Below are 72089 nucleotides of genomic sequence, written 5' to 3'. Positions count from 1 at the left end.
TATATCCACCCTGGCCCCTCCCCATATATCTGCATCTTGGTCCCTTGCCCTGCCCCGCTCACCCGTAAATCTATCTTGGGCCTCCATATATCTGCATCCTGGTCTCTTCCCCCCATATATGAATTCTTGCCCACTCATATATATCCATCCTGCCCCCCCCTCCATATATTCATCTTGGCCACCACCTCCCCCCATATATCCATCCTGGCTACCCCATAAATGAATCCTGGCCTGCCATTTATATGCATCCAGGCCCCCCTATATATATATGCATACTGGTCCCTTGTCCTGTCCCTCCCCCATATATCCATCCTGGCCACCACCCCATATATATGCATCCTGGTCCCTTGTCCTGCCCCTCCCCCATATATCCATCAGGGCCCCCTCCCCCATATATCCATCCTAGCCGCTCCATATATGCATCCTGACCCACCATATGTCATGGCTTGAACAGGGTTCTTGCCCTGCACTCACAGGGTTAAGTGTTCGTGGCCTCTTTCTGGATCTGGGAGGGGTATTTATACTCACTCTTTATCAGGGTTCTCTGTCAGCTGTACTGTTGTTCTGGTGTGTCTGACCCCTGGTGTGTGTGTGTATTCTGCGTTGCTTGCTTGCTTCCTGTGTATGACCCGGTCTGTTCCCTCACTCTGTACTCCGTCTCTCGTTTTGGTACTATTGTCTTTTCTGGTTCTGACCTCCTGGCTTGGCTATCGTTACTCCGTTACAGTTTGTCCCTATTGTACCGTCTATTGCCCGTTCTGGTTTTCTGATCTATTGCTACGTCCTGACTATCCATTCTGTCTAACCCTTTGGTACTGTATTGCTATCTTGTGCTTTGACCCCGGCTTCATCTGGTTTCTGTCTCTGTCTATGCCCCTTGGTAACATTGTCCAGTAGTTACCTTTCTAGGAGTTTCCCTGCAGCTCCTAGCCCTGTGGAGCTTAGGTCACGCCCCCAGCAGTCACGTGCTTCAGGTCCTGATACTCTGAAGCACGCATCGTCACCGCTGCTGCCCTGCTCCACAGGTATCTTTGAGCACTGTTTTTGTACTCAGGACACACGCACTGGCTCAGTGAGCAAGTGCAGTGCGGGGTTCCTGACATTATAGCTGACCATTTCAGTTTTTTTTTTCTCTGAAGTAAAAAAAAAAAAAAGTGTGTTATCCTCATGGATCCCATACAAGCTTTGGCTGATCAGGTCAAGCACCTGACCCAAATGTTCCACAAACTTAATGTGGAACAGCGCACGATGGCCCATACCCAGCAACAGTTGGTGAATACTGTGCAGAGGGCTGTCGCTGCAGGAGCTCCTAGTACTGGGGATAGAGATGTGTCATTGGCATCCCCCGAATCTCCGGTCAAATTGCCAGACCTTTTCTCAGGGGATAAAAGGGAGTTCAGGTCGTTCAGAGAAGGATGCAAGCTTTTTTTTTTCTCTGAGGCCCCGCTCCTCCGGGGATGAGTTCCAGAGGGTGGGGGCTCTACTTCGGGGGGCTACACAGGCATGGGCTTTCTCTCTCTCTTCCTCTGCTCCTGAACGTATGTCTGTGAATTTGTTCTTTGAGGCTCTGGGGCACATTTATGATGAGCCTGATAGAGTGCGTCTGGCAGAGGATATGGTGATGAGTGTGACCCAGGGGAGGCACTCTGCTGAATGGTTCTGCTCTGAGTTCAGACGCTGGGCAGCGCAGGTCTCCAGGGATGATGCTGCCCTCCGGGGTTTGTTCTGTAGAGGCCTGTCCGAACGTTTGAAAGATGCCCTAGCCCTTCATCCTCCACCGGATTCTTTGGAGGACGCTATGTTCCAGGCTGTCCGCATGGACCGTAGGCAAGAGGGGTCATGCTGCAGGAGACCCTTTTATTCTCCAATCTAAGAGACTCTGCATCTAGTCCTGAGCCCATGGAGGTTGGTGCCACGTCATTGAAGGAAAAAGAGAGGAGACACCGTAGAAGCAACCAATTGTGCTTTTACTATGGATCCGCTGGACATTGGAGAAGGAAGTGTCCTTCTTGCCCTTCTTCAGTGAAGCCATCAGGAAAACGACTGAGTCTGGGTAACAATCGAGGAGGTTGCCCAAACTCCCAGGTACCCTTTTCCTCACTTACTAAAATTCTGCTTCCGGTGGAACTAGAACTTACAGGCGGTCCGGTTGTGACTACCGCCTTTGTTGACTGTGGTTCTTCTATTAATCTGATCGATGCCAAAGTTGTGACTTTTCATAAGATAGGGACAGTCAGGTTAAAAGATCCTGTTAAAATCGTGGCAATTGATTCTTCTCCTATCACCCAGGAGGGAATTTGTTTCATGACTGATACCTTTTCTCTGAAAGTGGGTTCCACTCACGTGGAAAAATTAAGGTGTTTTGTTCTAAATAATCTGCCGCTTGGACTGGTACTGGGTATGCCTTGGCTTCAACGTCACAATCCTACTATTGACTGGGTCACGGGGGAGATCATTCAGTGGGGTTGTATGGCTAACGGTCTATGTTGTAACTTGACAACTCTTATCACCCCAGTAAAATCTGTGTCAGTGTCGTCTGTCAATCTGGAAGGTATTCCGGAGTACCTGAAAGATTTTTAAGACGTATTTTCTGAAAGCGAGGCTGAGGCGCTACCACCACATAGACCCTTTGATTGTGCTATTAATCTAGTCCCTGGAGCCAAGTTACCCAAGGCTCGCCTGTTCAATTTTTCCGGGCCCGAACGTCTAGCCATGAAGGAGTACATTACTGCGAGTCTCCGCAAAGGGCATATTAGGCCTTCTGTTTCACCTGTGGCAGCGGGCTTCTTTTTTGTTAAGAAAAAAGATGGTGGTTTGCGGCCGTGCTTTGACTTTCGGGAATTAAACAAAATTACTGTGAAAAATACATACCCTCTCCCCCTAATTCCTGATCTATGTAACCAACTCACCGGGGCCAAGTGGTTCTCTAAACTGGATTTACGTGGGGCATATAACATTATAAGAGTCCTGGAAGGGGACGAATGGAAAACAGCATTCCTGACGACTGAAGGGCTGTTTGAAAACTTGGTTATGCCCTTTGGTCTCACCAACACGCCTGCTGTTTTTCAGAATTTTATTAATGCAATTTTCTCTGATTTAATTGGTCGTTTTGTGGTTATCTATTTGGATGACATTCTGGTGTACTCGGTGGACAGTCAATCTCACTTGCACCATTTGCGGATGGTTCTCATGAGACTGAGGGAGAATCATTTGTATGCCAAGTTGGAAAAATGCTCATTTTTCATGCAAGAAGTATCCTTTCTGGGGTTGATTGTGTCAGGGGAGGTGTTCCGCATGGATCCTAAGGTCCAGGCTGTTACGGATTGGGTGCAGCCTCATGACTTGAAAGGGTTGCAGCGATTTTTGGGTTTTGCCAACTTTTATAGGAAATTTATTAAGGGCTTCTCGCAGGTGGTAAAGCCTCTAACGGACCTCACTCTCAAGGGAGCTGATGTAAAAAATTGGTCTGTAGCTGCAAAAAATTCTTTTATGACATTAAAAAAGTGCTTTTCTTCAGCCCCTGTATTGGTACAACCCGACCCGTCAAGACCTTTTGTCGTGGAGGTTGACGCCTCGGAAATAGGGGTGGGGACAGTTTTGCCTCAGGGCTCTCCTACCCTTACTAATCTGAGGCCTTGCGCCTTCTTCTCTAAAAAATTTTCCTCTGCCGAAAGAAATTACGATGTCGGCAATAGAGAGTTGTTGGCGGTAAAGTTGGCTTTTGAAGAATGGAGGCATTTCCTGGAGGGGGCTGTTCATACCATTACAGTCATCACTGATCACAAAAATTTGGCCTATGTCGAGTCTGTCAAGAGATTGACCCCCAGACAGGCTCGGTGGGCGCTTTTTTTTTTTCGATTTCAGTTTACCATCACATTCCGCCCGGGATCTAAAAACATCAAGGCTGATGCCTTATCCCGAAGATTTGATTCGGTGACCCCTCCAGAACCTCCCTCCTTCATTCTTCAGCCGGGAGTAGTGGTAGCCGAAATCTCATCTGAGTTACAGAGAGGGATTTTGGAGGCCCAGGCTCAGGCTCCGGGTGGTAAACCCCCGGGTTAATTGTTTGTACCGGAACGTTTCCTGTTATGAATGAGTCACCGTAGGAGGCAAAAACAGAAATACTACCTAAGTCCAGAAAACCAGAGAAGTTGGCAGCTATCGGATTGCAGATCCCTGAACCTATCAACAACAACTAGCAGTAGCCGTGGGGGGTTCCTACGGTGCCCTAGACCCCTTGATCACAGCCGGAGAACTAAATAGCCTAAAGACAGAAAGGGAAATCTAAACTGCCCCAGAGCAGACCCCAAAGCAAAAGGCAACCCCCAACATATAATGACGGTGAAGCAAGATGAAAAAACACTAACACAGATAGAAAGATAGGCTGAGCAAATGATGGGGCCCAAGCTAACTAAATAGGACAGGATAGAAAAGCTGCTGTCTGCAATCCGCAAAAACCCTATCAAAACAAGAGCCAACAGACCGATCGGAAAAAAGCCCTGAAGATGCTAGGCTTCAAAAAGACTAAATCAGTACTGAGGTATTTTCTGAAGACAGAGCAAAAGGAATTCAGCTCACCCCAGCAGGGAATGGCAGAAATCCAGAAAAACAAGGCAAAACAAAACCAAAACACAAATGCAAAAAGCAGAGCAGAAAACTTAGCTTTTGAGGAGCAGGAATCAGACTGGTCTCCTAGAATCCCTCAGAGAAATCACCAGCAAGGCAGAAGGGCGTCGGCTGCATTATATCCAGTCAGCAATTCCCGTCACCCAGTCATCATCATCCTGCTCAGGTGCTTGGTAATCAGCCTCACTACCTTCCTTCACCAGAAGAGGGAGTTCATCAGACCTCAATGGTGAAGGGGAAAATGAACTCACAACAGTACCTCCCCCTTGAGGAGGGGTCACCGAACCCTCATCCACGCTACCAGGGCGATCAGGGTGAGCCCGATGAAAGGCACGCACCAATCTTTTGGCATGAATATCAGAGGCAGAGACCCAGGAATTATCCTCCTGACCATAACCCTTCCACTTAACCAAATACTGGAGTCTCCGTCTAGCCAGACGGGAATCCAGTATCTTCTCTACCTCATATTCCATGTTACCTTCAACCAATACAGGGTCCGGAGGTGCCACCCCAGGAACTACTGGTTCAACAAACCTCTTCAACAAGGACTTATGAAACACATTATGGATTTTAAATGTGACAGGAAGAGCCAACCGAAAAGAGACCGGATTAATAATCTCCAAATTCTTGTAAGGTCCAATAAATCTAGGCTTAAACTTAGGAGAAGCCACCTTCATAGCGATATTTTTTGATGATAACCAAACCATATCACCAACCTTAAACTGGGGACCAATGGTCCTATGTCGGTTGGAAAACCGCTGGGACTTTTCCTGGGAGAGAGATAACTTATCCACCACTTGGTCCCAGATCTGGTGCATTCTCTCCACCACAGTGTCAACACCTGGGCAGGCAGAAGGCTCCACCTGCCCTGAAGAAAATTGAGGATGAAACCCAAAGTTACAAAAAAAAGGTGACATCAAAGTGGCAGAACTAGCTCTATTATTTAAAGCAAATTCGGCCAAGGGCAAAAATAAAACCCAATCATCCTGATCAGCGGAAATAAAACATCTCAAATACGACTCCAAGGTCTGGTTTGTTCTCTCCGTCTGCCCATTGGTCTGAGGGTGAAAAGCAGAGGAGAAGGACAACTGAATTCCCAGCTTGGAACAGAAAGTCCTCCAAAATCTAGACACAAACTGAACTCCTCTGTCAGATACAATGTTCTCAGGAATCCTGTGCAAGCGAACCACCTGTTGCAAAAACAAGGGCACCAACTCTGAGGAAGATGGCAACTTAGGGAGTGGTACAAGATGAACCATCTTAGAGAACCTATCACAAATCACCCAAATAACAGTCATTCTCTGAGAGACAGGCATATCAGAGATGAAATCCATTGAAATATGGGTCCATGGCCTCCTGGGGACCGGCAAAGGCATCAACAACCCACTAGAGCGAGAACAAGGTTTAGACTGGGAGCAAGTCCCACAGGACTGCACAAAATTCTTGACATCACGAGACAAGGCGGGCCACCAAAAAGACCGACTCACCAGATCTCTAGTACCAAAAATACCTGGATGACCAGCCAATGCAGAGCAATGAACTTCAGACATCACTCTCTTCTTCCACTGGTCAGGAACATACAACTTTCCACTGGGACAACGCTCAGGTTTGTCCTCCTGGAACTCTTCCAGAGCACGTATCAAATCGCGCGAGATGGCTGAAAGAACTACCCCTTCGCCTAAGATGGTAGCAGGCTTGGTCACCACAGGAGAATCAGCAAAGAAGCTCCTAGAGAGAGCGTCAGCCTTGACATTCTTAGTGCCAGGAAGAAAAGAGACCACAAAATCAAAACGTGTAAAAAACAAGGCCCACCTAGCCTGTCTAGGGTTCAATCGTTTGGCCAACTCCAGGTAAATCAAATTCTTGTGGTCAGTGAGGACCATGACTTGATGTTTAGCTCCCTCCAACCAATGTCTCCACTCCTCAAATGCCCATTTCATGGCTAACAGTTCCCGATTCCCCACATCATAGTTACGTTCAGATGGGGAGAACTTTCGGGAAAAGAAAGTACAGGGATTCATTTTAGATGTTACAGGATCCTTTTGGGACAAAACAGCTCCTGCACCAATCTCAGAAGCGTCCACCTCTACCTGGAACGGGAGTGAGACATCAGGTTGCCGCAAAACCGGGGCAGAAGTGAATCTTCGCTTCAGCTCCTGAAAGGAAGAAACAGCCTCCGGAGACCAATTCAACACATCAGCACCCTTCTTAGTCAGATCAGTCAATGGCTTGGCAATACTAGAAAATTTTGCTATAAATTTCTGATAAAAATTAGCAAAACCCAAAAACTTCTGGAGGGCCTTCAAAGAAGTGGGCTGAACCCAATCATAAATGGCCTGTACCTTGGCCGGGTCCATTTCAATAGTTGATGGAGACAAAATAAATCCCAAAAATCAAATCCTCTGTACCCCAAAAAGGCATTTCGATCCTTTGACATACAGGGAATTCTCCCTCAAGATCCGGAACACAGTCCGAACATGTTCCACATGAGAATCCCAATCCTTGGAGAAGATCAAAATATCATCCAGATAGATAATCAAAAATTTATCCACAAAGTCTCGGAAAATGTCGTTCATGAAGCACTGGAAGACAGAAGGGGCATTAGTGAGCCCAAAAGGCATCACCAGGTACTCAAAATGTCCCTCCGGAGTATTAAACGCCGTCTTCCATTCATCCCCATGCTTAATGCGGATAAGATTATACGCCCCCCTGAGGTCAAGCTTGGTAAACCAGCAAGCACCTTTAACTCTGGAGAATAGATCCGAAATCATGGGTAACGGATACTAATATTTAATAGGAATTTTGTTGAGGGCACGATAATCAATACAAGGCCTTAATGAACCATCCTTTTTGGCCACGAAAAAAAAACCAGCACCAAAGGGTGAAGAGGATGGTCTAATATGACCCTTCTCCAACGCCTCCTTAATATAGGATCGCATAGCCTCGTGCTCGGGTACAGATAAATTGAAGAGCTGACCCTTGGGAAATTTACACCCCGGGCTCAGTTCAATTGCACAGTCATAACTCCTATGAGGAGGCAAAGACGCAGACTCATTCTCACTAAATACATCATAAAAGTCAGCCAAATAGTCAGGAACATCATGCGACTGGGGAGAGGTGGAGAAAACAGGAGCCTCACTAAGGGCACACCGACAACCCCAACTCACCACAGACACAGATTTCCAATCCAAAACTGGATTATGAATTTGCAACCAGGGAAACCTCAGAACAATGGTATCATGTAAATTATGCAACACCAAAAATCTGCAATTTTCTTGATGGTCTGGGGCGACCCGCATTACCACCTGGGTCCAAAGCTGTGGTTTATTTTTCGCCAAAGGAGTAGCATCAAACCCACTCAAAGGGATAGGCGTCCGCAGAGGTGTCATAGGAAATCCACAACGTTTAGCAAAATCCAAGTCCATTAGATTCAGGGCTGCTTCCGAATCCACAAAAGCCTTGGCGGAAAATGTGGACAGGGAGCAGATCAGAGTAATTGCCAGAAGAAACTTAGGTTGAACACCACCCACAGAAAACGTGTGTGCAAAACGTTTCTCTCGTTTAGGACAGACAGAAATAATATGCGAGGTATCTCCACAAAAAAAAATCAGCTTATTACGCCTTCTGAACTCCTGACGTTGCTCCCTGGACAAAACTCTATCACATTGCATAGGTTCAGACACTTGTTCAACAGGTGGCAACACCTCTCGTGCAGTCCTGTGTTCACGTAAACGCCGATCGACCTGAATGGCTAATGACGTAGAATCGTCAAGACCAGAGGGAACAGGAAATCCCACCATAGTATCTTTTACGGCTTCTGACAAACCCTTCCGAAAGAGAGCTGCCAAGGCATTATCATTCCAGGTAGTAAGGACCGCCCACTTTAGGAATTTTTGACAGTACAATTCTGCAGAATCTCGACCCTGGCTCAATGCCAACAGGGTCTTTTCAGCCTGATCAATAGCATTAGGTTCGTCATACAACAACCCCAAGGCTTGAAAAAATGTGTTCACATTAGTCAGAATAAGATCATCTGGTTTCAAAGAAAACGCCCAATCCTGGGGATCGCCACGCAGCAAAGAGTTGACAATTTTAACCTGCTGCGCGGAGCTCCCTGGCGAGTTAGGCTTCAAGGCAAAAAATAATTTACAATTATTTTTGAAATTCAAAAATTTAGACCGATCCCCAAAAAACACATCAGGAGTAGTGATCTTTGGTTCAGCAGCATGTGAATGAGCAAGGTAGGCGGAAATTCCCCGCACTTCCGCAGCGAGCTGCTCCACACGATCAGACAATTGCTTTATCTCCATTGAGAGAGAAAAAATAAATTCCCCCTACGGCCTCAAAGATATAGAGGAAAAAGTATACACACTTTTTTTTTTTTTTTCAATTCTTTCCTGCTATTGAGTACCCTAGGATCTGCGGTATGGCTGGTGATTCTGTTATGAATGAGTCACCGTAGGAGGCAAAAACAGAAATACTAGCTAAGTCCAGAAAACCAGAGAAGTTGGCAGCTATCGGATTGCAGACCCCTGAACCTATCAACAACAACTAGCAGTAGCCGTGGGGGGTTCCTACGGTGCCCTAGACCCCTCGATCACAGCCGGAGAACTAAATAGCCTAAAGACAGAAAGGGAAATCTAAACTGCCCCAGAGCAGACCCCAAAGCAAAAGGCAACCCCCAACATATAATGACGGTGAAGCAAGATGAAAAAACACTAACACAGATAGAAAGATAGGCTGAGCAAATGATGGGGCCCAAGCTAACTAAATAGGACAGGTTTAGAAAAGCTGCTGTCTGCAATCCGCAAAAACCCTGTCAAAACAAGAGCCAACAGACCGATCGGAAAAAAGCCCTGAAGACGCTAGGCTTCAAAAAGACTAAATCAGTACTCAGGTATTTTCTGAAGACAGAGCAAAAGGAATTCAGCTCACCCCAGCAGGGAATGGCAGAAATCCAGAAAAACAAGGCAAAACAAAACCAAAACACAAATGCAAAAAGCAGAGCAGAAAACTTAGCTTTTGAGGAGCAGGAATCAGACTGGTCTCCTAGAATCCCTCAGAGAAATCACCAGCAAGGCAGAAGGGCGTCGGTTGCCTTATATCCAGTCAGCAATTCCCATCACCCAGTCATCATTATCCTGCTCAGGTGCTTGGTAATCAGCCTCACTACCTTCCTTCACCAGAAGAGGGAGTTCATCAGAACTCAATGGTGAAGGGGAAAATGAACTCACAACAGTTTCCGTCTCGGACTTATTCAGGAATTTTACGATTCTATGTTGAGTGCTCACCCTGGGATTGCAGCTACCCGGGGGGCACTTGCGAGGGGTTTCTGGTGGCCCTCTATGGTAACAGATATTAAAAAGTTTGTGACTGCATGTGGGGCGTGCGCTTGTTCTAAAAGTTCTCAGGTCCGTCCGGCCGGGGAGTTAGTGCCTTTGCCAATTCCGGATAGACCATGGACACATTTGTCCATGGATTTTATCACAAATCTTCCTCCTTCCAGGGGCAACTAGGTGATATGGGTGGTGGTGGATAGGTTTTCAATACAAGCCCACTTTGTACCTCTCCCCGCGTTACCATCTGCTGAAACCCTGGCCCGCTTATTTATGCAGCATATAATTTGGTTGCATGGAGTGCCTATGAATGTGGTGTCAGACAGAGGGGTACAGTTTGTAGCCAGGTTCTGGAGGGCTTTTTGCAAGAAGCTGGGGATTTCGTTGTCCTTCTCCTCTGCCTACCACCCAGAGTCTAATGGACAGACGGAGTGCATGAACCAATCGTTGGAGCAGATTCTGAGATTCTTGGCCTCTTCCAGGCAGGAGGACTGGTGTGAGGTATTGCCCATGGCAGAGTTTGCATTCAACGGTCGTGTGAGTCAATCTACTGGGAAGTCTCCCTTTTAGATCAACTATGGGTTTAACCCACATTTTGGAGAGTTTTCCAGCATGGATTCAGGTTGTCCTGGAGCTGAGGGTGCGACACAATGCCTTAGAATTCTTTGGAGGGAGGTTCATAGGAATATTTCCAAGGCCCAGGAAAACTATAAGCGGTTTGCTGACAGGAGGGGGCCAGGTCCAGCATTTGCAGTAGGGGAGAAGGTGTGGCTATCCACCCACAATTTCAAGCTTAAGATACCATCTATAAAGCTGGGCCCCAAGTTTATTGGCCCATACAAAGTTGTGGAGGTTGTTAACCCAGTAGCCTACCGACTGCAGCTGCCCACCTCCTTTAAAATTTCTGATGTCTTCCACAGGTCCCTGTTAAAGCCTGTGGGGATGGTGAGAGAGGATCCCTCATCAAATGCTCCACCAGTGCTGGTAGAGGGGCAGCTGGAGTATGAAGTAGGGTGCATTGTTGACTCCCGGTCGGTGCGCCGGAGACTCCAGCATCTGATACACTGGAAGGGGTACTCTCTGGAGGATCGGTCATGGATTCCAGCCAGTTCGGTGCATGCCGATCGTCTGGTGCGGTGTTGTGAGTTCATTTTCCCCTTCACCGTCGATGTCTGATGAACTCCCTCTTCTGGTGAAGGAAGGTAGTGAGGCTGATTACCAAACACCTGATCTGGTAGATGATGACTGGGTAACAGGAAATTCTGACTGGATATAAGGCAGCCGACGCCCTTCTGAGTCGCTGGTGATTTCTCTGCTGGATTCTTGGAGACCAGTCTGATTCCTGCTTCCCAAAGATAAGTTTTTGCTCTGCTATTGAACTTATTAGTTTTGTTTTGTTTACCTTGTTTTTTGGAGTTCAGCCATCCCCGGTTGGGGGTGTGCTGAGTTCCATTTTTGTCTCTGATCAGTTTGTCTCTTTGCTCTGTCTTCAGAATTTACCTGAGTGCTGATATAGTCTTTTTGAAGTCCTAGCGACTTCAGGGCCTGTTTTTTCTATCAGACGGCTGGGACATTTTTTGGTAGGGTTTTTTGCGGATTGCAGACAGCAGCTTTTCTATCCTGTCCTTTTTAGTTAGCTTGGGCCCCATCGTTTGCTCAACCTATCTTTCTATCTGTGTTAGTGTTTTCATCTTGCTTCACCGTCATTATATGTTGGGGGCTGCCTATTGCTTTGGGGTCTTCTCTGGGGCAGTTTAGATTTCCCCTCTCTTTCTTTAGGCCTATTTAGTTCTCCGGCTGTGATCGAGGGGTCTAGGGCATCGTAGGAACCCCCCACGGCTACTGTTAGTTGTTGTGGATAGGATCAGGGGTCTGCAATCCGATAGCTACCAACCTCTACGGTTTTCTGGACTTAGCTTGTATTTTTGTTTTTTCCTCCTTCGGTGACTCATTCATAACAGAATCACCAGCCATACTGCAGATTCTAGAGTACTCAATAGCAGGAAAGAATTGTAAAAAAAAAAAAAAGTGTCAGAATTTTTTTTTTGTGTATATTTTTTCCTCTGTTTCTCTGAGGCTGTAGGAGGAATTTTTTCTCAATGGAGATTACGCAATTGTCTGATCATGTGGAGCAGCTCACTGCTGAAGTGTGGGGAATTTCCACCTATCTTGCTCATTCACATGCTGCTGAACCAAAGATCACTACTCCTGATGTATTTTTTGGGGATCGGTCTAAATTTTTGAATTTTAAGAATAATTGTAAATTATTTTTTGCCTTGAAGCCTAACTCATTGGGGAGCTCCGTGCAGCAGGTTAAAATTGTCATCTGTTTGCTGCACGGCGATCCCCAGGATTGGGCGTTTTCTTTGAAACCTGATGATCCTATTCTGACTGATGTGAATGCATTTTTTCAGGTCTTGTGTTTTTCACACACATTTGCTGTGGGTGATGTTCATCCTAAGTTTCTTCTGGCAATTACTCTGATCTGCTCCCTGCCCACATTTTCCGCTAAAGCTTTTGTGGATTCGGGAGCAGCTCTGAACCTGATGGACTTGGATTTTGCTAAACGTTGTGGGTTTCCTATGACACCTCTGCGGATGCCTATCCCTTCGAGGGGTATTGATGCTACTCCTTTGGCGAAGAATAAACCTCAGTTTTGGACCCAGGTGGTAATGCGGGTCGCCCCAGACCATCAAGAAAATTGCAGATTTTTGGTGTTGCATAATTTGCATGATACCATTCTTCTGGTGTTTCCCTTGTTGCAAATCCAATCTGTGTCTGTGGTGAGTTGGGGTTGTCGGTGTGCCCTTAGTGATGCTCCTGTTTTCTCCACCTCTCCACAGTCGCATGATGTTCCTGACTATTTGGCTGATTATTATGATGTATTTAGTGAGAATGAGTCTGCGTCTTTGCCTCCTCATAGGAGTTATGACTATGCAATTGAGCTGAGCCCTGGGTGTAAATTTCCCAAGGGTCGACTTTTCAATTTATCTGTACCCGAACACGAGGCTATGCGATCCTATATTAAGGAGTCGTTGGAGAAGGGTCATATTAAACCATCCTCTTCACCCTTAGGTGCTGGGTTTTTTTTCGTGGCTAAGAAAGATGGGTCATTAAGGCCTTGTATTGACTATCGTTCCCTCAACAAAATTACTGTTAAATATCAGTATCCGTTACCCCTGATTTCTGATCTATTCTCCAAAGTTAAAGGTGCTTGCTGGTTTACAAAGATTGACCTCAGGGGGGCGTATAATCTTATTCGCATTAAGCATGGGGATGAATGGAAGACGGCGTTTAATACTCCGGAGGGACATTTTGAGTACCTGGTAATGCCTTTTGGACTCACTAATGCCCCTTCTGTCTTCCAGTGCTTCATGAATGATATTTTCCGAGACTTTGTGGATAAATTTTTGATCATCTATCTGGATGATATTTTGATTTTTTCCAAGGATTGGGACTCTCATGTGGAACATGTTCGGACTGTGTTCCGGATTTTGAGGGAGAATTCCCTATATGTCAAGTGATCGAAATGCCTTTTTGGTGTACAGAGGATTTGATTTTTGGGATTTATTTTGTCTCCGTCAACTATTGAAATGGACCCGGCCAAGGTACAGGCCATTTATAATTGGGTTCAGCCCACTTCTTTGAAGGCCCTCCAGAAATTTTGGGGTTTTGCTAATTTTTATCGTAAATTTATAGCTACAGTTGTGGCCAAAAGTATTGACACCCCTGCAATTCTGTCAGACAATACTCAGTTTCTTCCTGAAAATGATTGCAATCACAAATTCTTTGGTATTATTATCTTCATTTAATTTGTCTTAAATGAAAAAAACACAAAAGAGAATGAAGCAAAAAGCAAAACATTGATCATTTCACACAAAACTCCAAAAATGGGTCAGACAAAAGTATTGGCACCCTCAGCCTAATACTTGGTTGCACAACCTTTAGCCAAAATAACTGCGACCAAACGCTTCCGGTAACCATCAATGAGTTTCTTACAATGCTCTGCTTGAATTTTAGACGATTCTTCTTTGGCAAACTGCTCCAGGTCCCTGATATTTGAAGGGTGCCTTCTCCAATCTGCCATTTTTAGATCTCTCCACAGGTGTTCTATGGGATTCAGGTCTGGACTCATTGGTGGCCACCTTAGAAGTCTCCAGTTCTTTCTCTCAAACCATTTTCTAGTGCTTTTTGAAGTGTGTTTTGGGTCATTGTCCTGCTGGAAGACCCATGACCTCTGAGGGAGACCCAGCTTTCTCACACTGGGCCCTACATTATGCTGCAAAATTTGTTGGCAGTCTTCAGACTTCATAATGCCATGCACACAGTCAAGCAGTCCAGTGCCAGAGGCAGCAAAGCAACCCCAAAACATCAGGGAACTTCCACCATGTTTGACTGTAGGGACCGTGTTCTTTTCTTTGAATACCTCTTTTTTTCTCCTGTAAACTCTATGTTGATGCCTTTGCCCAAAAAGCTCTACTTTTGTCTCATCTGACCAGAGAACATTCTTCCAAAATGTTTTAGGCTTTTTCAGGTAAGTTTTGGCAAACTCCAGCCTGGCTTTTTTATGTCTCGGGGTAAGAAGTGGGGTCTTCCTGGGTCTCCTACCATACAGTCCCTTTTCATTCAGACGCCGACGGATAGTACGGGTTGACACTGTTGTACCCTCGGACTGCAGGGCAGCTTGAACTTGCTTGAATGTTAGTCGAGGTTCCTTATCCAACATCCGCACAATCTTGCGTTGAAATCTCTTGTCAATTTTTATTTTCCGTCCACATCTAAGGAGGTTAGCCACAGTGCCATGGGCTTTAAACTTCTTGATGACACTGCGCACGGTAGACACTGGAACATTCAGGTCTTTGGAGATGGACTTGTAGCCTTGAGATTGCTCATGCTTCCTCACAATTTGGTTTCCCAAGTCCTCAGACAGTTCTTTGGTCTTCTTTCTTTCTCCGTGCTCAATGTGGTACACACAAGGACACAGGACAGAGGTTGAGTCAACTTTAATCCATGTCAACTGGCTGCAAGTGTGATTTAGTTATTGCCAACACCTGTTAGGTGCCACAGGTAAGTTACAGGTGCTGTTAATTACACAAATTAGAGAAGCATCACATGATTTTTTGAACAGTGCCAATGCTTTTGTCCACCCTCTTTTTTATGTTTGGTGTAGAATTATATCCAATTTGGCTTTAGGACAATTCTTTTTGTGTTTTTTCATTTAAGACAAATGAAGATAATAACAAAGAATTTGTGTTTGCAATCATTTTCAGGAAGAAACTGATTATTACCTGACAGAATTGCAGAGGTGTCAATACTTTTGGCCACAACTGTAGTTAGGGTTAGGGCTATAGTTACCCTATAGTTGGGGTTAGGGCTATAGTTATGGTTAGTGTTGGGGCTAAAGTTAGGGTTAGGTTAGTGGTTAGTGTTATGGATACTGTTGGGATAAGGGTTAGGGATGTTTTGGGGTTGGAGATAGAATTGGGAGGTTTCCATGTGTCTGATCTCAATTCCAGCCAGTTCAGCATTGAAAAAGTCAAATGGTGCTCCTTCCCTTCTGAGCTCTGCCATGCACCCAAACAGTGGTTTGCTCTCACATATGGGGTATCAGCGTACTCAGGACAAATTGCACAACAACTTTTGGGGTCCAATTTCTCCTGTTACCCTTGGGAAAATAAAAAAAATTGGGGGCGAAAATATCATTTTTGTGAAAAAGTGTTTATTTTTACGGTGCTACATTATAAACTTCTGTGAAGCACTTGGGGGTTCAAAGTGCTCACTACACATCTAGATAAGTTTCTTAGGGGGTCTACTTTCCAAAATGGTGTCACTTGTGGGGGGTTTCCACTGTTTAGGTACATCAGGGGCTCTCCAAACACGACATGGCGTCTGATCTCAATTCCAGCCAATCTTGCATTGAAAAGTCAAACGGCGCTCCTTCTCTTCTGAGCTATGCCATGCGCCCAAACAGTGGTTTACCTGCATGCTCAGGAAGAATTGTGCAACAACTTTTGCAGTCCAATTTCTCCTGTTATCCTTGGTAAAATAAAACATATTGGATCTGAAGTAATTTTTTGGTGAAAAAAAGTTATTTTTTTTTAATCATTCCAAAAATTCATGTGAAGCACCTGAAGGGTTAATAAACTTCTTGAATGTGGTTTTGAGCACCTTGAGGGGTGCACTTTTTAGAATGGTGTCACTTGGGTATTTTCAATCATTCAGACCCCTCAAACTCACTTCAAATGTGATGTGGTCTCTAAAAAAAAAAATGGTTTTGTAAAAAATAAGAAATCGTTGTTCAACTTTTAACTTCCTAAATAAAAAAATGTTGGTTCCAAAATTGTGCTGATGTAAAGTAGACATGTGGGAAATGTTACTTATGTATTTTGTGTGACATATTTCTCGGTTTAAAGACATGAAAATTCAAATTTGGAAAACTGCGAAATTTTAAAAACATCCGCCAAATTTCCGTTGTTTTTTTTTCCGCAAATAAACGCAAGTCATATCAAAGAAATTTTACCACTAACATGAAGTACAATGTCAGAATCACCGGGATACATGGAAGCGTTCCAGAGTTATTTCCTCATAAAGGGACAGTGGTCAGAATTGTACAAATTGGCCTGGTCATTAATGTGCAAACCACCCTGGGGGTAAAGAGGTTAAGTGGTGAAAAAAAGTTTTTGTTTTTTTTTTAAAAATAAATAAAAAAAAATTGCATAATTTTCTGAGACTCTTATCGTCTGGACTTTTCAGGATCTGGGATTGGGTGAGAACTTATTTTTTGCACGCCGAGCTGACATTTGTATTGATACTATTTTGGTGTAGATACGATGTTTTGATTGCCAATGTTGTCGCAGCTAAAAAAAACCCAAAAAAACACAATTCTGGCATTTTGACTTTTCTCGTTAGGCTGTTTACCGATTGGATTATTATATATTGATCGGGCAATTCTCAGTGTGTTTGTTTTTTTTTGTTTTATTTTGATTGTGGCGAACTGGGGTGACTAAACTTTTTTTTTTTTAATGGTTTTTAATATTTTTAAAAACATTTTTTTTTTTTTTTTTTCTACTTCTGACTAGCTTCAATTTTTTCCATGGGAGATTGGAAGCTGTGATCATCCTATCGCCTGTGCCACTAATAGGAGGACTTCAGCCCTGCTTTGTGTAACTAAAAATGATCACTTCCTATGAGCAATAAAAAGTCACTGGATAGATTAACTAACATTTATTTTTATTGTTTTTTACAGATGCTGTGAGTTTTTTCTTTCACAAATTAAAAATGCCAGTCTGTTACGTTGAACATTGTAAAACTTGTTGGAAGCCTAACGATCCCTACAGCATGATGCATTCCTTTCCACGGAACAGACGTTTACTAAGGGAATGGCTTAGTCGCCTTCCAAACAAAAACCTAAATATTGACCAGACTCTGGAACGCATACTGTCCAGTAAGCAGGGGGTGTATCGGATATGTACCAAACATTTTACCGTGGACTGCTATTATGCTACAAATAGCTCTCGTAGATTGAAAAAAGGAGCCCTTCCCACAATTTTTCCACTGCCGCCATGTAAGGAAAGTGAAGATCAACCTGAATTAGATGATTCCGACCAAAGTAACGGACTTAAAAAACGGAAACCATCTTCTTTCATTGAACACAGCTACGCGGTAACATCAGAGCCTATTACTATAAATATAGAACCGGATATAGCTTCTGAAGGACACATACAGACAGTAGTGGAAGAATACTTTACTGTGACAATTGAGTAATCTGATGAAATTACGTTGTGATTAACTAAGACTTCACCAAGCTCAAAAAGATCCTAAAAATCGACAAAAGAAATTTCTGAACCATTCCATCATCTGTATGGTACACGTAACGAGCATATAATGGTCGACCCTACCTGTTTTACCTGCATTGTAGCAACCTAGCCCAATTGTCGCCACTTGATTTGCCGGGTCCGTTTTCAGAAATATTGCGTCGCAATCATTCTAATAGTTCTAATCCATCGGATATGACAAAGCTTTGTTAGTTGAAGCATCTTGCGATACACGTAATGGAGAAAAGCTGCTGCCTTAAAAAGGAATTGATTCAAAAGTGCTAAGTGTTTTAATAGACATTAAAAATGTCACATTTGGGGTTTTATTTATGTATTTGCCGTTTGTACATGGTGCTTCTATCGGGGACTAATAATTTGCACATTACCTTCTACAGCTGCAAGAGAAAATGAACTCTCTTGGAATTTCCGTGTTGATTACTAATAAAATGTGATCGGAGTGTGTCAATAAGTACCGTATTTTTCGGACCATAAGATGCACTTTTTCCCCAAAAAACTTTGGGGGAAAACGGGGGTGCGTCTTATGGTCACAATATACTTAAAAATCCTGTGGCGGCGGTCCTGATGCAGCCTCCCTTCCCAGGCTGGTGTGGTGGGGCTCTGTGGTGTGGTGGTAGCGGGCTGTGCTTTGGGGCAGTGGCAGCGGCTCTCTGTGCTCCGTGGGGGGCTCCGCCGGCATTTCGTCAAAGCCCAGAGGCCCCCGCACATCCGTTGCTGCCATGTTGCGATGGCCTGCGGGAAGATGGCCCCTGGGCCGGAGGCAGCACATGCTCAGATTTCAGATCTCTTTTCTGAGATTTGAATCTGAGCATGCACCGGCCCAGCAGCGATGTTCCCGGAGGCCACCGCAACATGGCAGCAACAGATGTGCTGGGGCCTCCGGGCTTTGACGAAATTCCGGCGGAGATCCCCACGGAGCACAGAGAGCCACTGCCACCGCACCAGCTTGGGATGAGATTTCCCGGAGGCCACTGCACCAGCCTGGACCACGGAACGACCCCTGCGACCACTCCTCCACCTGTACCGATCCCTTCCCTGGTAAACTGAATTAGGACTGTAAAATGGACCCCCATTTGACACTATTTTTTTTTCCCCCCTATTTTCCTTCTAAAAAGTTGGGGTGCGCCTTATAGTCCAAAAAATACAGTATGTAGATTTATTAACTTTTAGTTGAACACACTTGGTAAACATCCACAGCACAGAAAAAAAGCATGAGAACCATTACTCCCTACAATTGTATTTCAGCCCATCAATATTCCTTGTGTGCACAACCCTTTACAGATCATGCCATGCTTCTGAAGAGGGCTCCGGACAGGACTCTGCCTTGATGTTTCCAAAAGACAAATCTTCAATCTTTTTTTAAAACTATAATTCAGTTAATTTACTCGTGTACATTGTTGCCATGGCCTCCTGACCTTATATACTCCTGTAAAGTATTTTAATACCTTTTGAAGTTCCCTCAATTATTGTATTACATCCAGGTTCTGAGTCCGCAAAAATAGCCTTAAAAGAATTTGCCCTCTTCTTTTTCATCCATGCATAGTTGTCTGGTTGTGCTTTATGTCCTCAGTCTATAAAACAATGTGGAGCATCAAGCTGTTTCTACCAAACTTGAGCCTGGGCACAATGTATTTGCCTAGCTGAAGTTTAAAGGGGTTTTTCAATACTTCATATTGAAGGCCTATCTATAGGATAGGTCATCAATATCAGATGGCTGGGGAGACACCTGGCACCCTCGCTGATCAGCTTTATCTTGTTGCCGGCCATATGCGTTCAATTGTGTAGCAGAGCTACACAGCTTAACCAGCTTATGTAGACAACTACTGCAGATCATCAGGGTCCTCTCTCCTTCTGTACTTGTGTGTCCCTTGTCTTTCACATGTTTATTATACTTGTCTATATTTCCCCTTTTCACATGTAAAGCGCCATGGAATAAATGGCGCTATATAAATGCATAATAGCACCTATACAGTTGATGGACCTTTGCAGTTTCGCTCTGCAAGTGTGACATTTGGCTGACATGACGAAACCTAAATGATTGGAGGGAGGGTCGAGTACCCATGCACCCATGTACCTTTCTTACAAAAACCATTTCAGTATCCAGGCTTTTTGTGCATATACAGTCACGGCCAAAAGTATTGACACTCCTGCAATTCTGTCAGATAATATTCAGTTTCTTCCTGAAAATGATTGCAAACACAAATTCTTTGGTATTATTATCTTCATTTAATTTGTCTTAAATGAAAAAACACAAAATAGAATGAAGCAAAAAGCAAAACATTGATCATTTCACACAAAACTCCAAAAATGGGCCGGACAAAAGTATTGGCACCCTCAGCCTAATACTTGATTGCACAACCTTTAGCCAAAATAACTGCGACCAACCGCTTCCGGTAACCATCAATGAGTTTCTTACAATGCTCTGCTGGAATTTTAGACCATTCTTCTTTGGCAAACTACTCCAGGTCCCTGATATTTGAAGGGTGCCTTCTCCAAACTGCCATTTTTAGATCTCTCCACAGGTGTTCTATGGGATTCAGGTCTGGACTCATTGCTGGCCACCTTAGAAGTCTCCAGTGCTTTCTCTCAAACCATTTTCTAGTGCTTTTTGAAGTGTGTTTTGGGTTATTGTCCTGCTGGAAGACCCATGACCTCTGAGGTAGACCCAGCTTTCTCATACTGGGCTCTAAATTATGCTGCAAAATTTGTTGGTAGTCTTCTGACTTCATATGCCATGCACACGGTCAAGCAGTCCAGTGCCAGAGGCAGCAAAGCAACCCCAAAACATCAGGGAACCTCCGCCATGTTTGACTGTAGGGACAGTGTACTTTTCTTTGAATGCCTCTTTTTTCTCCTATAAACTCTATGTTGATGCTTTTGCCCTAAAAGCTCTACTTTTGTCTCATCTGACCAGAGAACATTCTTCCAAAATGTTTTAGGCTTTTTCAGGTAAGTTTTGGCAAACTCCAGCCTGGCTTTTTTATGTCTCGGGGTAAGAAGTGGAGTCTTCCTGGCTCTCCTACCATACAGTCCCTTTTCATTCAGATGCCGACGGATAGTACGGGTTGACACCGTTGTACCCTCGGACTGCAGGGCAGCTTGAACTTGTTTGGATGTTAGTGGAGGTTCTTTATCCAACATCCGCACAATCTTGCGTTGAAATCTCTTGTCAATTTTTCTTTTCCGGCCACATCTAGGGAGGTTAGCCACAGTGCCATGGGCTTTAAACTTCTTGATGACACTGCGCACGGTAGACACAGGAACATTCAGGTCTTTGGAGATGGACTTGTAGCCTTGAGATTGCTCATGCTTCCTCACAATTTGGTTTCTCAAGTCCTCAGACAGTTCTTTGGTCTTCTTTCTTTTCTCCATGCTCAATGTGGTACACACAAGGACACAGGACAGAGGTTGAGTCAACTTTAATCCATGTTAACTGGCTGCAAGTGTGATTTAGTTATTGCCAACACCTGTTAGGTGCCACAGGTAAGTTACAGGTGCTGTTAAATACACAAATTAGAGAAGCATCACATGATTTTTCGAACAGTGCCAATACTTTTGTCCACCCTCTTTGTTAAGTTTGGTGTGGAATTATATCCAATTTGGCTTTAGGACAATTCTTTTTGTGTTTTTTCATTTAAGACAAATTAAATGAAGATAATAATACCAAAGAATTTGTGTTTGCAATCATTTTCAGGAAGAAACTGAGTATTATCTGACAGAATTGCACGTGTGTCAATACTTTTGGCCATGACTGTATTTCATGGTCTAAGAACTGATGTGGGACACTCGCATTTCCATTCTCCTCTACTAGTTGAAGGGAATTTCTGCCAATTTGCTGTTAGAGAAGTGATTCATGCATAGGTTCACTTTTTTATCTGCACTTTGTGCTCATAAAACAGATTACCAGTGTATGTCTGGGTTATTACTTTGGGTTTGTGAAATAATCATATTTTATTAGGAATCGGTACAGAAATATGGGGATTAAAAGTTCACTGTTTTATTGCAACTGGCTGACAGTAATTTAAATGGTAAAGCACAGCCTAGGATCCCCTGCCACGTTTCACCACAGCTCCTGCTTCATCAGCGGTAGAGGGAGTTGAACCTTGATGGGTCAAAGTATTTTGGCTAACAACCGTTAAAAGTATTTAATTTATAATGGACATGATTGATGAAATGCTCCGTTTAGTTTATGAACAAGATTTTGAAACTGGTATTGTTTAATTTCCAGAGTGCTATTATGACTTGTGCTCATAGCTAGGGATGAGCGAGCATACTCGTGAGGATTCGGTACTCGCCGATTAATGCGTTACTCGAATCCTCGCGAATATTTCACTACTCGCCTCGCAATATTCTCAACAGCACGGCACAGTCCCCGCACAGCCCACCACAGTCCCACACAGCCCAGTACAGTTCCGCACAGTACCTGCAAAGCCCTGCACAGTCTGCCACAGTACCTGCAAAGCCCTGCACAGTCCCTGACAGTACAGGCCGGCACAGGCTGGAACAGTCCCGCATAGCCTGGCACAGTCCCCGCCCAGTCCATCAGTCCCCGCCCATTAATCGCATTTCCCATAGACTTACATTGGACTCGTTACGAGGAGGTACTTGTAACGAGTACAGCGAGTCCGAATACTACAGTACTCGCTCATCCCTACACATAGCCGTTGTAATCATTTATTATTCATGAAGATTCAGCTAAACCTGCAGATTGTCTAAGTCTAGTTTCACACTAGCGTTTCAATGACCTGCGTCTGTCTGCGCATGGCCGCCGCTAAGCTCCACCCTCCAATGGGCGCATGACGCTGCATGCGACCTGCGTACCCTATCTTTAGCATTGGGTATGCAGGCCGTGCGCAGGTATGCGTTTGCCGGCGCATGCGTCCTTTTGGCGCAGGTCGGCGTGCCGGCAAAAGCATACCTGCGCACGGCCTTCGTACACAATGCTAAAGATAGGGTACGCAGGTCGCATGCAGCGTCATGTGCCCATAGGCAGAGTGGCTGGGAGGAGGCGTGTCCGGGGGCGGAGCTTAGCGGCGGCCGTGCACAGACTGACGCAGGTCAATGAAGCGCTAATGTGAAACTAGCATAACGTATATGGGCTCCTCACGTCTCTGCCCCGACAAATGGTTTTAAAGGATCCGGCCTAATGTTTTTTTTTTTTTTTTTTTTTTTTTACACAAGCCACTGACAGAGGAGTCTGGCAGCCACATTTTTTATAGAGAACACAGGAGTGCTCTGCACGGGGGGGGTGGGAGGGTTGGGAAAGATGGCTGTCAATCGAAGGATCATTTGGTCCACAATCGTGGACGAAAGTGTTGGCATCCTTGAAATTGTTCCAAAAAATTGAATATTTCTCTGCCAAAATTATTGCAGCTGTTTGGCACTGGGTACTACATTGCAACCTAAAATCTTTTAATCTTTAAATTTCTTGATGCCTTGCACACAGTCAAGGCATCCAGTGCCAAAGACAGCAAAACAATCCCAACACATCTTTGAACCGCCACCATATTTGACTGTGGGTACTGTTTTTTTTTTTTTTTAAGGCATCATTACAATTATGGTAAACAGTACCATGATGTGTTTTACCATATAACCCTCTTGGTCTCATCTATTCACAATATGCTTTTCCAAAAGGATTTTGGCTTACGCTCGTACATTTTGGCAAACTGCCATCTTGCCTTTTTATGTCTGTGTCAGCAGTAAGTCATCTTGGGTCTCCTGCCATAGCATTTCATTCAACTGTTGACTGTTTGCACTGACATTGCACCTTGAGCCTTCAAGACTGCTTGAGTTTCTTTGGAACTTGATTGGGGCTGCTTATCCACCATCTGGACTATCCAGCATTGCAACTTTTCTTCAATTTTTCTCTGCTGTTCACTATGTTTCGCTATAGTGCCACGGGTTGTAAACATCCTGATTATGTTGTGTACTGTGGACAGAGGAACATCAAGATCTCTGGAGATGGACTTGTAACCTTGAGAATGTTGATATTTTTCAACAATTTTGGCTCTCAAGTCCTCAGACTCTTCTTTCTGTTCTCCAGGCTTAGTGTGGCGCACACAATGCAAAAGATTGAGTCAACGTCTCCCCTTTTATCTGGTTTTAGGTGTCATTTTCATATTGCCCACGCTTGTTACTTGCCACAGGTGAGTTTGAACCAACATCACATGCTTGAAATAAAGTTGTTTACACACAATTTTGGAGTGGTAAAAATTTTCTTGTCCCATTTTTGGGAGTTTTTTGTGAAATTATGTCCAGTTTGCCTTTTTTTTGTGTACCAATACTCACAAAGGAAATAAGACTATATCAAAACATGTGTAATTCCAAAAATTTTCTGGGAGAAATGCTTCATTTTCTGAAGCAATTTGAAGGGTGCCAACACTTTTGGCCATGACAGTGTGGAGGGCTTAATGTTCTGTCCAATTTTTTTTTAATCAATTGATTTAAAAGTGTACACAGTGATAGGAAGCAAAGTAGCAGAGTAGTAAGGACACGTTCAGTATTTTACATCAGTATTTGGATGACAAAAACTGGGAGTGGGTGAAGAATGCAGAAGTGGTGACGTGTTTCTATTATACTTTTCCTCTGATTGCTCCAACATGATATTGTCTTACAAATACTGAGCGTGTGAACGTGACCTAAGGAAGGGTCCTCGTACCTTGACTGCAAAATAACAAAAATTGATGGCATCCTTTTTGTTTTGGTTTGAGCGCTGTTGCAACAATGTATACAGGAATGGAAATTTTTTTTATGCATCCTCTTTACAAGAACGAAAGAAGAAAATAAAATATTTTTGTTTACAGGAAAATTTGATAAGAGAAGACTGGAAAACGCGTGAATTATGTAATTATATATTTTTTTTCATGTAATCATGATATTTTTGTTGGGTATACATAATTTTATTTTCAAGATTTTAAAAAAAAAATTATCCTCTAGCAAACAAAATTAAAAAAATAAAGTTGTGGTTTATGTTGTAGTTATACACAGTTGACCATTGATGTTGAATAAAGAATGATTAGATAATATTTCTGGGTCATTTTGAGAAAACTGCAATTCTGTGTGTTCATTCGCTCTTCTTTGTATTTCTACTAAAAAAATCAACTCGGCTAGAGCGGAAAGATGCAGCTGGCAGACGGCCTTTATCGACAGCTCGACGGCCTTTATCGACAGCTCAGCTGCAGAAGCATAATAGGACTTTTAGGTTGCAGGGTTTTGTTTGAGGTGACGTCCTAAGGGCAGGGTCTCCTGACTGTAGAGTCTCGTATCTGAAAGAATCGGGTCGGTTATGCTATTGACACTCTGATAAAACATTGCTCCAAGTTTGATCAGAGTGTCAACGTAGTGAGATTGATTCTCTATGATGACCGCGTCGGAGCACACTCTGAAGAGAAGCCGTAGAAGAAAATTTCTGCATTCTGGGTCCACGGAAATTGGACTACTCAGATGTCATTAGAGTGTAGTCGGATGTTTTCCACGCATCTGAAAGACACAAGAACAATTGAATGGTGGAAGCTGGCATGTCAGCCACCTCAGGGAACAACGGAATCCCACTTCGTAGGGCAGCAAAATCCAGCCACCAGACAGACGCCATGGACTGCCATGTCAAGTGACCCAACTGCACCCCTACTGGCTACACCTGGGGAAAATGCACTGCCTAACTCCCCGATCAGGGGCACTGCGGTTGCATAGGGTGTGACCAGGCCCATACAGAAGTGGGGGGAGCCGACCCCAGTACCTATTTCAGCTGGATGTACTTTGAACATGCACATCCAGCTGAAGTGTATTGCAGCGCACAGACCTTGCGGTTCACTGCTCTGCAATACACACTGCAAGCCAATTGGAGGCAGACTACGTACCAGGCATTGGCGTCACATGGCAGTGATGTCATGCAACGCCATAGAAGGCACGACGATGTTTGCTGCTGGCCTCTCCGCTGGCTACAAAAGGATACAGTACATTTTGTGTTTGGAGTAAGGTGTGAATTTATTTTCTATGCGGAGGCAGAATGCGAATATGTATACCAGGAAGGAGCCCAGGATGGGGGACGTGTCTACCAGGTTGTGGGTCAAATATGCCAAAAAGGGGCCTAAGATGGGGGACAAATGTACCACGAAGGGGCCCAGGGTGACATGTATACCAAGATGGGGGTCATATATACCATTAAAGGACCCTTATCACTAACAACCCATCCAATCCACACAGGCAAATCAAAGCATAGATGTTCATAACTTAAGTGTAATTAGAAATGACACAAGCAAAAAGTATTGAACACACGTACTGAAATTTAATACTTTGTATATAAGCCTTTGTTGGTGATGACAGCTTCAAGATGCCTACTGTATGGAGAAACTAGTCGCAGGCATTGCTCAGGTGTGATTTGGCCCAATCTTTCACACAAACACTCGACACCCTTAAGGTTCTGTTGGCTCCTTCTATGATCTGTGAATTTTAGTTGTTTCCACAAAATTTTCTATTGAATTCAGGTCAGGGCAATTCTAGCAGCTTTATTTTCTTTATCTGAAACCAATTCAAAGTTTTCTTGGCTGTGTTTTTGGGATCATTGTCTTGCTGAAATGTCCACCCTCGTTTTATCATCATTCTGGTAGATGGCAGCAGATTTATATCAAGAACGTCTCGGTACATTTGTCCATTTATCCTTCAATCATATGAATTTTTCCAGTGCTGAATGCTGAAAAACAGTCCCACACCATGATGTGGGAATTTCACTGTTGATATGCTGTCTTTTGGGTGATATGCAGTGCTTTTTGGCCTCTAAACATGGTGCGTATTATGGCATTCAAAGAATTCCATTTTGGTCTTATCTGATCAGACTGTATTCTCCCAGTATTTTACAGACTTGTGTAAATGTGCTTGAGCAAACTTTAAACTCTCCTGAACATGCTTTTTGTTCAGCGTGGTGAGCGTGCACACAGGCCATTGAGGTTGAGTGCATTACTTATTGTTTACTGCGAAACAATTATACTTGCTGATTCCAGGCCTCTCTGTAGCGCTCCACAGGTCGTCCTTGGCTATTGGACAACTTTTCTGATATTCTTTTCACTCCTCTATCAGAAATTTTGTGAGGAGCACCTGGTCGTGGCCGATTTATGGTCAAATTATGTTTTCCATTTCAGGATTATGGCCCCAACAGTGCTTACTGGAACCTTCAGTAGTTTAGAAATTCTTCTGTAACAAATGACATCAGTATGTTTTGCAAAAATAAGGTTGCAAAGGTCTTGAGACAGCTCACATAATAATCTTTATATAGCGCCAACATATTCCACAGCTCTTTACAATTCAAGAGTTCATATACAAGTCATAAGTAGCAACGTTAAAGATAATAAAATAATTAAAGCAAAGATAATGATCCTGCTCGTGAGAGCTTACAATCTACAGTCTAAAATAGAATCTACAATCTATTTTACCCATCATGAGATGCTTCTTGTGTGGCATCTTGGTAATGAGACACCTTCTTATAAGCCATCAGTTGAACCTGCTGATATTTTTCACTAAGTGGCAGGATTGCTTTTTAATTGCTGATAGATTTCATTCGGTGTCATGACTTTCCATGGCTTTTTACAACTCTCTTCATGTGGTCAATACTTTTTCCCAGTGTCTTTTCTCATTATTACACAGAATTTATGGTTTCATTTCTTTGCCTGTGAGGATTGGATGGCTAGATACTGAGATCTGGTGAGAGTTTCGTGGCAATAGCACCTTTCAAAATATATTTACTTAGGTAATTGGTGACGTGTTTAATACTTAATTCACCCTCTTTATATACCAGCAAGGGGTCCAGAATGGGTAATATATACACACCAGGAAGGGGCCCTGGATGGAGAAATAGTATACCAGGATCGGAGACATATTCCAGGAAGGGGATCAAGACGGGGGGACATTACTACATAATGAAGGAGGGGGCGAACACATATGTCCTTTATAGGATCTAACACACTACTAGGGCCCATACATCTGACCACATGCAGAGGGGAGTAGTACAAATTTCACACCGTGGCCCATCGGACTCTAGTTACGTCACTGGCTCCAATATACACTCCTGTACATAGTACTCTTTGTACCATGATTTCCATTGCGATCAATAAAGTCTATCTTATCGTAACATCTATTAATTTTAACAAATATCCAACTCAATTTTAAAAGGTTCCAAAGGTAATGAAAATGGGTTACAGTAGGTGAAGCTCAGTTTGGCTGGACAGCCAGGTCTAGGAAGACTTCTGGTGGTCCCAAACTTCCATTTAGGGATTATGGAGGCCACTGTGCTCTTAGGAACCTTGAGTACTGCAGAAATTCTTTTGTAACCTTGGCCAGATGTGTGCCTTGCAACAATTCTGTCTCTGAGCTCCTTGGCCAGTTCCTTTGACCTCATGATTCTCATTTGGTCTGACATGCACTGTCTTATGCAGACAGGTGTGTGCCTTTACAAATCAAGCCCTATCAGTTTAATTAAACACACCTGGACTCTAATGAAGGAGTAGAACCATCTCAAGGAGGATCACAAGGAAATGGGCAGCATGTGACTTAAATATGAGTGTCTGAGCAAAGGGTCTGAATACTTATGACCATGTGATATTTCAGTTTTTCTTTTTTAATACATTTGCAAAAATGTCTACATTTCTGTTTTTTCAGTCAATATGGGGTGCAGAGTGTCCATTAATGAGAAAAAATTAATCTTTTTTGAATTTACCATATGGCTGCAATGAAACAAATAGTGAAAAATGTAAAGGGCTCTGAATACTTTCCATACCCACTGTATGTAGGTTTTCTCAAATTTTTTTATGTAGTTACGGACAGACTCGATGATGTTGAGATCGGGATTCTGTGGGGACCATATCATCACTTCTAGGACTCCTTGTTCTTCTTTACACTGAAGATAGTTCTTAATGGCATTGTCTACCTGTTTAGGGTCTTGTCCGGCTACTAAATAAGTATAGAGCCAATCGGACACCTCCCTGATTGTATTACAAGATGGATAAGGCTCTGTCTTCATGTCTCAGCATTGAGGATACCCTTAATCCTGATAAAATTCCCTACTCCATTTAATGAAATGAAGCTTCATACTTGCAAGGACCCTTCACTGTGCTCCACTATAGCCTGCAGACCCTCATTATTCTACCGCTCTTCAGCCCTTCAGCGATCAAACTTTCACTTATCCGTCCAGAGCACCTGCTGCTCTTTTTTCTGCACCCCAGTTCCTATTCTTGTGCGCAGTTGAGTCACTTAGCCTTATATCTATGTTGAAATTATCGTATGTTTCTTGGATACAATTCTTCTGTGAAGACCACTTTTTGTCAGCATGGAAAGGAACACCGTTGAAATATATATATATTTTTTTATTCTCAATAAGTTGCCATACATTCTGGGAAAGTTGCTTTAGACTCACAGGAGTAAAGCATTTTTTTCTTCATTTTTACACTTTATAATTTTGATGAATTTCCATTTTAAATGATTTTCTTTTTGGAGTAGTCTAAAAATTGCAATAAATAAAAAATGGAGATTTTTTCAATAATTACTCTTTGGAGAAGTGTCTAAATACAAGCAAAATATTTAGAATTGAGAGTCCTCAGTGGTTGATACCTTTCAATGGCTAACTGAAAAGATGGTAACACATTGCAAGCTTTCGAGACTACTCAGGTCTCTTCATCAGGCATAGAATAAAGGAAAATCTGAAGAATTACATATTTATGCACAGCACAGAAAGAAAGAATGCAATAAATAAAACAAGTGCTAAACAGTTGTGGCTATAAATATTGGAACAGTTTATAGATAAGGAGTGTGAATGTTTTATAGTCTGGTAATGTGTTGTGATTCCCCCATAAGGTCTGAGGGGCAATTCCTTAATTGATATAAAAATACATATATCCATGCGACACATTCATTCCTGCACTGAGTGTGTCAAAGGTCGTCATGAGTTTGTACTCCCAGACCCTTCTGTCTTTCTGAGATTTGAAATTAATAAATTAACAATTTAATGTCCATCATGCTATGACCGGGGATACAAAAATGTTTTGCCACGAGTAGATCCATTCTTTTTTCTCTTATCGTGTGACGATGAGAATTCATCCTTGTTCTAAGCTTTTGCCCTGTCTCCCCCACATACAGACCTCCAGTTGGACATTTAGTACAAATAATTAAGTACACCACCTTAGATGTAATGCAGCTGAAAGTACCTGGGATCTCGTAGTCCTGATCTGAGTTGGGGATCTTTATCTTGTCCGTGGTCATTATAAATGAACAGGTTTTACATTTTTTCTGGTTGCAAGGAAAGGTTCCTGCAGCTGTTGGGGAGGACAGGAAGCTTCTGACAATGATGCTTCTTAAATTTGGGGTCTGCCTAAAACACAGTAGTGGGAACTCTGGAAAAACGGATTGTAATCGGGCATCTTTTTGTAGTAAAGCTTGTAATTTCCATGCAGCTCCCCTTAGCACCTCCAGATTTGGATTGTAGGTGACCACTAGAGGCACCCGGTTATTTTCATCTTTAGCTTTGTAATATAGGAGGTGATTCCTTGATATTCTGGTGGCTCTTGTAATTTGGTTTTCAATTGTTCTTGGGTGTTAGCCCTGATTCAAAAAGGTCTTTCTGAGGCGACCAAGGTGTTTGTCTCTATCCATGGGGGTGGAACATACAGTGGGGAAAAAAAGTATTTAGTCAGTCAGCAATAGTGCAAGTTCCACCACTTAAAAAGATGAGAGGCGTCTGTAATTTACATCATAGGTAGACCTCAACTATGGGAGACAAACTGAGAAAAAAAAATCCAGAAAATCACATTGTCTGTTTTTTTTTCATTTTATTTGCATATTATGGTGGAAAATAAGTATTTGGTCAGAAACAAGCAATCAAGATTTCTGGCTCTCACAGACCTGTAACTTCTTCTTTAAGAGTCTCCTCTTTCCTCCACTCATTACCTGTAGTAATGGCACCTGTTTAAACTTGTTATCAGTATAAAAAGACACCTGTGCACACCCTCAAACAGTCTGACTCCAAACTCCACTATGGTGAAGACCAAAGAGCTGTCAAAGGACACCAGAAACAAAATTGTAGCCCTGCACCAGGCTGGGAAGACTGAATCTGCAATAGCCAACCAGCTTGGAGTGAAGAAATCAACTGTGGGAGCAATAATTAGAAAATGGAAGACATACAAGACCACTGATAATCTCCCTCTATCTGGTGCTCCACGCAAAATCCCACCCCGTGGGGACAGAATGATCACAAGAACGGTGAGCAAAAATCCCAGAACCACGCGGGGGGACCTAGTGAATGAACTGCAGAGAGCTGGGACCAATGTAACAAGGCCTACCATAAGTAACACACTACGCCACCATGGACTCAGATCCTGCAGTGCCAGACGTGTCCCACTGCTTAAGCCTGTACATGTCCGGGCCCGTCTGAAGTTTGCTAGAGAGCATTTGGATGATCCAGAGGAGTTTTGGGAGAATGTCCTACGGTCTGATGAAACCAAACTGGAACTGTTTGGTAGAAACACAACTTGTCGTGTTTGGAGGAAAAAGAATACTGACTTGCATCCATCAAACACCATACCAACTGTAAAGCATGGTGGTGGAAACATCATGCTTTGGGGCTGTTTCTCTGCAAAGGGGCCAGGACGACTGATCCGGGTACATGAAAGAATGAATGGGGCCATGTATCGTGAGATTTTGAGTGCAAACCTCCTTCCATCAGCAAGGGCATTGAAGATGAAACGTGGCTGGGTCTTTCAACATGACAATGATCCAAAGCACACCACCAGGGCAACGAAGGAGTGGCTTCGTAAGAAGCATTTCAAGGTCCTGGAGTGGCCTAGCCAGTCTCCAGATCTCAACCCTATAGAAAACCTTTGGAGGGAGTTGAAAGTCCGTGTTGCCAAGCGAAAAGCCAAAAACATCACTGCTCTAGAGGAGATCTGCATGGAGGAATGGGCCAACATACCAACAACAGTGTGTGGCAACCTTGTGAAGACTTACAGAAAACGTTTGACCTCTGTCATTGCCAACAAAGGATATATCACAAAGTATTGAGATGAAATTTTGTTTCTGACCAAATACTTATTTTCCACCATAATATGCAAATAAAATGAAAAAAAAAAACAGACAATGTGATTTTCTGGATTTTTTTTCTCAGTTTGTCTCCCATAGTTGAGGTCTACCTATGATGTAAATTACAGACGCCTCTCATCTTTTTAAGTGGTGGAACTTGCACTATTGCTGACTGACTAAATACTTTTTTTCCCCACTGTATATGATTGTATCTGATGGCTTGGCTGTAGACAATGAAGTTTATGTGTTTTGGATGGAAATTGTCCCATTTAAGGTATGTTGTAAGGTCAATTGGCTTTCTGATACAGGGATGTCTCTATTTCATTGTTGTTGAGCTTAATGATGGTGTCCAAAAAGATAATTTCTGTGCTGGAGTAGTTGAGTGTTAAGTCGATGGTGGGATGAAATTGATTAAACTGTTCGCGGAACGTCTTTAGCTGTGGCTCAGACTCCGTCCAGATGATAACAATATCATCAAGGTAGCGGTAGTAGGCCAGAGGCCTGATGGGGCGTGAGGACAAAAAGTCACTTTCAAGCTTGTCCATGAAAAGATTTGCATACTGTGGAGCCATTTTCCTTCCCATAGCTGTGCCAGTCTCCTGTAGATATATCTTGTTGTCAAATTCTAAGTACGGTAATTGTTGGTGAGGATGAATTTTGTGAGTTTCTCCACAGAATCAGCATCATTCTTGGTGTTTTCCATGAAGACTTTGGAGGCAATTAATCCATCCTGGTGTGGGATATTAGAGTACAAAGATTCCACATCCATGGTGGCCAGGATGGTTCCTTCTGGAAGAGGACCTATTGCTGCTAGTTTAGTCAATAGGTCAGTTGTGTCCTGAATGAAGCTGGGTGTATCCTTTACCAGGGATTTAAGAACACCCTCTACCCATCCAGATACCTGCTCAGTAAGGGTGCCCACACATGAAATCATTGGCCTCCCTGGATTTCCAGATTTGTGGATTTTGAGAAGCATGTAGAATGTCCCCATTCTTCAGACCTTATGGGGGCATCGCAACACAGAACCAGACTATAAAGCATTCACACTCCTTATCTATTAACTGTTCCAATATTTGTGGCCACAACTGTTTATTACTCTCCCATAATGATAAATTTCTGCTTCATGTCACTTCTCTTATCTATTGCATTCTTTCTTTCTGTGTTGTGTTGTGCATAAATATGTGATTCATCGGATTTTGTATTAGTCAATGCCTGATTAGTCTCGAAAGCTTGCAATGTGTTACCATCTTTTCAAGTAGCCATTAAAAGGTATCAACCACTGAGGATGCTCAATTCTGAATATTTTTGTATCTACTGGCTAACATGGAACAAAAAGATATACACTCACTGGCCACTTTATTAGGTACACCATGCTAGTAACGGGTTGGACCCCTTTTGCCTTCAGAACTGCCTCAATTCTTCGTGGCAGAGATTCAACAAGGTGCTGGAAGCATTCCTCAGAGATTTTGGACCATATTGACATGATGGCATCACACAGTTGGCGCAGATTTGTCGGCTGCACATCCCTGATGCGAATCTCCCGTTCCACCACATCCCAAAGATGCTCTATTGGATTGAGATCTGGTGACTGAGGAGGCCATTTGAGTACAGTGAACTCATTGTCATGTTCAAGAAACCAATCTGAGATGATTCGAGCTTTATGACATGGCGCATTATCCTGCTGAAAGTAGCCATCAGATGTTGGGTACATTGTGGTCATAAAGGGATGGACATGGTCAGCAACAATACTCAGGTAGGCTGTGGCGTTGCAACGATGCTCAATTGGTACCAAGGGGCCCAAAGAGTGCCAAGAAAAAATTCCCCACACCATGACACCACCACCACCAGCCTGAACCGTTGATACAAGGCTGGATGGATCCATGCTTTCATGTTGTTTACGCCAAATTCTGACCCTACCATCCGAATGTCGCAGCAGAAATCGAGACTCATCAGACCAGGCAACGTTTTTCCAATCTTCTACTGTCCAATTTCGATGAGCTTGTGCAAATTGTAGCCTCAGTTTCCTGTTCTTAGCTGAGAGGAGTGGTACCCAGTGTGGTCTTCTGCTGCTGTAGCCCATCTGCCTCAAAGTTCGACGCACTGTGCGTTCAGAGATGCTCTTCTGCCTACCTTGGTTGTAACGGGTGGCAATTTGAGTCACTGTTGCCTTTCTATCAGCTCGAACCAGTCTGCCCATTCTCCTCTGACCTCTGGCATCAACATGGCATTTCCGGCCACAGAACTGCCGCTCACTGGATTTTTTTTCTTTTTCGGACCATTCTCTGTAAACCCTAGAGATGGTTGTGTGTGAAAATCCCAGTAGATCAGCAGTTTCTGAAATACTCAGACCAGCCCTTCTGGCACCAACAATCATGCCACGTTCAAAGGCACTCAAATCACCTTTCTTCCCCATACTGATGCTCGGTTTGAACTGCAGGAGATTGTCTTGACCATGTCTACATGCCTAAATGCACTGAGTTGCCGCCATGTGATTGGCTGATTAGAAATTAAGTCTTAACACACAGTTGGACAGGTGTACCTAATAAAGTGGCCAGTGAGTGTATATCCTTCCTGTATGTAAATACAAGCAGTGTTTCGGATGGATACCAGATATAAGATACCGTACTTGTAAAATCTCCACATTTTGAGTTTATGTATAATGTGCTATCTATTTATTATTAGTTAAGAACAGTCATGATACTGGCTGACTGAGGCTATGTGCCCACGATGCGATTTTTAAGCGTTTTTGCCGCGATTTTCGGCGCGAAAACGTTTAAAAATCTTGTACATGACGCCCCCCATGCATTCCTATGGGGGGCGTCACATGCTGTGCTAATGCTGCGCTTTTTTCCGCGGTGGAATCGCATCGCGGAAAAAATCGCAGCATGATCATTCTTTTGTGCGGAATCGCAAAGAATTGCCGCGATCCCGCACCCATAGGAATGCATGAGAATCGCTTAATTCCCGCATGTGGCTATGCTCACCATGCGGGAAGTTAAGCGTCTCATGTGCGGTTGGTACCCACGGTGTGTAGGAGAGGAGACCGTCCTCCAGGCCCTGGGTACCATACCCCTGTAAAAAAAAGAATAAAAAATAAAAAATCGGGGTATATTTACCTTCCGGCGTCCCGCGCTGCATTCCCGGCCTAAGCGTTCCCAGTAATGCCTTGCGGCAAGGCCCTGTGATGACGTGGTCTCGCGAGATCGCTATAGTAACGCGAGACCAACGTCATCACAGGTCTCGCAAGGCATCGCTGGGAACGCTGATGCCCGGGATGGCAGCGCGGGACGTCGGAAGGTAAATATACCCCGATTTTTTATTTTTTTATCATTGTTAACATTCTATCTTTTACTATTGATGCCGCATAGACAGCCTCAATAGTAAAAAGCTGCTCACACTTGTCAAACACTATGTTTGACGAGTGTGACCAACCTGTGAATCACTTTCCAAGCGATGCTTCAAATCCCTTGGAAAGTGCTTGAGAAAATCGCGGCAAAATCGCAGTGAAAAAAACGCGCGATTTCTGGGAAGGAGTCCGGTTTTCACTGTGCGTTTTAACACGCAACGTGGGCACATAGCCTAAATATTTATCAGTCTATTTGTACACAAACATGTGCTTAGCTTTCCATTGTTGTTCCACTAGATGGTGCTATAACTCCATTGATTTAGTGCTACTGTGCAGGACATAAATGATAAAAAATCAAGAGAAGCCTACAACCTATACAGGCAGCACACCAATAGCTGCTTGTCATTTGAAATTACTAAGATTTAACCCCTTCACCTCCTTGGGATTTTCCGGTTTTGCGTTTTCTTTTTTGCTCGCCTTCTTCCGAGCCATCACTTTTTTTATTATTGTTCCAGCAATATGACTGTAAGAGGGCTTGTTTTTTGTGGCACAAGTTGTACTTTTGAATAACACTATTGGTTTTACCAGATAATGTACTGGAAACCGGTAACAAAATTCCAAAAGCGTGGAAATTGCAAAAACATTTTTTACCATGTTCACTAAATGCTAAAGAGAGGCCTGGAGTCAGAACCAGAACCCTTATTGGAATTGCCCTAACTTCCATACTGTGATACTTGGGCGAGTAACGAGTAGTGGCGAGCACGTTCGCTCATCACCAGTCACCACCCCTGCCACCATATACACTATGATGTTCACCACCGACCCCCATAAATAGTATGATGTTCTAAACAGCTCTCATGTATACTAAGATGATCCCCACAACACACCATACATTATAATGGCATATAAACAACACCCCAAACAGTATGATATTCCCCACATCCCCCTATCCAGTATGGTCCCCACAACCCCCAGTATGATGACCTCCACAGCCCCATAGACAGTATGTTCTCCACAGGTACTCATATATACAGTGGGGCAAAAAAGTATTTAGTCAGTCAGCAATAGTGCAAGTTCCACCACTTAAAAAGATGAGAGGCGTCTGTAATTTACATCATAGGTAGACCTCAACTATGGGAGACAAACTGATAAAAAAAAATCCAGAAAATCACATTGTCTGTTTTTTTTTCATTTTATTTGCATATTATGGTGGAAAATAAGTATTTGGTCAGAAACAAAATTTCATCTCAATACTTTGTGATATTTCCTTTGTTGGCAATGACAGAGGTCAAACGTTTTCTGTAAGTCTTCACAAGGTTGCCACACACTGTTGTTGGTATGTTGGCCCATTCCTCCATGCAGATCTCCTCTAGAGCAGTGATGTTTTTGGCTTTTCGCTTGGCAACACGGACTTTCAACTCCCTCGAAAGGTTTTCTATAGGGTTGAGATCTGGAGACTGGCTAGGCCACTCCAGGACCTTGAAATGCTTCTTACGAAGCCACTCCTTCGTTGCCCTGGCGGTGTGCTTTGGATCATTGTCATGTTGAAAGACCCAGCCACGTTTCATCATCAATGCCCTTGCTGATGGAAGGAGGTTTGCACTCAAAATCTCATGATACATGGCCCCATTCATTCTTTCATGTACCCGGATCAGTCGTCCTGGCCCCTTTGCAGAGAAACAGCCCCAAAGCATGATGTTTCCACCACCATGCTTTACAGTAGGTATGGAGTTTGATGGATGCAACTCAGTATTCTTTTTCCTCCAAACACGACAAGTTGTGTTTCTACCAAACAGTTTCAGTTTGGTTTCATCAGACCATAGGACATTCTCCCAAAACTCCTCTGGATCATCCAAATGCTCTCTAGCAAACTTCAGACGGGCCCGGACATGTACAGGCTTAAGCAGTGGGACACGTCTGGCACTGCAGGATCTGAGTCCATGGTGGCGTAGTGTGTTACTTATGGTAGGCCTTGTTACATTGGTCCCAGCTCTCTGCAGTTCATTCACTAGGTCCCCCCGCGTGGTTCTGGGATTTTTGCTCACCGTTCTTGTGATCATTCTGACCCCACGGGGTGGGATTTTGCGTGGAGCACCAGATCGAGGGAGATTATCAGTGGTCTTGTATGTCTTCCATTTTCTAATTATTGCTCCCACAGTTGATTTCTTCACTCCAAGCTGGTTGGCTATTGCAGATTCAGTCTTCCCAGCCTGGTGCAGGGCTAAAATTTTGTTTCTGGTGTCCTTTGACAGCTCTTTGGTCTTCACCTTAGTGGAGTTTGGAGTCAGACTGTTTGAGGGTGTGCACAGGTGTCTTTTTATACTGATAACAAGTTTAAACAGGTGCCATTACTACAGGTAATGAGTGGAGGAAAGAGGAGACTCTTAAAGAAGAAGTTACAGGTCTGTGAGAGCCAGAAATCTTGATTGCTTGTTTCTGACCAAATACTTATTTTCCACCATAATATGCAAATAAAATGAAAAAAAAACAGACAATGTGATTTTCTGGATTTTTTTTTATCAGTTTGTCTCCCATAGTTGAGGTCTACCTATGATGTAAATTACAGACGCCTCTCATCTTTTTAAGTGGTGGAACTTGCACTATTGCTGACTGACTAAATACTTTTTTGCCCCACTGTACTTCGCTGTCCCACATTCACAGCCCCTCATTTCATGACCCAAATGGACATCCCCTCATTTTATTGCCCCCGCACTGCCTCTCATTTCATGCACCCCTGCACAGCTCACAAGTATTTATATGTTTTTTGCACTTTTTATATTTTTCGGGGTGCAGTTGGGCCCAGATAGCTCTGTAAACTGTGGCCTCTGTTCACATAGGATGCATTATAGTTAGCACTGGGCAGCCCGCCATAGGGCGTCATTAATAGGCTGTAAGCCAGATGCTCTGCCTCCTTTGTGTGTGAACAGTGCCGCATACAGATTATATTTGTTTGCACTGGTGTACCAAATGGCCAATCCCTGATTGTAGGATGGCTGTCTTATCGGTATTACTGCACCTGTGTAGCCACCATCTATATTTGGGTCTGCTGCATCGTGTTAGTACATTTGACTTGAGTCCTAAACATATAAGCATCTCTGCCTGTTTTGTGATGTTTCATTTCTTGATCCCTGCACAGCGCCTCATATTATTCATCCCATCTGCACAACCCCTCAGTTTATTGCCCCATCTGCACAGCCCATTTTTCCCCCATCTGCATAGCCACTCTTTTTATTTTTCCCATCTGCACAGATCCTCGTTTTACCCCCTCTTCACAGTCCCTCAGCTGATTCTCCCATCTGCACAGCACCTAATTTTATTCCCTTATCTGCACAGACCGTCAGTTTATTCCCCCATCTGCACAGCTCCTCACCTCATTTTATTCTCCCCCATTAGCACAGCCCCTCACCTCATTTTATTTCCCCCATTGGTACAGCCACTCACCTAATTTTATTTCCACATCAGCACAGCCCTCACCTCATTTTATTGCACCCCCATCAGCACAGCCCCTCCACTAATTTTACCCCCATCTGCACAGCACCTCCCTCCATTTTATGCCCTTCTGCACAGTGATATAAAAATTAAAAAAAAGCTCATACTCACAGAATCCAGGCTCCCAGTCTATCGTCTCCTCCATGCAGCAGTGAACATTGGATGGCGCAATGACACTGCGCCGCGCCATCCAGAGTCCTCTGCGTGTGCATCTTCTCCAACAAAGAACAGTCCAAATGTGGCCTGTGTCTTGCTGGAGATCCTGGCGGAGCAGGAGAGATGACAGTTCCTCTGCTCGTGTCCCATGCGGCACACACAGCGCATGGAGGGAGCGGCGGTCGATGCACGGGACAGAGAGAGGGGTGAGTGGTGTCAGTGGCTGACATCGCTCACCTCCATGCCTGCACACCCCTTGGGTAGGCAGGAGGAAGCACTCTAGGCCAGTGCTTACCATCCCTACCACTCATCCTAACCAAGTGTGGTGTAATGTCACGTGTGACTGGATACACCGCCTCCAGCAGGGCGAATTTCTATAACACCCATGAACCTGGATACACTGCCTCCAACAGGGCGAATTTAAACAGAGTTAAGGGAAACACTTTGGAAGCTGTTACAATGGAAGGCCTTGCAATAGGGAAGGGGACGAGGAGACCTCCTGCACTCCCCTGAGTCAGTGTCCCTACACTCCTGACGATCCCTAGACAGGTTCCGCACCTGGCGACGAGCTGGATACCTCAAATCCCTAGCTCGCCCTGCACCTATCCCTTTCTAGTGAATTGGACGGTGCAGAAACTAATCCCACCACTGAACTAATACACACACAAGGAAAGTAATAAACAGGGAAAAACACCACTTAGCTTAGCTCTGTTACTATTGCTCCCAGCAACAGAGTACAACACCAAAGTTTAGCTTCACCCCTGAAGCTCGACACCTGAATTCAGCTTCCGCCAGGAGCTCCTCTCTATAGTTCCTTCCTTCACCAAACTTGGTTGGAAATGAGCAATATCACCAACAGTGAGTGAGACCACCTGCTACTCCTTTATAGGTAGGGAATCACACCTGCTTCATAATAACGTGCAATAACACTAGCGGCCACCGGGGGGCAACTAAACTAAAGTAACCAGAGCGCAATGACCCTAACGGCCACCGGGGGCAAAACTAGAACTAAAACAACCACAGTGTAATGACCCTAATGGCCACCGGGGCCAAAACTAACTTTAAGCAAACAGCTTAAAGGAAAAAAAAGGTTACTTGTGCAAAATCCGTCATAATCCAACCTGGATCATGACATGTGGGTTATGTCATGCTCTACCTGCCATCTGTGTGGAGTCTGTCACTATCTACCTGCCCACTGTGTATAGTGCAGGATTCTGTCACTCCCTACCTGCCCTCCATGTGTAATGCAGGGGTCTGTCACTATCTACATGCCCTGCATCTGTATTGGAGAGGTCTGTCACTCTCTACCTGCCTTCCATTTGTAGTGCGGGATCTGTAACTACCTTTCCTCCATATGTAGTTCGGAGTCTGGCACTCTCTATCAGCCCTCCATGTGTAGTGCGGGGTCTGTCATTCTCAACCTGCCCTCTGTGTACTGTGCAGTCTGTCACTCCCTACCTGCCCTCCATGTGTAGTGCGGGAACTGTCACTCTCTACCTACCCTCCATGTTTAGTGCAGCGGTCAGTCACGCTCTACCTGCCCTCCATGTGTAGTGCAGCAGTCTGTCACTCTCTACCTGCCCTCCATGTGTAGTGCAGGGTTTTTCACTTTCTACCTGCCTTCCTTGTGTAGTGCAGCGGTCTGTCACTCTCTACCTGCCCGCTATGTGTAGTGTGGGGTCTGTCACTCTCTACCTGCACTCTATGTGTACTGTGGGGCTCTGTCACTCTCTACCTGCCCTTCTTGTGTAGTGCAGCTGTCTGTCACTCCCTACCTGCCCTCCAAGTGTAGGTTGGGGTCTGTCACTCCCTACCTGCCGTTAATGTGTATTATGGGGTCTGCCATTCCCTTTCTGCCTTCCACGTGTAGTGCAGGAGTCTGTCACTTTCTACCTGCCCTCCTTGTGTAGTGCAGCGGTTTGTCACTCTCTACCTGCCCGCTATGTGTACTGCGGTGGTCTGTTACTTTCTACCTGCCCTCCATGTGTAGTGCGGCGGTCTGTCACTCCCTACCTGTCCTCCGTGTATAATGCGGTGGTCTGTCACTCCCTACCTGCCCTCCAAGTGTAGGTTGGGGTCTGTCACTCCCTACCTGCCGTTAATGTGTATTATGGGGTCTGCCATTCCCTTTCTGCCTTCCATGTGTAGTGCAGGGGTCTGTCACTATCTACCTGCCCTCCATGTATAGTGTGGGATCTGTCAGTCCTTACCTGACCCTCCATGTGTACTGCGGGGTTCTCTCACTCTCTACCTGCCCTCTGAGTAGTGCCAGGTCTGTCTCTCACACTCTACCTGCCCTCTATATGTAGTGTGGGTTTTAACTCTTTACCTGCCCTCCATGTGAAATTTTCTCTATCTTCCTACACTTCCAGCAAGCATCGGACTGGAGTACCCTGGGCCTACCAAAGAAAATCATTCTTGGGGCCCACTTTGTAGCTACATAGAAATAAATACAATACCACCAATTGTACTGTTATACACGCTAATATCAGGGTATAATATAAGGTAGTACACTTCTTAATAATATAGTAGGGATTGGCACCCACATTTTGATACAAACTCAATGATAAATGTCTTCTGGTGCTTATTAACCATATAGAGTCTGCCTATGTGGCATGCATTGTGCAATATAGAGTCTGCCTATGGGGTTGCATTATACTATAGAGTGTGCTTATGGGGGCTGCTTTATACAATATATAATCTGCCTATAGAGGCCTATAGGGAGTGCATTACAGTATATAGAGTCTGCCTATGGGGAGTGCATTATACAATATAGAGACTGCTTATGGGTGGTGCATTATACAATATGGCATCTGCCTATGTGGGGTGCATTATACTATATAGAATCTGCCTATGGGGGTGCATTATACAGTGTAGAGTCTGCCTGTGGGGGTGCATTATTCAATACAGAGTCTGCCTATGGGGAGTGCATTATTCCATACAGAGTCAGCCTGTGGGGCTGCATTATTCCATGCAGTCTGCCTATGGGGGTGCATTATTCCATACAGAGTCTGCCTATGGGGGGTGTATTATACTACAGTTGAAACTAGATAAATGCCTTAAAACATTCTCTCTCTCATTTGGGAAATAATTGTGCTAATCCTAATTGACCTAAAACAGGAAAAGTTTATTCTGATTTCATGTCAGATTTTGAGAAAAACATGCATATTATTATTAGTATTTATTTATATAGCACCATTGATTCCATGGTGCTGCACATGAGAAGGGGTTACATAAAAATTACAGAGATCACTTACAGTAAACAAACTAACAATGACAGACTGATACAGAGGGGAGAGGACCCTGCCCTTTCGGGCTTACATTCTACAGGATGGGGGGAGGAGACAGTAGGTTGGTGGGTTGCAGCAGTTCCAGTGTTGGTTGAGGTGATATTTCCGGTAGTGGTGAGGAGGTAGCGGGGTCATTGCAGGCTGTAGGCTTTCTTGAAGAGGTGGGTTTTTCAGGTTCCGTCTGAAGGATCCGAATGTGGTTGATAGTCGGACATGTTGGGGCACAGAATTCCAGAGGATAGGGGCTATTCGGGAGAAGTCTTGGAGGCGGTTGGGTGAGGAGCGAATAAGTGTGGAGGAGAGAAGAAGGTCTTGGGATGACTGTAGATGTAATTTTAAATAGTGAATGTAAACTTCTGGTTTCATACATACAGTATATGTGTGTCCCTATAGTTAGATTCCCTTTCTATGGTAGAAAGATAAATAGTTTTGGATGATTACCATTGTCCCTTCATTGTCTGCGCCGTTGCATCCAAATAACCTGTTCACAATATCAAAGTATGTCATTGGATGGGCAAGGGTTAAACAGTCAGTTCTGATGACATCACAAAGCACATAAACATCATAGACATCATATGACATCACAATTGGAATAGAATGAGCAAAGTGCAACACATGAGCCATCTTGTTTCATTAGAGTCTGACAGCTTGAAGGAAACAAGTCCAGGTAGGGAACTCTTCACTTATGACCTCACTCACAAATTGTATAGATAGCGGGTTAGAAGTGGGATTCAGAACTGCATCATTCACCTGAACATCTTATCAAAAAGTGCTATATCCTATGTCCTGTGATTGTTATAATGATTCTATGATTAAAAAAGGTATTGATCAGATTCTATGAAAATCGGGAGAAAACAGACCAAGCAGAAAATGGCATGCACACCAAATAAGTCTATGAGAAATCAATATATGAAAGAATACTTTATTTGGAAAAACAGGACACACAATTAACGCCAATTAAAAAGGACAAAAAAAGTCCCAATAACACCCCCGCATGTAAATACCACATATAACCTAAACTGATTTAAAAGCCCCCTATACCTATTTAGGTTATATGTGGTATTTACATGCTGGGGTGTTATTGGGACATTTTTGTCCTTTTTAATTGGTTTTAACTGTGTGTCCTGTTTCCAAATAAAGTATTCTTTCATACACTGCGTGCAGAATTTTTAGGCAAGTTGTATTTGAGAGGATTCTTTTTATTATTGAACTATGTTCTCAATCAACCCAAAAGACTCATAAATATCAAAGCTTAATATTTTTGGAAGTTGGAGTGGTTTTTTTTAGATTTGGCTATCTTAGGAGGATATCTGTTTTTTCAGGTAACTATCTCTGTGCAGAATTATTAGGCAACTTAATAAAAACCAAATATATACCCATCTCGCTTGTTTATTTTCACCAGGTAAACCAATATAACAACACAAAATTTAGAAATAAACATTTCTGACATTCAAAAACAAAAAAAAAAAAATCAGTGACCTTTCTTTACGATGACACTCAAAAGCCTTCCATGCATAGATTCTGTCACTTGCTTGATCTGTTTGCGATCAACATTGCGTGCTGCAGCCACCACAGCCTCCCAGACAATGTTTCGAGAGGTGTAATGTTTTCCCTCCTTGTAGATCTCACATTTTATGAGGGACCACAGGTTCTCTATGGGGTTCAGATCAGGTGAACAAGGCGGCCACGTCATTATTTTTTCTTCTTTTAGACCTTTACTGGGCAGCCACGCTGTGGAGTATTTGGATGCATGTAATGGAGCATTGGCCTGCATGAAAATCATGTTTTTCTTGAACGATACCGACTTCTTCCTGTACCACTGCTTGAAGAAGGTGTCTTCCAGAAACTAGCAGTAGGTCTGGGAGTTGAGCTTCACTCCATCCTCAACCCGAAAAGGTCCCACAAGTTCATCTTTGATGATACCAGCCCTTACCAGTACCCCACCTCCACCTTGCTGGCATCTGAGTCAGAGTGGAGCTCTCTGCCCTTTACTGATCCAGCCTCGGGCCCGTCCATCTGGCCCATCAAGAGTCACTCTCATTTCATCAGTTCATAAAACCTTAGAAAAATCAGTCTTAAGATATTGCTTGGCCCATCTTGACGTTTTATCTTATGTTTCTTGTTCAAAGGTGGTCATTTTTCAGCCTTCCTTACCTTGGCCATGTCCCTGAGTGTGGCACACCTTGTGCTTTTTGATACTCCAGTAATATTGCAGCTCTGAAATATGGCAAAACTGGTGGCAAATGGCATCTTGAAGCTTGATTTTCCTCAATTCATGGGCAGTTATTTTGCGCCTTTTTTATCAACACGCTTCTTGCGACCCTGTTGACTATTTGCCATGAAACGCTTGACTGTTTGGTGATCGTGCTTCAAAAGTTTGGCAATTTCAAGACTGCTGCATCACTCTGCAAGACATCTCACAATTTTTGACTTTTCAAAGTCCATCAAATCTCTCTTCTGACCCATTTTGCCAAAGGAAAGGAAGTTGCCTAATAATTAAGCACACCTTATATAGGGTGTTGATGTCATTAGACCACATCCCTCCTCATTACAGAGATGCAAATCACCTGATTTACATAATTGGCAGTTGACTTTTAAGCCTATACAGCTTGCTAAGTAGGACAACATGTGTAAAAAGGATGATGTGATCAAAATACTCATTTGCCTAATACTTCTGCACACAGTGTATATTGATTTCTCATAGACTTATTTGGTGTGCATGCCATTTTCTGCTTGGTCTGTTCTCTCCCGATTTTCATGGATTATTCCATGCAACGTTTTTGCACCCTTTTATATGTTTATATTGGAAATTGACATTTTGACATTTTGGTGCACCCTATATCCTTTCACTTATTGCATTGACCAGATTCTAAGGAAAATCTGCACATTTGGGTTCTTTATTAAGCCAGTGTGAGCCCAGCTTAACAGGAGTTACCAATCTGGGCCACCTCTTCCCTAAATGAGGACTTGGTGGCAATCAACTCATGATTGTCACTGGTCTTGAAGACCTTCAGCATTCGGCTGGTTTTGCCCTCTATGACACCCAGGTGCTCTAATAAAAACATATAGAAAGGGGTGGGCCAGTGAGACAACTCCACTGGGTTCCATTTTAGGGCAGTTTTGCCATGAATGTGAAAACGTTATCATAACGAATTTAATTCCAGACTGCTACAGTTCTCCATTGTCAGCTCTCTTGGTCCTGTTGGATCAAGGGTGACCGGGAAGTGATGGTTTATCGTAATCAGGAATTGCAGTATGGCGTCCTCTGTTTTCCTTTAGTGCATTGAAAAGTAGGTGATACAGATTAGAACAAAAAGGTGCAAATGCTTAGGTTTTAATATGTGTCTTCACTCAATAAAAACTGAGGCTGGTGGGTATTTGCGGCCTGTGATTTTGTTTTATTAATTCTACTCTTGATGTTGGAAACTTGATACATAACACAACAGTGGCAGTTATTACGACAGGACACATGATGTCACAGGGCACATGACATCATAGATATCACAAAACATCACAGGGCAGATGACACCATAGATATCACATGACATCACAGGGCACATCACATCCTGCACATCACAATTGGTACAGAATGTATGAAGATATTATCCTGAACCACTGTGTGTTCCCAGAGGAAGCATCTTGAGGAAGACAAGTCCAAATAGGTAGCTACTCAATTAACGGTAAGACCCCATTCACACATTGTGTAGCGGTGGAGTGTTTGTGGTGAAGTTTAGAAATGCACCATTTACCCCTAAAACATCTCTCTCTTGTGTATTAGAATGATTTCTTAAATAGAATTGAACCCTCTTTTTTGTATTGATAGATGTGATGTCTCATCTAGTTCAGATGATCTGCTGTAATGAAGAACAGGACAGATGATGGCGGCGCAGCAAGAAGGCTGAGAAGAAACAACAGAGAACGTAGAAGCACGACGGAACCAGGAGGACCACAACTGGAACCACAGGATATCATGAGTAGAATTGAGTTAACGGCAGCTGCGGTAATAGAGTTGCAGACTCCGATCAGGCACAGATTAGAGTTGCATCAGTTTTCTTCAGGCATGGAAAGGGGGCAAAAAAGGTTTCTCCACCTTCTGCATTAGGTCAGTGTGTGAAAATCAGACACACTTAGATGTCATCCAAGTGGGGACCAATTTTTCATGGGCCTATAGACTTGCATTGCCAATTTTGATCTGACACTGGGGTCAAAAATCAGACTTTTCTCCAATTTTTTTTCCATGGAGCACTGGGTCCGAGCAAAAAAATCTGCCATTTGCACAGCCCCATAGAATATCATAGGTATGAATGTTATCCGTCAAAACCACAGATTGCAAACTCATTTACTTTACTCATTTAAATAGCGCCATTAATTCCACAGCGCTATGTATACATACTATATATAGAAATAAATTAAATATTTATAAATAAATACAGATATATTTACACATATATATTCACTCATATACATGCTCTCCGATTTTCATAGACTGACAAAATGGAGAAACTTTTTTTCCACCTCTCCACCTCCGAGACAAAATTATACCACTTTGATCAAAGCATGATCGGAGTCTGCAACTCTATCTTTAGTTAATTGTATGGCTGGGTATATTTATTTCTCTATCTATAGTTGGTTGTATGGCTGGGTATATTTATTTATCTATCTATAGTTGGTTGTATGGCCGGGTATATTTATTTATCTATCTATAGTTGGTTGTATGGCCGGGTATATTTATTTATCTATCTATAGTTGGTTGTATGGCCGGGTATATTTATTTATCTATCTATAGTTGGTTGTGTGGCCGGGTATATTTATTTATCTATCTATAGCTGGTTGTGTGGCCGGGTATATTTATTTATCTATCTATAGTTGGTTGTATGGCTGGGTATATTTATTTATCTATCTATAGTTGGTTGTATGGCCGGGTATATTTATTTATCTATCTATAGTTGGTTGTATGGCCGGGTATATTTATTTATCTATCTATAGTTGGTTGTATGGCCGGGTATATTTATTTATCTATCTATAGCTGGTTGTATGGCCGGGTATATTTATTTATCTATCTATAGTTGGTTGTATGGCCGGGTATATTTATTTATCTATCTATAGTTGGTTGTATGGCCGGGTATATTTATTTATCTATCTATAGTTGGTTGTATGGCCGGGTATATTTATTTATCTATCTATAGCTGGTTGTATGGCCGGGTATATTTATTTATCTATCTATAGTTGGTTGTATGGCTGGGTATATTTATTTATATATCTATAGTTGGTTGTATGGCTGGGTATATTTATTTATCTATCTATAGCTGGTTGTATGGCCGGGTATATTTATTTATCTATCTATAGTTGGTTGTATGGCCGGGTATATTTATTTATCTATCTATAGTTGGTTGTATGGCCGGGTATATTTATTTATCTATCTATAGTTGGTTGTATGGCCGGGTATATTTATTTATCTATCTATAGTTGGTTGTATGGCCGGGTATATTTATTTATCTATCTATAGTTGGTTGTATGGCCGGGTATATTTATTTATCTATCTATAGTTGGTTGTATGGCCGGGTATATTTATTTATCTATCTATAGCTGGTTGTATGGCCGGGTATATTTATTTATCTATCTATAGTTGGTTGTATGGCCGGGTATATTTATTTATCTATCTATAGCTGGTTGTATGGCCGGGTATATTTATTTATCTATCTATAGTTGGTTGTATGGCCGGGTATATTTATTTATCTATCTATAGTTGGTTGTATGGCCGGGTATATTTATTTATCTATCTATAGTTGGTTGTATGGCTGGGTATATTTATTTATCTATCTATAGCTGGTTGTATGGCCGGGTATATTTATTTATCTGTCTATAGTTGGTTGTATGGCTGGGTATATTTATTTATCTATCTATAGTTGGTTGTATGGCCGGGTATATTTATTTATCTATCTATAGCTGGTTGTATGGCCAGGTATATTTATTTATCTATCTATAGTTGGTTGTATGGCCGGGTATATTTATTTATCTATCTATAGTTGGTTGTATGGCCGGGTATATTTATTTATCTATCTATAGTTGGTTGTATGGCCGGGTATATTTATTTATCTATCTATAGCTGGTTATATGGCCGGGTATATTTATTTATCTATCTATAGTTGGTTGTATGGCCGGGTATATTTATTTATCTATCTATAGTTGGTTGTATGGCCGGGTATATTTATTTATCTATCTATAGTTGGTTGTATTGCCGGGTATATTTATTTATCTGTCTACAGTTGGTTGTATGGCCGGGTATATTTATTTATCTGTCTATAGTTGGTTGTATGGCCGGGTATATTTATTTATCTGTCTATAGTTGGTTGTATGGCCGGGTATATTTATTTATCTATAGTTGGTTGTATGGCCGGGTATATTTATTTATCTGTCTACAGTTGGTTGTATGGCCTGGCATTTTTTTGGACTATAAGACACACCTAACTAAGATGCTTATTAGTTAGGGTGTATATTGTTTATTAGAGCATAAGCTCCTTGGATCAGGGTGTATATTGTATATTAGAGTGTATGCTCTTAGCATCAGGGTTTGTATTGTTTATTAGACTGTAAGCTCCTTGGATCAGGGTGTATATTAGAGAGTAAGCTACTAGGAGCAGGGTGTATATTGTATATTAGAGAGTAAGCTCCTAGGAGCAGGGTGTATATTGTATATTAGACTGTAAGCTCCTTGGATCAGGGTGTATATTAGAGAGTAAGCTACTAGGAGCAGGGTGTATATTGTATATTAGACTGTAAGCTCCTTGGATCAGGGTGTATATTAGAGAGTAAGCTACTAGGAGCAGGGTGTATATTGTATTTTAGAGTGTAAGCTCCTAGGAGCAGGGTGTATATTGTATTTTAGAGTGTAAGCTCCTAGGAGCAGGGTGTATATTGTATATTAGACTGTAAGCTCCTTGGATCAGGGTGTATATTAGAGAGTAAGCTACTAGGAGCAGGGTGTATATTGTATATTAGAGAGTAAGCTCCTAGGAGCAGGGTGTATATTGTATATTAGACTGTAAGCTCCTTGGATCAGGGTGTATATTAGAGAGTAAGCTACTAGGAGCAGGGTGTATATTGTATTTTAGAGTGTAAGCTCCTAGGAGCAGGGTGTATATTGTATTTTAGAGTGTAAGCTCCTAGGAGCAGGGTGTATATTGTATTTTAGAGTGTAAGCTCCTAGGAGCAGGGTATATATTGTATTTTAGAGTGTAAGCTCCTAGGAGCAGGGTGCATTTATCTTTTCCCTTCTATGTCGACTCTCCTGTGTTTATAATACATGCAGATATACAGCAATATGCAGCAGGACAGATGTGATCCAGGGAAATATCCGATCGCCACAACTGGGGTCAGGAAGGAATTTTTTCCCCCCCTGAGGCAGAACTCTCCGGGGGGTTTCTTCGCCTTCCTCTGGATCTTGTGGTCCAGTGGCTCTCAGCCGGTACTCAATGCCCACAGCTAGTTCTGTGGTCTGTATAGAGACTGACCTGAGAGTCATTGTGATCATGGTTTAATTTCTGAAAGGGCCAGTAATATTTTTTATTACAGTGTTGCTTATTGCTATTCCAATAAAAAAAATAATAAGAAAGAAAATAAAAAGTGTCATCGGAGTTTTTTTCTTTTCACTTTCTTTTTACACAGTTACTGTGATGGGAGTGATCATTACTACCCTCAGTACTCTACAAGTTGAACCAGGAGTTATGGGGGGCGCTATTTACAGAAGGCAGACCACATATCTCCACCCATTGTGGTATTGTAATGTCATCTCCTCTCCCAAGTTACATTAAAAGTGTTATGGAGGCAGTGCCCTAAAATAGTATATGTCCTACACAAAAAAAATACTCGATAGAAGATTGAAGACGGAGACACAGAGCAGCAGAATACAAGAGACACAAGCAGTGTCGGACTGGGGTGCCAAGGGCCCACTAGTAACCATCTCCAGGGCCCCACTTTTACAGCTACATGCAAATATGACATTATCCTCAATCACAAATTTATATAACAATGAACTGGGAAGATTGTTACATGAATAAGATGCTGCCTCTGTAAGTACAGAGTGAATAAAGGATATTTTGCCAAGAACTGCTATATATGAGGGTGGTGGCCCACTGATGCACAGTGACCCACCGGAGGATTTATCCTGTTCTCCTCTAGGCCAGTCCAAGCCTGGGTATAATATGTGTAATATATGTAAATGTAATACTTTGTGTTTGTGGCGGAGATCTGCGCAGCTACATACTGCAGGGACAGACATAGTTAAAGCTTAGGACTGGCCCATAGTGGATGGGGACCCCCCCAGTAAAAGAGGACTACTTCCTGATAGTCAGATAGGGAAGTACAGTAACCAAGGTCATGTTGAAATTGCAGTGGGCGGGCACTTATCGTTCAAGGCAGTGGGAGGCCTTACTAGAATCTCTTGCGGACATTCCTGCAACATCCAGCGCCTAGGGTTCGGTACAGATACTGCCAAGAGTGCCTTATCCTCTAGTATACAGAGGAAGCGGATGTGAAACTGTGTGAAGAGAAGGTAACGGATGCCCGGTGCACTGAGGAACTGGACAGGAAATCCCTGGAAAACCAGTTAACATGAGGATAGTCCAGGAGGAACGGAGAGCGATGCTGGAGACATACTGTACTAAAGAAACAAAGAATATGAAGTGTTGTGCCAGAAACTGCATGTTACAGTCTGATGAACATAAACTGCCCAATAAATGTTTGCTTGTTACAATGAACTGTGTGTTCTCCGAGTTATGTGTGTCGTCTCCTGAGAAGGGAGATCTGGGGAAAGCGGAGGTCTGCAGTCTACAGGTGAATGTGATGCACCCCACACATGCCAGTAAGTTGGGACTGTGACCAGGGCCGGTTTTAGACAAAGTGTGGCCTTGGGCAAAAGTTTAAAGTGGGGCCCTAAATGCTCACATATTGCACCATCACACAGGCACATTTCTATTGTATTTACATGCGCAGAGTTCAGGCCGTTAAATGAGCGTGATCAACAATATTGAAGTCGTTCAACGCTTGTTTCCTGGCCTCTTTACTTAGGCTGGGGAAGAATGATGGGGGCAGATGCAGAAATCTACAAGTCATTAACCCTCATCCACTTTCAGACTCCCTACACTCATCGCTGTCCCTACTCTCTTTTTCATGTGCTGATCTGGCTGTACATCACTACAATGACATGACACTCTCAGAACCACCCTGGACCAAGTAGCACCCCTCACCCTCAGAACCTCCAAACACAGAGTATAACAGCCCTGGCTCACATTGCAATCTCGTTTTCTCCAGCGATGCTCTAGAAGTACCGCACGCCTATGGAAGAAAACTCGATCACCAGACAACTTTATCCACTACAAATTCATGTTACGGACCTATAACGCTGCTCTTCCCCTCGCCAAACAGACTTCACCAACCTCATCTCCTCACTGTCTAACAACCCCCAAAAAATTGACACCTTTCACTCCCTCCTCAGTCCAAAAACACAGGCCCCTATCACAGACATCTGTGCTGATGAACTGACCTCCCACTTTATAGAGAAAATAGAGAATATCTGTCAGGAAATCAGCTCCCAGCAATCAAGTGCCACAACTCAAATCCCTCCCCACATTTGATCCCATCACAGAAGAAGTCTCCAGGCTCCTCTCTTCTTCTTGTCTGACATATCCTCCAGTCTCTCTCTCCTGTCGTCACTACCCATCTAACTATAATCTTCATTTTCTCCCTCTCTTCTAGTATTTTCCCCTCCTCCTTCAAACACTATCATTACTCCATTATTAGAAAAACCCTCTCTCAACCCATCCTGCACAAATAACTGCAGACCAGCCTCCAACCTCCCATTCATCTCGAAACTCTTGGAGCGCCTGGTCCACTCGTGCCTTACCCGTTACCTTTCCACTCACTCACTCCTAGATCCATCACAGTCCGGCTTCCGCCCCCTACATTCTAAAGAAACTGCACTCTAAGTGACTAACGACCTTCTGATAGCAAAACGTAACAGTGACCACTCTCTGCTCATTCTTCTTGACTTCTCTGCAGCTTTCAACACTGTTGACCACCATCTCCCACTCTCTATGCTCCAGTCAAAAGGCATAGAGGACACTGCTCTCTCCTGGTTCTCCTCCTATCTGTCTGACTGCTCCTTCAGTTTTTCGGTCGCTGGCTCCATTTCCTTTCCTCTTCCTCTAACTGTTGGGGTCTCTCAGGGCTCAATTCTTGGCCAACTTCTCTTCTCTCTCTACACAGCCCCAGTTGGACAGACCATCAGCAGATTTGGCTTTCAGTACCATCTTTATGCTGATGACACTCAACTATACACATCATTCCCCGACCTTACGCCCCCCGGCCATACTACTGAACACCAGTGACTGTCTGCCCGCAGTCTCCAACATCATGTCAGGTCTCTATCTGAAACTCAACCTTTCCAAAACTGAACTTCTTCTGCTTCCGCCATCCACTAACCTCCCCTAAATCTGACATCTCCCTCTCTGTGGGTGGCACCACAATAACGCCCCAGCAGCAGACAGCACTGTCTGGGTGTTACGTTTGACACCAATCTTTTCTTCACCTCCCATATACAATCTCTTGCCGCTTACACTTAAAGAACATCTCTAGAATCCACCCTTTTCTCACCATTGAAACAACGAAGACCCTCACTGTCGCCTTGATCCACTCCCGCCTGGACTACTGTAATGCTCTATTAACTGACCTCCCCCTCACTCGACTTTCCCCTCACCAGTCCATCCTTAATGCAGCAGCCAGGGTCATACATCTGTTAAATCAGTATTCAGACGCGTCCACTCTTTGCTAGTCATTGCACTGACTGCCCATTCGTTATAGGATCCAATTCAAACTGCTTGTTCTCACACACAGTGAGACACCCCGCTACATCTCCTCCCTAATTTCTGTTTATCGGCCTACCCACTCATTACACTCTGCAAGTGACTTTCGACTAACCTCTGCACTAATCTGCACCTCCCACTCCCAGCTCCAAGACTTCTCCCGGGTCGCATCAATCCTATGGAATGCTCTACACCAGGTACTTTGGACTATCCACAACTTACACAGATTTAGGCACTACCTAAAAACACTTCTGTTTAGGGCAGCCTATCACATTCCCTAATCGAAGTGAGTGTGTGTGCACCAAAAAAACTGTCTGGTGACTAGCTCATGCAGTCTTTATCTATCTCCCACTCTGTCAAGATGGCTGGACCATCAATGTAAATCACCCCTGTACCTTGTCTTCCCCCACCTCATTGTAGAGTGTAAGCTCTCACGAGCATGGTTGTCTTATTTTGCTTTAATTATTGTATTATTTTTAATGTTGAAACTTATGACTTCTGTATGAACTGTTAAATTGTTAAGCATTGCGGAATATGTTGGCGCTATACAAATAAAGACTATTATTATGTATTTACATAGTCCTTGATACAGTATAATGCAGGTTCTATAAAGTACACAGTTTAATCCACTGACCTTGGCTCTTGATAGAGTATAATGCAGCCCCCCTCAGAGTATAATGCAGCCACCTTCATAGAGAATAATGCAGCCCCCATAGAGTACAATGCAGCCCCCCTCATAGAGTATAATGCAGCCCCATACACAGTATAATGTATCCCCCCATCATAGTGCATAATGTAGCTCCCTCATAGAGGATAATGTAGCCCCTTCAGAGTATAATGCAGCCCCCCACACAGTATAATTCAGCTCCCACTCACACAGTATAGTGCAGCCCCCCATGCACAGTATGCAGTGGGTATGTTAAGTATTCAGACCCCTTTATATTTTTCACTCTTTGTTTCCTTGCAGCCATTTGGTAAATTCAAAAAAAGTTCATTTTGTTCTCAGTAATGTACACTCTGCACCCCATCTTGACTGAATAAAAACAGAAATGTAGAAATTTTTGCAAATTTATAAAAAAAATAAAAACTGAAATATCACATGGTCATAAGTATTCACACCAGTGGCGTAGCTAGGGGTTCAGCTAAGGAGGGGTCAAACATCTGAGTGGGAACCTAACAGGAGGACATATCATTCGTGCAACCTGCGTGGCCGCACATGGGTGCAAGAAGTAATGGGGCCCATTTCTGCCTCCAAAAAGGTGCAATTTTGCAATTTTAGGAGCTCTTGGGCTGCAAAGGGATCATATATTGGTCTTGCACAGGGGCCCTTTCTGTCTGTGTCTGCCTGTGGCCCCTAACCAGGTAATCCTGACTAACTAAGGTGGTATAGGGGAACCTCAGGAAATGTCTGCCCTGTTATTGAAAATAAAAGTCTATACACAGACCAGCACTGATATTACCACATTATGATGACATATAGTGGTAGATACCAGCCCTGCAGGACATATAGTGATTACTGCACAGTTATAGATGGTGACTTACAGATGACATTCTTTCTGGTGCCAGGAGACCCGCTCCTGTAAACTGGGAAAACAGTTTTAGTAGGCCATCCTCCACGTCTCTTCTGACACCACCACTAGATCACCAGGGTAATCATGGTCCGTGATGCAACAGCCACTAAACTTTTTTGCAAGATTGTTTATGATGGCCGTAAAAAAAATATTTACACAGTAGGTTGATGTGTACCCCCAGGGGGAAATGTTTGTCAGCCCATACACTTGGTGCATGGGAACTACAAGTATACGAGACCCGCTCCTGTAAACTTGGAAAACATTTTGCAGAGACAATCCTCCACATTTCTTCCTTGGAGGATTGGAGTGTGTGCAAATTTTGGGTAGACCTTGTACTCACTTCATGGGCAAACTTTCGGTGACTTAAAAAAATTAGAATAACGGGAACTTTGGTTTCATGTGGCCATCCCATACGTGGCTTCAAAGACTTGTTGGGGTGCGTGTAACTTTGGTGCAGGGCAGGCCTTGCATTCAATGCATAAGCAAAACAGCATGGGAGTTCCAAATGAATACTGGGAACTATGGATGCATGTGGTCATCCATGACATCTCTTCAATGGGTTGTTGAGGTGCGTCAAAATTTTGGGCAGCCCTGCCACTCACTGTATACGCAATAAAAGTATAAGAGACCCAATGTTTAATAATGCGAACAACAAAGCATAGCCGGCCGATGGCTCTCTAAGAATAATGAGGGCCGACTGCTGGCCCTCTAAAAATAGACTTTGTGACTTTCAGGAGTCCCTCCTTCATAAATGAACCAGGAGTGTCTAATGTGTCACACGCCAAATGGCCAAAGAAGGTTGTAAACTGTTAAAATGACATTTCGCAGTGAATGTATGTGTCTTGGTTGAAAGTAATGCTAAAGTTGAAAAACGCATCAAAAACTCTACGTGTGAACATAGCCCAAGTGGTTGAGGAAAATTTTTGTTTTGGGTTAATTATTTTGCCTTATATAAAAGTCACTACCCTGGAAAGGATGTTCCTTAACATATTTCCCCGGAGAATCCATTTTGGTTTTGTTTTTGTATGTTTTCTGGTGCCCCTGTAAAAATAGCATAAGACTGACATTGTTCACAGCTGTGACCTGGGAGTCAGAAATGCTTCCAGGGGCATTCCCCATGATGTTCCCATGTCATTTGAGCACTGTTTTCATCATTTTCAGACGTTTTTGGACTTTAGGGCTCATACCCATATGTGAGAGAAAAAAAAAATAGCAGTCCAATTTCCGGACAGAAAAAACGGATGAGTGCCATGCGATTGTTATGCGAGTGTTATGTGAATGTAATGAGATTTCCATGCAATTTTTACACAGTACATCCGTATGACATGCGTACGCAATCCGTATGCAATGTGATTTTTACATGAGCTTTTAAATACTGCAGTTCTCTGTATGTAAAAGCTCATGTTAAAGTCGCATTGTAATGCACAACTGTAGAAGCAAGAAGTCCCAACTCACCCGTGATTGCATTGCACTGTCTTCAGGAACACGGACCCGCTGTGTCCAAGCGTAAACCATCCAGAGAAAAGAGAAATGTCCAGCTCGACTGATTCTGTGAAGATCAAATTTTATTCACACGAATTATTACATAGAGGATAAAATCTTCAGTACAATAAATGACAGAAATTGATATCAACGCGTTTCTGGAGACTAAGCTCCCTTAATCATGATATCCGGTACAAAAATGTGCTCCACTTTTATACTCAAATCCGGTGAGCACACCCGTAGAATGAATAATTAAAGTAATTAAGATAGAGTGTGGGCACAGAACACATTTCAATAGACAAATACAAGAACAATAGAATCACAAAACGAAGGTTACAAAGAATTTTTATACACACCACTAAAACATTAAAAAAATCATGAATATAATAAAAAGCTATAACAGCTGGAAACAGTTACTATCATTTAATGAGAATGGGTGGTCATGAGAACTCAAAAGAATAATTTTCATTTAGTTGACGCAGACAGTTATATGAACATGAGAAAAGCAGAAGACCCAAAAAAACACATATGGTGTAGAATTGTGATTAAAGGCCCCTTTACATTTAGCGATGTACCAGCACTCCTGACCACGATATGACCCGGTCAGGATCGCTGGTGCATCGCTAAATGGTCGCTAGTGAGCTGCCAAACAGGCAGATCTCACTAGCGATGCAGCAGCGGTTGGCGGTCGTACTCACCTTTCAGACGCAGCGAGGTGACCGTCTTCTGCCTGTGTCCATGGCTCGCTCGTCGGCGCCAGCAGGAAGCCGCCAACGAGAAATGGACCAGGCCGATCTCGCGCGATCAGCGATAGCCAGCGGGGGAGCCGGTCGGAGGTAAGTATCACATGTAGCGATATCGCTAGCAATATCGTTACCGTGTCACAAAATCGGTAACGCTTTAGCGATATCGCTAGTGATATCACTATGTGTAAAGCCCCCTTTAATTACAAGGGCTGCATGTTGCTGACAAATTTTATGTAGATTTTCTAAAGTGCGGGCAGTTAAATTTATTACAGAGTTTTTTTTAAAAATATGAAAGACACAACCTATGTTGAAAAAACTGGCTATTAAATTAGCGGAAAATTGTAAAATGATTTCCTATGATACTAATATGTGCACATAGAGACCAAAGAGGATCTCCATGTAATTATCACAAACAATTTAATGAGCATAAGAGGCCAAAAACATATACAGACTATAGTGTTTAATTATAATGAAATTCAGTAGACTATATATCGCTGACAATTAGACTGCATCGAATTAATGCCAGGTAATTAATAAAGTTATTCATGATTACTCTGAATATATTCATACAAATAAAAAGTTCAGCAATGTTTTCTATAGATTCTTCACAAATGTGAGAAGACGCAGCATAAGAGCCCAAGACACATACCAACTATGACGTATTATTGTGATTGAATTACATGGGCTACATATCGCTTATTGTCAGAGTATGTGGAGTTTCTGCAAAGTAATTGGTGAAATTGTTCAAAATTCCCCCAAATAAATTTATGTAAATGAGTATTCTCAACTATCTTGTCTATACATTTTTCCAAATATATCATATATTGGTGAGGCGCTGTATTGTCAAAATGAAAAATCGCACAAAAAATGTAATGGACATGACAGCCCAAAAAAACGCATGCAGGCTGTAATGTTTAATTATGACAAGATAGAGTGGGCTGTATGTCGCTGGCAATACAGGTGCACAAAATCTATGCCGGACAATCAATAAAGTTGCCCTAGACATATTTATTTGGATAAACTTTTCCACAAAGTTTTCTATAGATTTTTCACAGATATAATAAAGCATAACATAAAAGCCCAAGACACATACAAGCTGTAGCAAGTGACAGAGAGTGAATTACATGAGCTATATGTCACTAACTATCAAAATATGCAGAATTTCTACAAGATAATTAATGAAGTAGTTCAAAATTGCCCCAAATGAATTCGTTTGAATGAATTTTTGGCACCAATCTTATTTATAGATTTTTAGAAATAAGACGAGCGCTGCTTATCAAGTTAGAAAATTGCACATAATGCTTGGCAGTTATTGTCTTGCAGAGGAAGGAGGAGAAAAGAACCAAATGATGTGCTGCATTCAAAATTTCAAACAGATGGATTAATAGTTTAATTTAAGGGTATGTGCACACGCTGCGAATTGCAGTGCGGATTTGGCCCCGCGGATTTTGTAAAATCTGCAGGTAAATCTGCAGGTCAAAAGACCTGCGGTTTTACCTGCGGATTGTTCTGCGGTTTTTCATCTCCACAATGGAGGAGATGGCAAACCGCAGCGGAATCTGCAGAAAGAATTGACATGTCAATTCTTTCTGCGGTTTCAAAACCGCTGAAAAACCGCGCGGAAAAATCCGCACCGTCTCCACTGTGGTTTTTATTCCCATAGGGAATAATGGTACTGTACACCGCAGCAAAAACTGCTGCGGACCCGCAGAGGCCAAAACCGCTGCGGAACCGCAGCAGAATCCGCAGCGTGTGCACACACCCTAATAGAACAGCATCATGTCTTTTCTTTTATTCAATCCCAGAGGTACCCTGGTGTTCAATTTGAACATCCACCATGCCTCCCTACGTCTTAGAGTGGTTTCAGTGTCACCTCCTCTATTAGATTTAAAGATTTTTTCTATGGCATAAACTTTTAGAGATTCTAGATTGCCACAATGGCAATCTATAAAATGTTTGGAAGTTTGCGATATGTTTCTATCAGAACTCACATTTTCATATCATGGATGTGCTCTCGAATCCTAATTTTAAGTTGGCATTTAGTACTGCCAACATATTTGAGACAACAGGGAACACATTCCATGATATAGACCACATTAGAGGTGTTACAGTTCATGAAAGTTCTGATTGGAAACACATTTTGCCCACTGGAATCCATAAAGTTAGAACATTTCAAGGAAAATTTGCATGTTTTACAGATTTTAGTTCCACGCTTGAAAAAGAAGTAAATTTGTAGGATTAATTCTAGAGGGTTTCAGGCAGCTTGGTGAGAGTGTTTGACCTAATGAAGGCGCTCGCCTAGAAACTATCCTGCATCCTTCATTTAGGATTTTTTCAATATCAGGGTCTTCTCTCAGAATGCACAAATTGTTTAAAACAATTCTCCTAATTAAGGAAAACTAGTTCCTATACTGAAGAACCAGTGTAACAGAACCAGCACTACAGTATTGTTACCCGCTTTTTGTGTTGTATTGAAGTGTGATCTCCCCTCTACTATTTTCTCTGCTCGGTTCAAGCTCCATTTCGTGTAACCCCTTTTGCTTAATCTTTCTTTAATTTGGTTTACTTCCATTTTAAAATCTGCTTGCAAACACAGTTGCGTTTTGCCCTGATCATTTCACCCACAGGGATACTTCTTATGGTGTGCTTTGGGTGATGACTATTAGCGTGCAAGATGGTGTTGCCTGCAATAGTTTTTCTGTGTGTGGAGGTAACAACTATTTCTTCAGGTATACCCTTTTGGGTTAAATCATGAAAATTTATATTAGTCAAATTTTGACAAACAGTAAATTTGAGATTGAAAGGATTACAATTAAAGTAAGAAATTAGATTTTGTGCAGCAGACACGTCAGATCCCCATATTATGATGACATCGTCTATATATCAGGCATACCACAAAATGTGGTCAGTCAAAGGGTTCTCAACATACAATTCCTCCCAACAGCTCATTACGAGATTGGCGAGAGAAGGGGAGTATTTAGCCCCCATAGACATGCCATTAATTTGCCTTTAGAAAACATTGTTGAAACAAAAATAGTTATTGGAAATAAGGAGGGAAACTACTTCACAAATGAAATTTTGGAAATCTAATAGGAAATTGCTATATTAATGTAAATGGAATTTCAATGCATGTGGAGCTACAGCATGGGGAATAGACGAGTAAAGAGAGACTACATCTGAAGTAATCCCAGAAAACTCCAATTTCCAAACAAAATTCTGCAAAACATTCAGCACATCTGAACTGTCTTTGAGGTAGCCCGGGATTCTCTGAACGAGAGGCTGGAGGAACAAGTCAAGCCATTCACCAAGCCTCTCACTCAGAGAGCCAATACCCGAGACTATGGGTCTCACAGAGGGGGATTAATACCCTTATGCATTTTAGGTAAAGCATACAGAATAGGGACTAAAGAGTTTTGTATCTTTAAATCTTCCATTTCCTTCTTACTAAAAAAAACCCAAATAAAAGCCTTCATCGATGATTTTGAAGGTACGTTCCTTCATAACCTCTGTAGGAATATCCAATAAATGTTCATAAATAACGCTGTCCTGTAGCATAATTTCAACCCAGTCAGTATAATCTTCCTTATCCATTACAACTACAGATTTTTAATGACAAGGGTTTCATCATTTTTCAGCTGTTCAAAGGCAGTTACTGTTCAAAGGCAGGTACTGGATTGGCCCAGCAAAATCCACTTCACATTCTTCATTTTGTTCCCACATTCTATTTTTTTATGCATTGACAGCAAGGCCTGCTCTGCTACCAAGTCACATGCACCCAAATAAGCTTTTGAACCCAGGTACTGGATGGGCCCAGGAAAATCCACTTCATATTATTCATTTTGTACTCCCATTCTGTTTTCTTATGCACTGACTGCAAGGCCTGCCCTGCTACCAAGTCATATGCACCCCAATAAGCCTTTGAACCCACATACTGGATGGGCCCAGTAAAATCCACATGACATTATTCATTTTGTTCCCCCATTCTATTTTTTTATGCATTGACTGCAAGGCCTGCTCTGCTACCAAGTTACATGCACCCCAATAAGCTTTTGAACCTAGGTACTGGATTGGCCCAGGAAAATCCACTTCATATTATTCATTTTGTACTCCCATTCTGTTTTCTTATGCACTGACTGCAAGGCCTGCCCTGCTGCCAAGTCATCTGCACCCCAATATGCCTTTGAACCCACATACTGGATGGGCCCAGTAAAATCCACATCACATTATTAATTTTGTTCCCCGATTCTGTTTTCTTATGCACTGACTGCAAGGCCTGCCCTGCTACCAAGTCACATGCACCCCAATAAGCCTTTGAACTCACATACTGGATGGGCCCAGTAAAATCCACTTCACATTATTCATTTTGTACTCCAATACTCTTTTATTATGCATTGACAGCAAGGCCTGCCCTGCTGCCAAGTCATCTGCACCCCAATCTGCCTTTGAACCCAGGTACTGGATGCACACAGGAAAATCCAATTCACATTGTTCATTTTGTACTCCCATTCTGTTTTCTTAGGCATTGACTGCAAGGCCTGCCCCCTGCCCTGCTACCAAGTCATATGCAACCCAATAACCCCAATCCCCCCTTGGAAGAAACATGGAGGAGGGCCTGTTAACAAAAAATATCCCAATTAAAAGAAACAGGTCTCCTAGACTTGTAATGCCTATACCCTAAGTGTGTTGGCTGGCACACCTCAACCTTTACCAAAACAAGTATTTAAAGCCCAGTAAAAACACCAACCCTTGTTAGGATTTTGACAATAGCTGTAGCAGCACGGAACATGTTAACGCTGGTGATCTAGTAGCGGCGGAAGATAAGACGTGGAGGAAGGCCTGATTAAAAACTATGCCCAATTTAAAGGAGCGGTCTCCTAGACTTGCAATGCCCATACACTAAGTGTGTTGGCTGGCAAATATTTTCCCCTCTGGGGCACACCTCAACCTTTTCCATAACAAGTATTTTAGGCCCATCAAAACCACCCACCCTTGTTAGGATTTTGACAATGGCTGTAGCAGCATGGAACACGTTAACGCTGGTGAGCTAGTTGTGGCGGATGATGAGACGTGGAGGAAGGCCTGATTAAAAACTATGCCCAATTTAAAGGAGCGGGTCTCCTTGACTTTTAATGCCCAGGCTAAGTGTGTTGGCTGGCAAACATTTTCCCCTGTGGGGTAGATATCAACATAGTGTGTACCTTTTTTAGGGGGTCATCATAAATACCTTGCAAAACTGTAATGTGGTTTCCTGCACAGTTGCTGCTGGAAAGGTGCATGTTTTTAGTAACAATATGGCAGACGAATCATTGGATAAAGTGATCTGGAAAAGGGGCATGGTGATGACAGGAATGGGAAAGTATGTGATTAATAACAGCAGTGGCTATGGGATGTATGAGATCCAGGATACAGCCAACAATGATTCATCGTTTTGCCACCATCAATTACCAGAATCGGTTTCATGCCTGTTTGAAGATCAGTGTAACAGATGCGCATTTGAGACTCGACCTAAGAAATGCCCATCCAAAATATGTTGCCAAAGATGCACATATCTGTATACAGCGTTGGACTAGGGTGTCTGGGGCCCACCAGGGGAATGGTCTCTAGGGGTCCACCCTACAGCTATATGCAAATATCTGTCAGTCGTTATCCCCATTATAGTGGAGCATCGGCTGTAAAATACAGGCGACTCCTGTACAACTACTGTGCGCCACCACAAATGGGATGTATAATTACAGTAGTTTACATTAATGGGGTTCTTTGGTTAGATCAAGTTATCACCGATCCATGGGCTCCACAGGATAGTTGATCGCTTAGGTCCGACAATTAGAAACTGCACCGATCGGAAGAATGAAAAAGTTTTATCGTTGATAGGACACTTATCCTCATTTTAAAATGCAGCGGCAGGTGGGATATCTGACCGAAGCTCCATTCATTCTCTTTGGAGCGTCTACAAAAAAAACAAGTGGAGCCACTGAGGGAAAGAATAATAATAATAATAATAATAATAATAATAAATTTTATTTTTATAGCGCCGACATATTCCGCAGCACTTTACATTTCAGAGGGGATTTGTACAGACAATAGACATTACAGCATAACAATAATCACATACAGTAGGTTATAACAAATAACAAGAGGAGTGAGGGCCCTGCTCGCAAGCTTACAGTCTATGAGGAAAGAGGGAGACACGAAAGGTGGGTGGTAACAGTTGCTCTGATTGTATGGACCAGCCATAATGTTAAGTGTGTAACAGTACAGACACAGAGGGCTAATGGATGCATAAAGCATGTGGGAACATGATGCTGGGAACCTGGTTATGGTAAAACTTTTGGCTCTGCCACACAGGGATAGGTTAGGTTAATGTGTTGAGGCGATAGGCCAGTCTGAATAAATGCGTTTTCAGGACACGCTTAAAATTGTGGGGATTGGGGACTAATCGTATTGACCTGGGAAGTGCATTCCAAAGAATTGGCGCCGCACGTGTAAAGTCTTGGAGACGGGAGTGGGAGGTTCTGACTATTGAGGATACTAACCTCAGGTCATCAGCAGAACGGAGGGCGCGGGTAGGGTGGTATACTGAAACAAGGGAGGAGATGTAGGGTGGTGCTGAGCCATTGAGGGCTTTGTGGGTGAGGGTAATAAGTTTATACTGAATTCTGGAGTGGATGGGTAGCCAGTGTAATGACTGGCACAAGGTAGATGCATCGGTGTAACGATTGGCGAGGAATATGATCCTGGCTGCAGCATTCAAGACAGATTGGAGAGGGGAGAGTTTGGTAAGAGGGAGACCGATTAGAAGAGAGTTACAATAGTCGAGACGAGAATGAATAAGAGAAACAGTAAGAGTTTTTGCAGAGTCAAAAGTAAGAAAAGGTCGAATTCTAGAAATGTTTTTGAGGTGCAGATGACAAGAGTGAGCCAGTGATCGAATGTGGGGGGCAAAGGAAAGCTCGGAATCAAGTATGACCCCAAGACAGCAGGCATGTTGCTGGGGAGTAATAGTGGAACCACACACAGAAATAGCAATGTCGGGTATAGGTACATTAGTAGCAGGAGGGAACACCAGGAGTTCAGTCTTTGACAGGTTCAGTTTCAGATATAGTGAGGACATGATATTAGACACAGCGTTTAGACAATCGCCAGTGTTTTCTAGAAAGGCTGGCGTGATGTCAGGAGAAGAAGCGTATAATTGGGTGTCATCAGCATAGAGATGGTACTGGAAACCAAATCTACTGATTGTTTGACCAATAGGGGCAGTGTACAAGGAGAAGAGGAGGGGGCCTAGAACCGATCCTTGAGGAACCCCAACAGTAAGGGGAAGGTGAGAGGAGTAGGAACCGGCAAAAGAAACGGTAAAGGAGCGGTCGGAGAGATAGGAGGAGAACCAGGAGAGAACGGTGTCCTTGAGGCCAATGGAATGGAGCATAGTGAGGAGGAGCTGATGATCCACAGTGTCGAATGCTGCAGAGAGATCCAAGAGAATTAGCATGGAGTAATGACCATTTGATTTAGCTGTTAGCAGATCATTAGAGACTTTAGTGAGGGCAGTTTCAGTGGAGTGTAAAGAGCGGAAACCGGATTGGAGAGGGTCGAGAACAGAGTTTTCTGAGAGATAGCGGATAAGACGGGAATGGACCAGGCGTTCCAGGAGTTTAGAGATGAAGGGAAGATTAGAGACAGGTCTATAGTTAGCGGCACAGTTTTGGTCGAGGGATGGTTTTTTAAGTAGTGGATGTATGATGGCATGCTTAAATGAGGAGGGAAAAATACCAGAAGAGAGAGAGAGGTTAAATATTTTAGTTAGGTGAGGGGTGACAGCAGGGGAAAGGGACTGGAGGAGATGTGACGGAAATGGGTCACTGGTGCAAGTAGTTGGGCGAGAAGATGCAAGGAGCCTGCTTACTTCTTCTTCTGTGACTGGTTCAAAATCAGAGAGTGAGTTAGATGCAGTGGGGGAGGGAGGACAGTGCATGGTATGAGGGGATTTGGAGATAATTTCCTGTCGGATCTGGTCAATTTTTTCTTTGAAGTAATTGGCCAGATCGTCAGCTCGGAGCTCCGTGGTTGGGGCCTGTACTCTTGGATTGAGTAGAGAATGAAAAGTGTCAAAGAGACGTTTCGGGTTATTGGACAGTGAGGTGATGAGGGTGTTGAAATAGGTTTGTTTGGAGAGGTGAAGGGCAGTGTTGTATGTTCTAAGCATAAACTTAAAATGGATGAAATCTTCGTGTAGATTGGATTTTCTCCACAGATGTTCGGCGCACCTGGAGCACCGCTGCAGGAAACGTGTTTGCACCGTGTGCCAGGGTTGTCGCCGTCTGTGTTGTGGTGTTCTATTTATAGGGGGCGCAAATTCATCCAGGGCACTTTGAAGTGTTTCATTGTAATGCTTTGATGCAGAATCAGGACATGAGAGGGAGGAGATAGGGGCCAATGAAGACTGCAAGTTCTTCAGAAGTTTCTGGGTGTTAATGGCCTGTATGTTTCTATAAGTCTGGACAGTGGGGGTGACCTGAGCAGCCTGGCAGTTCTGTATAGAGAATGAAAGAAGATTGTGGTCAGAGAGCGGGAAAGGGGAGTTTGCAAAATCATCCACTGCACAAAGCCGAGAGAAGACCAAGTCGAGGGAGTTTCCGTCTTCATGCGTTGGAGAATTAGTAAGCTGCGAAAGGCCAAATGAGGAGGTTAGAGATAAAAGGTGAGTAGCAGATGGGGAAAGGGGAAGAGCAATGGGGATGTTGAAATCTCCCATGATGAGGGTAGGGATGTCACAGGAGAGAAAATGTGGAAGCCAAGTGGCAAAATGATCCAGGAACTGATGGGAGGGGCCGGGAGGACGTTACACCACCGCCACTTGCATGGAGAAGGGGGTGTAGAGTCTGACGGCATGGACCTCAAAAGAAGGGAAGACAAGTGAGGGTATTTGAGGGATAACCTGAAAGGTACATTTTGGTGATAGGAGCAGACCAACGCCTCCACCAGCTCTATTGTCTGATCTTGGGGTATGAGAGAAGTGTAGCCCCCCGTATGAAAGAGCAGCAGCAGCGGTAGTATCTGACTGCTGGATCCAGGTTTCAGTAAGAGCCAGGAGGTTAAGAGAATTAGAAAGGAAGAAGTCATGAATGAAGGAGAGTTTGTTACACACTGAGCGAGAATTCCAAAGTGCACAATTAAGAGAGACAGATGGCATGCAGGGAATATTAATAAGATTAGAGGGGTTTCTGAGTGTAGCAGTGGAGGGGTTTGACTTTCTATAACATGGGGGACCAGGGTTGGGAGCAATGTCTCCTGCGACTAGGAGAAGGAGGATAGAAAGAGTGAGCAGATGGTTAAGTGATTTGTGAGAGCGTCTCTGGTGTTGAATGGTGGGACTGCCTGGATCTGTGCAATTTAACAATGTGAAAAGAGCGTGAGTGCTATACATAGGAGAGGAAAGAAGCGAGGGGCCAATATGGATGGAGTGTGGAGAGTTAATGCCAGGGCGGTGGATGTGTGTGAATGCAGCGGCCAGGATATAAATTACACAAATGCATATGGTATATATTTCTTGTACTCCAAATGTACGGGGAGTAGATGTATATAAATGTCTTACCTGTCTCCTGCCCTGTCTAACTGCCATGTTATAACTGCCAGAAGTACTTTGATACATGTACTTCGATTACATGGGCATAAATGCCACCCCTGCATAAATGCTCCCCCTAGCTATGTCTGAATATATAGGAGGTTAAGGCTAAGGTTTTTTTTTTTTTTTTTGGCTCTCTCTTCTCGTTAATCAATCACACTAAATTGAGACACCAGGACCCAATAAAATGTTGTGGTCAAATAAACACATGTCCAGCACTACATGGATCATAAAGCACTTTGAAAAGTTTCTTGACCTCACAACATAAGGGGACAAGCAGAGTAAGTTGAAAAAAACTATATACCAGATATAAGTTTGCAGAGTTGAAAACACATAGATAGCATTCAGGATTAACTGCTTGCTGACATTGAATGGAGACACAGGAGTGGATTCAGAGCAGAGATTGGAAAAGCTGGTTACCAGATATAAGTTTGCAGAGTTGAAAACACATAGATAGCATTCAGGATTAACTGCTTGCTGACATTGAATGGAGACACAGGAGTGGATTCAGAGCAGAGATTGGAAAAGCTGGTTACCAGATATAAGTTTGCAGAGTTGAAAACACATAGATAGCATTCAGGAATGGATTAGTGGTCTAGTCGGACATGCCACTCCAGTCTAATGGGGATAAAAAGTTCCACATTTTGCTGAATGGGTCCAAGTAGTCAGACCCCCACCAATCAATACGTTATCATTTATTCTGTGGAGAGATGATTACTTTTTTCCACAGGAAACCCCCTGTAAGTGCATCTCTGCTGCTGTGTACACAGTATTTAACCTCTAGTTGAAATAAAGAATCTTCTCCTAAATAATATCAGAGAGAACAAATGACCGCCATACACATCACAATCCACTATACCAAGACCAATACCACCACATACAGGAAGAAATATCAAAACACCATGATCAGACCACATGTAGACCGAATAATACTACATACAAGGGACAAATACCGCCACACCATGACCAGACCACATATTACCACCACATAGTGACCGAATAATATGACATATTACCAGCATATAGGGACCAAATAATACCACATACAAGGAGAAATACTGCCACACTGTGACCAGACCACAAATTACCACCACATAGTGACTGAATACTACAATACTGATTATGAATACAAACCACAATACTAACAACATTTATTACCACCAGTGACATTATACACAGTACCTCTGTATAAAGTGTCAGCGTACAGGAAATACAGTGATCACCAGTGACATTATACACAGGAGCTCTGTATATAGTGTCAGTGTACAGGTAATTCAGTAATCACTGCTGACATTATACACAGGAACTCTCTATATAGCATATAGTGTACAGGTAATACAGTGATCATCAGTGACATTATACACAGGAGCTCTGTTTATAGTGTCAGTGTACAGGTAATACAGTAATCACTGGTGACATTATACACAGGAACTCTATACATAGTGTCAGTGTACAGGTAATACAGGGATCACCAGTGACATTATGCACAGGACCTCTGTGTATAGCATATAGTGTGCAGGTAATACAGTGATCACCAGTAACATTATACAAAGGAGCTCTGTACACAGTATATAGTGTATAGTGTGTGTGTGCATGTAATACACTGACTCACCAGTGACGTCTGTAGTTGAAGTCCTTCATCTTTGCTTTTCTTCAACCAGCACAGACCGCCATCACCTCTTCCAGCCAGGACTCGTCTCTGCAAAAAATAGCACAGTCATCAATAGCTGATCGCTTCCAGAGCATTTTCCTTACTTTTTCCCTGACTTCTACACTATGTCAGATGAAGAAGAAAAGCAGCGTAGTACTGCCCTGCACAGTAACAAGATCCCCTTTTGTTCCCTCCATGGAAAACCATTTCCTAAAAGGTAAATTATATTACAGTAGTAATAATGTCCCTAATTGGACCCTAAAGAAATTATGTTCCCCACTTGTCACCATAAACTAATATAGCATGTTCCTCATTTTAGCCCCCAAACAGTATTAAAGTCCCTCATTCTGGCCCCCTTTATTTAATAATCTCACCCAGCCTGAACCCCTATGTCCCTTGTCCAGACTAGCCCCCCAGATATCCATCCCGCTTCCCCAGGCATACATACTGGCCCTCATATGTCCCTTGTCCTGCCTCACCATATATCTCTCCTGGACCCGCATATATCCTTCCTGGTCCCTTGTCCTGCCCCCCCTTATAGCCATCCTGGCCCCACATATATGCAACCTGCCCCCCCATATATATCCACCCTGGCCCCTCCCCATATATCTGCATCTTGGTCCCTTGCCCTGCCCCGCTCACCCGTAAATCTATCTTGGGCCTCCATATATCTGCATCCTGGTCTCTTCCCCCCATATATGAATTCTTGCCCACTCATATATATCCATCCTGCCCCCCCCTCCATATATTCATCTTGGCCACCACCTCCCCCCATATATCCATCCTGGCTACCCCATAAATGAATCCTGGCCTGCCATTTATATGCATCCAGGCCCCCCTATATATATATGCATACTGGTCCCTTGTCCTGTCCCTCCCCCATATATCCATCCTGGCCACCACCCCATATATATGCATCCTGGTCCCTTGTCCTGCCCCTCCCCCATATATCCATCAGGGCCCCCTCCCCCATATATCCATCCTAGCCGCTCCATATATGCATCCTGACCCACCATATGTCATGGCTTGAACAGGGTTCTTGCCCTGCACTCACAGGGTTAAGTGTTCGTGGCCTCTTTCTGGATCTGGGAGGGGTATTTATACTCACTCTTTATCAGGGTTCTCTGTCAGCTATACTGTTGTTCTGGTGTGTCTGACCCCTGGTGTGTGTGTATTCTGCGTTGCTTGCTTGCTTCCTGTGTATGACCCGGTCTGTTCCCTCACTCTGTACTCCGTCTCTCGTTTTGGTACTATTGTCTTTTCTGGTTCTGACCTCCTGGCTTGGCTATCGTTACTCCGTTACAGTTTGTCCCTATTGTACCGTCTATTGCCCGTTCTGGTTTTCTGATCTATTGCTACGTCCTGACTATCCATTCTGTCTAACCCTTTGGTACTGTATTGCTATCTTGTGCTTTGACCCCGGCTTCATCTGGTTTCTGTCTCTGTCTATGCCCCTTGGTAACATTGTCCAGTAGTTACCTTTCTAGGAGTTTCCCTGCAGCTCCTAGCTCTGTGGAGCTTAGGTCACGCCCCCAGCAGTCACGTGCTTCAGGTCCTGATACTCTGAAGCACGCATCGTCACCGCTGCTGCCCTGCTCCACAGGTATCTTTGAGCACTGTTTTTGTACTCAGGACACACGCACTGGCTCAGTGAGCAAGTGCAGTGCGGGGTTCCTGACATTATAGCTGACCATTTCAGTTTTTTTTTTCTCTGAAGTAAAAAAAAAAAAAAGTGTGTTATCCTCATGGATCCCATACAAGCTTTGGCTGATCAGGTCAAGCACCTGACCCAAATGTTCCACAAACTTAATGTGGAACAGCGCACGATGGCCCATACCCAGCAACAGTTGGTGAATACTGTGCAGAGGGCTGTCGCTGCAGGAGCTCCTAGTACTGGGGATAGAGATGTGTCATTGGCATCCCCCGAATCTCCGGTCAAATTGCCAGACCTTTTCTCAGGGGATAAAAGGGAGTTCAGGTCGTTCAGAGAAGGATGCAAGCTTTTTTTTTTCTCTGAGGCCCCGCTCCTCCGGGGATGAGTTCCAGAGGGTGGGGGCTCTACTTCGGGGGGCTACACAGGCATGGGCTTTCTCTCTCTCTTCCTCTGCTCCTGAACGTATGTCTGTGAATTTGTTCTTTGAGGCTCTGGGGCACATTTATGATGAGCCTGATAGAGTGCGTCTGGCAGAGGATATGGTGATGAGTGTGACCCAGGGGAGGCACTCTGCTGAATGGTTCTGCTCTGAGTTCAGACGCTGGGCAGCGCAGGTCTCCAGGGATGATGCTGCCCTCCGGGGTTTGTTCTGTAGAGGCCTGTCCGAACGTTTGAAAGATGCCCTAGCCCTTCATCCTCCACCGGATTCTTTGGAGGACGCTATGTTCCAGGCTGTCCGCATGGACCGTAGGCAAGAGGGGTCATGCTGCAGGAGACCCTTTTATTCTCCAATCTGAGAGACTCTGCATCTAGTCCTGAGCCCATGGAGGTTGGTGCCACGTCATTGAAGGAAAAAGAGAGGAGACACCGTAGAAGCAACCAATTGTGCTTTTACTATGGATCCGCTGGACATTGGAGAAGGAAGTGTCCTTCTTGCCCTTCTTCAGTGAAGCCATCAGGAAAACGACTGAGTCTGGGTAACAATCGAGGAGGTTGCCCAAACTCCCAGGTACCCTTTTCCTCACTTACTAAAATTCTGCTTCCGGTGGAACTAGAACTTACAGGCGGTCCGGTTGTGACTACCGCCTTTGTTGACTGTGGTTCTTCTATTAATCTGATCGATGCCAAAGTTGTGACTTTTCATAAGATAGGGACAGTCAGGTTAAAAGATCCTGTTAAAATTGTGGCAATTGATTCTTCTCCTATCACCCAGGAGGGAATTTGTTTCATGACTGATACCTTTTCTCTGAAAGTGGGTTCCACTCACGTGGAAAAATTAAGGTGTTTAGTTCTAAATAATCTGCCGCTTGGACTGGTACTGGGTATGCCTTGGCTTCAACGTCACAATCCTACTATTGACTGGGTCACGGGGGAGATCATTCAGTGGGGTTGTATGGCTAACGGTCTATGTTGTAACTTGACAACTCTTATCACCCCAGTAAAATCTGTGTCAGTGTCGTCTGTCAATCTGGAAGGTATTCCGGAGTACCTGAAAGATTTTTAAGACGTATTTTCTGAAAGCGAGGCTGAGGCGCTACCACCACATAGACCCTTTGATTGTGCTATTAATCTAGTCCCTGGAGCCAAGTTACCCAAGGCTCGCCTGTTCAATTTTTCCGGGCCCGAACGTCTAGCCATGAAGGAGTACATTACTGCGAGTCTCCGCAAAGGGCATATTAGGCCTTCTGTTTCACCTGTGGCAGCGGGCTTCTTTTTTGTTAAGAAAAAAGATGGTGGTTTGCGGCCGTGCTTTGACTTTCGGGAATTAAACAAAATTACTGTGAAAAATACATACCCTCTCCCCCTAATTCCTGATCTATGTAACCAACTCACCGGGGCCAAGTGGTTCTCTAAACTGGATTTACGTGGGGCATATAACATTATAAGAGTCCTGGAAGGGGACGAATGGAAAACAGCATTCCTGACGACTGAAGGGCTGTTTGAAAACTTGGTTATGCCCTTTGGTCTCACCAACACGCCTGCTGTTTTTCAGAATTTTATTAATGCAATTTTCTCTGATTTAATTGGTCGTTTTGTGGTTATCTATTTGGATGACATTCTGGTGTACTCGGTGGACAGTCAATCTCACTTGCACCATTTGCGGATGGTTCTCATGAGACTGAGGGAGAATCATTTGTATGCCAAGTTGGAAAAATGCTCATTTTTCATGCAAGAAGTATCCTTTCTGGGGTTGATTGTGTCAGGGGAGGTGTTCCGCATGGATCCTAAGGTCCAGGCTGTTACGGATTGGGTGCAGCCTCATGACTTGAAAGGGTTGCAGCGATTTTTGGGTTTTGCCAACTTTTATAGGAAATTTATTAAGGGCTTCTCGCAGGTGGTAAAGCCTCTAACGGACCTCACTCTCAAGGGAGCT

The sequence above is a fragment of the Dendrobates tinctorius genome, unplaced genomic scaffold, assembly GCF_039654945.1.
Source record: "Dendrobates tinctorius isolate UK_male_01 unplaced genomic scaffold, ASM3965494v1 ptg000070l, whole genome shotgun sequence".
NCBI classification, from domain to species: Eukaryota; Metazoa; Chordata; class Amphibia; order Anura; family Dendrobatidae; genus Dendrobates; species Dendrobates tinctorius.
Note: the sequence above shows the minus strand (reverse complement) of the source record.